This window comes from Bombus huntii, chromosome 8 (genome assembly GCF_024542735.1).
Source record: "Bombus huntii isolate Logan2020A chromosome 8, iyBomHunt1.1, whole genome shotgun sequence".
Lineage (NCBI taxonomy): Eukaryota > Metazoa > Arthropoda > Insecta > Hymenoptera > Apidae > Bombus > Bombus huntii.
Window position 1 is genome coordinate 12,491,727 of NC_066245.1, and position 72,089 is coordinate 12,563,815.

A 72,089-nucleotide genomic window follows, 5' to 3' on the forward strand; every position below is an offset into this window, starting at 1 on the left:
GTTTGAGAGTCTACTTTGTTTTTCTTCAATAGGTTGATTCCTGCTCCTGTCGATGAGGTGTGTTACATGTCCCGTTCTTGTGTTAAACCGTATTGTGAGGAGTTTGCCTGTTGTGGTGTTAACGCTTGGAATTTTTCTTGATCTTCCGTCGTCTTGTTGTGAGTTTCTGTTTCTATGTAGGTTTGATTCACTCGGTCTGGCGGGAGGTTTCGTTGGCTGGCCGATTGAAAATTTTGGCATTGATTGGCAAGGTGTCCCATTTGGTTGCATTTGAGACACCGTGGTCGGGCTCGTTCTGCTAAGGGTGCACGTTCGGTTTGTCGAAATGCAGTATTTGGTTGTTAAGCGAAAGCATGTTGAATCAGCCTGGGTGGTGTGGACTCGGAATTTGTTACTGGTCGTGGTTTGTATGGTAGTCGATTATTGAGGCGAACGGTCTGTTGCTTGCGCGTTCTGTACTCATGAAAATATCTTTCGATTTCGATGGCGCGTTTCTCGCCTTCAATAAAATTGTGCGGCGGAGCGGTAAGTAGAATTTGTCCCATTTCTATTTTTAATCCTCAAATAAAGTCTGTTATTGAATCTTTCAGAATTCTGTCGCTCACGGCGCGTCTGTTTCTTTCGTCTAGGTATTCGTTGGTAATGCTGTACTGTAATTCGTTGCACGATTGTCTAAAGCGAGTAATGTAGCTTTGTACGCTTTCGTTAAACCCTTGTCTAGTGTCTCGTAATTGATCTTGGTTTTCACGAACCGAAGTTCGAGTTGCTACGTTCTATGGTAATGCTTGATATAAATGTGCGTATTCTGAGATATGCACATTATATATTGTCATAGCTGCTTTTCCCGAAATTCTCTCAGTCTTAATCATTTTTAACAGTAAATACTACACATTACCCTCATCTCTTTGACTTCTCTAATGAATTCTTCCACTCCTATATCGTTTTCGCCGTTAAGTTGTGGTATACATCTTATTGCGTCTGTAGCTTTAAGCTCTGGTTGTGTAGAACGATCAGGGAAAATTCTGTACTCGAGCGGTTGAGGTGATGTCTGAGGTATTTCATCTATAGTTATTAAAGAACTGGCTCCTGATACATTCCCCGTGGGTGCTCTTGCTGGCCTACCCTCCATTTCGTCTATACGTTGTGTGAAAATCTTAATTCCTTCCTTTTGTTCCCGTATTTCGTCTAATATAGCCTTTAACATTGGGTCTACCCCACTACTAGTTGAAGCGGTGTCAACAGTTTCGGTTTCATTTTCTCGTGGCGTTGCCATTATTATACTAGTTCTACTGTCTGTGGTATCTGTACTTGAATTTTTAGTTGTCTCTTCCCGTTCTGTATTTGGCGAAAGAATCCAGCGTTTGCTCACCTTGATGGTCTAGCCCGTAGGAAAGGTTCCGTTGCAGTGTTCCTTTGTCGACACGTCAATAGTGTCTGCTCTATTGCAGTGATCCGCTGATCCTCAATCTTCAAAGTTGACCGTAGCCCGAAATGCGTAATTTCGTTTTCTTGAAGTTGATGGACCCTGGCAGGATCGCCAAAATGTCATGTAATCTTGAGGGTTAGTTGATAAAACAGGAAGATTGAGTCGTAACACAACTACTGTCTTTATTTTCTAATCAGTTTTATTTATTGGCACAGCACAGGTTTACAATAATTGAGGAAAGCTCGGTGTGGTTGTGCCCTTTTAATTAACAACGCCGTCTCGCTGTTCGTATCTTTCGTTAGGAAAAGTGAAGGTAACGATCCACGATGCCAATTGGTTATAGGCCACGTTAATAAATGAAGGTAGGAGGAAGCCTCTTACCAAGGTGGCTAGTAGGTGATATTGCTTATGGGAAAAACCAGCTGTTTCGTTAGTCACGTATTGGGTTTTTCTCATTAGGTAACTACGTGCTTTCCCCGTAATTGATAAGGACGTATAATAACCTAAGGACTGTTTCAAGGACCATCCATAAACAGATAACACCTAAAAAAAATAAACTTAAGTAGTTTAAGTTTATGGTGGGTCCCTGGGGTAATTGAGGGTACGCGGTGAAACCTGCACACATCCGGACTCTGATATGAATTGACGTTACAACCATCGGGTCGAGACTGGTAAGCCACTCGTAATCTCGACGGGGCCTGGGGGCTCCGAAACCCTCTGCGCCGTAATTTTATTCCCTTTTTTAACCTTGTCCGTAATAAAAAATAAAAGTCTCGTAGTCTAGAAAACACAGCCGGTCGTCATAAGTTCTAACCAAGAACCATCGAAATAAAAAGAACAATCATAAGCCCAAAGACTCGCCATGTCGTCAACAAAGGTAAATTAAATCGTTCTCAGTCATTAACAATCGCTCGACAGTGATTGACACTCCTCCACATACTTGCGAAGCACCATCACTACATATGTATCAACCATCAATACAGTTAAGTAAATAAATACGCAATAAATAATATACATCCATCAATAAATAACTAATAATTTTGAGTAACTTAATAAATTATAAATAAATTTAAATTAATACTGTAAAATAATAATAACCTAATAATAATATAAATATCTATCTTTATAATAAATAAATAAATATAATACATAATATCAAACCTCAATGCATCCCTCATATCGCATACGCAACTCATATCTTACTCTTCTCCAGTTACGTAGCACAATTTAACTTAAAAGTCCGCGAAAAAGGAGTTCGGCTCGAGTACATGTATGAAAATACAACAATACAAAAATACTAAAATAAGAACTCTGGTCGACCCGACTTTATTTATTCATAATAAGAACTTTCGCCGAGCCGACCATATATTCGTTTATCACACTACCCGTAGATTTTGGCAGAAGCGTCTCGAAACTTCGTCTCACGCAGAGGAGTATGCTGCGAATAGCCAGAACAAGGTCAATTTAAACTATTTTACATAAAACGTAAAATTACCGTTATTTGATGTAGTTGCATATATGAAGAACAATTGAATCAATCTATTTTTTAGTTGAACATTCATGAAGTAGCGTGATTCGTCCAAAGTTAAGAGATTTTCTGATATGCGTTTCTACCTTTCCCATTCTCTCAAACATCAATCACTTATTACCAATTTCTAAATGTTTTTAAGGAATGGTGTAAATTTATGAATTGTGGATGGTTTTCAGTTAGGTATGTAGATATGCATGTAGTAACTTAAATGGGTCTTAGAGTAAGGACAAGTAATGATGTTTTATTTGGAGTTAAGTTTAGTTTAACAAGCGATACTCAATACAAAAAACTGATTACAATATCGTCGTACGTCTCATTATCATACTCGGCTCTCAACTTCCCGATTTATACTCTCCGACTCCTCCACTCACACTCTGCGACTTCTCCACTGACTCTCTCTCTCTCTCTCTGACTTCTCAACTAACACTCTCTGGCTTCTCCACCGACACTGCCTGTTCTAGCATCCCTTTGTCTTTTCTTAGGCCTACCACGCATGTGTTCCGCAGACACTCGTGGCCATGGTCACGTAGGTCTTTTCTACAAAACTATTCAATTAAAGGATCGGCGACACATTGATGGACCCGATGGCGCCTCGGCTCTCGCGACATTGTTTATGGTTAACTTGATATTTCTTAGGCCCTTTTCCACAATACTACATGCATTTGCAAACTGATTTTATTTTTTCATCATATATGTTTGCAAATTAATATTTGAACATAATGAATAATAATTTTCTTTAGGATTATAAAATTTCATTAATGATGTTATTATAGTCCTGAATTTCCTATTTCCTAAAGAAGGGATAGGGCCCATCTGAACCATAAACAAACGGCCACTCAAAATTCCGAACAGTTTATATTCAGTTGAAAGCGCGTCATCAAGGAGCTCTCATCGAAATATTCATAGCATTGTTTAGATTATTATATAATAAATGTAATTATATAACTATATAATATAATTATTTCAGTCTGTTTTTTCATTTCAGTCGGCTTATGTTGAGCGTGTTATGTATAGTTAGCATAGATATAAATTCTATAGAATTTAGAACACCAACTGACGGTTTGACTTTCCTTGTGTTTACTGGGAGTCGGTCGAACGATATAAATAGGGAAGGGCAGGGACTTAGGAGAGAGAATAACACAAGATTTCAAGAAGCGAAGAAGGTTTCTTTCTCCTTCTAACTTTTAACTTGCTTTTCTTCTTCTTTGTTCAAAGTTAGAAGGAGAAAGAGAAAAGAGATCAGAAGCGAAGAGTTTTGAGGAGATACGGAAGAAGACTTAGAAAATCGATTCTTGAGTTTTCACGAATCGATCGCCTAATTTCCAAAATTATTACAACATTACAAATCGATTTTCTCTAAACCATGCCGTTAAAGGTTATTCTCCGTATCACCATTAACGAAGACACGAAAAGAGAAAAAATCGAGTGTATAGAAACCATAAGGAAACCGCAAGATGAAGTGTGTTACGTTTTTCCGTTAGAATATCGAGCGAGAAATTATCATCCTCGGTTATTAAATTCAGCAATTGTCAGGAACGCCATGAAAAGTCTAACCAAGGTAGGCCAATACAGAAATATCATACTCACAATAGAGGATGAGACGGCGGCATGATACATCGATACGGACCTGAATGCGGAAAATAATGACAGAAACCAGGTCCAGTCTAGGTATAGAAAAACTGTTAGAAACTCTCCAAAAACATAATAATTGGGAAAAAGAAGAAACAAACTGTTACGTCGCGTGAAATGGTCTGTGCGACGTCCTTCAGTGCCTGACCGTCAAGACCGAAACCCCTCGACAGACCCTCAATAAACCTAAGGCCCCACCATAAACCGAATCTTATTAGCTTGCAGGAATCCTTAATCCTGCAAGTATTTTCGGTTCATAGCTGGTATTTAAAACAGTCCCTAGGCCTATTGCGCGCTCTTACAAACACAGAGAAAGCGGGTAGTCACCTATTGGGGAAAACCGAATATTTGTCTAACAAAACAGGCTGGTTTTTCCCATGAACAAGGTCACCCACGAACCACATTAGTAGGAGGCTTCCTCCTCATACCTTCAGGCATTAACGTGGGTCATAACCAATCAACATCACGGATCGTTACCATCATTTTCCTAACGAAAAGTGTGAGCAACGAATCCGCTTTCTTCATACAACGAAGACACCCACTCCGAGCTTTCCTCCGTAATCACATAAGAACGAACTTCACTTATTCTTCATCTTCTTATTCTTCATGACTTAGAATAGTCAACACGTCATATATCGTTTCTATCCTTAAATCAATCACTTACTTAACTTATACGTACCCCTCAGTGTTACTCTTAAGTGTTGGAAATATAAACTTTATAACCCTGTTAATCGCAGCGTTATACCACCTCAACCACCCCTATTATCTCAACGGAAATCTGGGGATCGATCTATTCGCGACGACGATTATTATAATCGTAACGGGAATTTACGACTCTCGTTGACGTGTTTCCTCGCGATTGCGTCTCCCGCGATTGGTCGAAAATACACAAACTTCACCTTAAAACAATTTGATGGAACACAAAAAGCCACAGATTGGATATCAGAGTGTGAAACAGAGTGCGAAGAACTAAAAATCCAAAATGAGAAGAAGAAATCAAGTGCTTGGAGATGTATTTGGAAAAAATAGCACTAGAATGCTATCAAACAAAGACGTTAAAGAATAAAGAATACAACTGGGAAGATTGGAAAACTTCATTTCTAAAACTGTGTTTACCAACAAGAGTTCCTTAAGTACGCCATAAAAAAAAGAACGATTAATATTGGAAATAGAGAGAGAGACGGCGGAAAGCACAAGAATAAATTTAATCGTCATTGGGCTACCTATTCAAATTAAAGATAGAATCGACAAAGAAATGATACATTCAACGGATGATTTCATTAGAATGTTGGGACAGTATGAAGAAGCGTATCATAAGAAAAATTTCAGTAATAAGGAGCAGATGAAAGAAAAAGAAATGCAGAGTAGAAGTGTACGTCCTGTCAGAAATTCAAATCCAATATTCAAGAAACAACCGTACCCGGTTTGCGAAGCGCTGAATTTTCTTGGCCAATCCCACCCCGTGGAAGTATGCAGAAACATAAATAAAAGTGCTCAGAAGAATTTCAAACAAGTAAATTCAACTCAAATATTTACATCCGAAAACGAGGAGTCTATAACACAGAGTGGGAGCGAAAAAAAAACTAAATGCCCGGCGAAGTACGAACCACTGATAAAACTCCGAGTTATAATCAATAATCAGAAAGAAGTTTGAAGATGTTTATGACACTGGAGCCAACTCAAGCTATATTAATTAAAAAAAATATAGATGAAATAAAAGCAGATCTAATCGAACATAAGAGTATTTTCAAAACTATCAGTAGCAACGATTTCAAGAGTAGCCGGACGAAACTTAAAATGAAGATAAATAAAATAGAAGAAGAAATAAATGTTTTCGTAGTACGCAACGATAACTTCACATACGACCTTACCCTAGGATTCGATGCCATAAAGAAATTCAAATTAAGACAAGATGAAAACTTAAGTACTACTCAAGAAGTAAATCACAAAGAAGGAGAAATAATATTCAAGAAGAAAGAAGAAAGAAAGAATGATCGGGAGAGAAAAAAGATAAACAACACTGAATACATGTGGACAGACAAATTCGTTGACAACGTTGAAGCAGATTCACTTTCTAGGAACCTTGTTTTAGAAAACTCTGAAAATGAAGGAGATGTTCTGAAAGTGGCAAATCTTATTACAAGGCAAGAAATAATTCAGGATCAGGAAGTAAACAGGAAAAGTATTGGAAATACTAAAAATGTCACACGAAAATCGGAAAACGATTCATGATTTCTTTGGCCACATTGGAATACAATTTGACCCTTTTACTATTTTACAAATATGGATCGGATAATCGGCAAATTTTCTAAACTGTTTTCGCGTCTCAACTGGGACCAGCAAAAAAACCTTTCGAAATAATGTCATTCGATACGGTTGCAGGGGCAAAAAGTACATGCTCGTTCTCATTGATCATTTTTCAAGGGTCGTTTTCATGTCCACGTCAAAAACGCAGCACTCAGAGGATATTATAAAACTCATAAACTCAACGGGAAAGACTGATTCCATAAAAATTATTCTCGCAGACCGATCGCAGTAATTATCATACATCCAAAGAAATCCAAGATTACATGAGAGAGAAAGATATCAGATTAATTTTTACTTCAACAGACTGCCCAACTTCAAATGAACGAGTAAATCAAACCTTGGTAAACCGGATCCGATGTAAAATTAATTCAAATAAAAAGAGAAACTGGACAAAAGTTGCAGATAAATGTGTGGACGAATATAATAACCCCAGACAGTGTCACTGGATTCTCACCGAATCATTTGCTACATGGAAAGGTAATTGAGATCGTCCCTAAAGGAATAATTGAAAATAGAATAAACCTAGAAGATGACAGAAAAGAGGCATTCCAAAATTCAATGAAGAATTTCATAATCAACAAAGAACGATATGATAAGACAAGAAGAGAACACGAATTCAAAATTGAAAATATGGTTTTCGTTCATAATGGTAACAAATTAAACAAAAATAAGTTGGATAAAATTCGGAAAGGCTCTTTCAAAATTCTGGAAAGGATTTGGAACACAATCTATGAAGTGGATGATAATCGTAGATGTGGTGGGAATTGTTTCCATGCGAGCAAATTAGTTCCTTATGGAGATGGTAATCACCAAGAAGGAATTGACACGGGGTGTCAGCACGAGGAGAGCAGGTGTAAATTCCATAGAATTTAGAACACCAACCGACTGTTTGACTTTCCCTGTGTTTACTGGGAGTCGATCGAACGGTATAAATAGAGAAGGACGGGGACTTAGGACAGAGAATAACACAAGGTTTCAAGAAGCGAAGATTGAACAAAGAAGAAGAAAGGCAAGTTAAAAGTTAGAAGGAGAAAGAGAGAAGAAATTAGAAGCGAGGAGTTTTGAGGAGATACGGAAGAAGACTCAGAAAATCGATTGAGTTTTCACAAATCGATCGCCTGATTCCAAAATTATTACAACATTACATACATATAGTTTCGCACGGTTTATGTTTGATGTGAATAATTGTTCTGCGTTTATTAAAATCATATTTAAGCGTTTTCTCCGGTTATATTTATGTTATATTTCAGTGTTCTTATACGTGGTATACACTTAAAGCATTTATCACGTGATTTAGATTTTCCAGTTTTAGTACTCGAGTGTTACCGAAATTTAATGACACGCGTTGAAAAATAAAAGATTTTACTCGTAACGGGTAACTGCACGCCAGTATCGAATTCTCTTCTGGTCTATCACGGAGAAGTGATTCTTATAGTCTAGTGATGAGGATGAGTAATATGGGCAATATTAATATGCTCAGGGAGGAATGACGAGAAAAAAAGGGTCGAAGTTCGGAATGATTCAGGAAGGAGAAACAGAGATTAGGGTGTTTGTTACAGGATGAGACTATGATGTTTGTTGCAGTATGAATAAGGAATTGATCGTCCAACAGTTAATTATTCAACGAGAATATGTATATATGTGTATGTAAGTACAAAACTGCCAGCAAATTTTTCGATACATACAAACTGCGGGCCCATCGGGAATTAAACCGCTGACGCGGAAACAATTATTTGATATATTGCTGCAACGCACAAATGAAAACATTCATGAAAGAATTTAAGTATCTCGAGAACATTTTGCTCAACCAGGAGAATTCGAAATTCTTCGAAAGAAGTACGCCGAGCGTTTCAGCATAAAATATCTTACATAAAATATGAATTTGAACGTAGATGGTTGTTTATAAGTTATAAGGAACAGGTTTTCAAAATAAGATAAGAAAGTTGGCTCTAAGGAAGGTAAAAGTACCCGTTGGCAAATCTTGACCTGAATAGACAACGAAATCTTTCACTAATTTATAGGAACGTGGTAAACGACAAAAGACAGGCCTCCGTGAAAATACAAATATTGGCGAATTAATATTTGTTACCCAAGAAAAGCAAAGATCTCCTGACTAGATGGATGCTTCAATAATATTGAAAGAGATTACAGAATGTCCTGAGCGAGTGACAAGATATAGAAAAAGTTATTGGAGTATCCACCAAGAAAGAAAACAGTTGTCAAGTCTGAAATTTCTCTCGATATTTGTTGATGCTCAACTATCATGAGAATTTTAGCAATGACGGATTTTAGCAATTCCAATTTAAATAGAAATTTAGAAATAACTATGATTTAGATTTATATATATTCCAAAGTTCCTTTGTGGCATTGCGATTTAATCTGCTTGTCGCGTTGCTAGTACTTGGAGATTCACGACTTTTAAAGTGGACTGTATATTAGTCTGTGAGTACAACTCAGAGATTGAATTGAAATCGGTTAGATTTAACCTTCAAACAACTGAACAATAAAAAATTATCGAGTTTGGTAGCATAGATTTAAAAGAACCTACCATCTTTACACATCTTTCACACATCTACTCATGCAGCATAATATATAACAATTGCCTAAACGCCAACCATTTCTCCATTCTGGAAAACAAGAAAGGCAGTAGCATTAAAAAAAGAAGGAAAAGCAACTGAGGTCCTGCCAGCTATACCGATCAATTAGACTCTTACCCAATATTAATAAAGTATCCGAATCTATGATAAATAACACTATATACATTGAAAATAACCTAATGCCGGACACCCAATTTGGCTTCAAATTTAAACATTCAACCATACATGCAATTACAAAATTCATCATATATCTCTTGGGCAACAGACGAGAGTGATTGCGTCGAAGCGGTGTTCATAGATTTAGAGAGGGCATTCAACACATTCTGGCTGGATTTCTTTCTTCAAGCTCGAAAAAAGAGCTTTCCACACAACGTAATAAAAATAATTTGGAAATCACAAATTAATATATGCAAATTCAAAACAATTCTATTCGGGCCGTACATTTCCAAAATATCAGATGCAAAAAAAACAAATTCCGCCTACACGACATCTACGATACAATAGCAACATATCCATTCCTCACAAAAAAGTCGTTCGCTATTTAGATATACATTTGGATTTCAAATCGAAGAAACACGCGAATCTACTACAAACAACCAAATAATAAAGTAAAAATATTCAGCGGCAAACTTCTAATACGGCTGATCCTGACGTACGGTTGTCCGATTTGATTTAAACAGAAAAGCCAAATTGGTTCGAATGTAAGTGTCTGAGATCGTACTCAATATATATTTAGACGTTATATACCATTTACAGGTTCTAGATATTTTTTGTACAGTAATATCGAATAATAAAACCAGTTATTTCAGCCAACGCTCATATCGCATTCAGTACACTCATTCTCGCACTCATCTCCTGAAGAAAGGAAAAACAATATTGTAGCAAAGTACCACTTTTGTAGCGACTGAAATTCAATCATTAACTGTAATGTTAAAGATGTAAATCCGACACAAAATATTGTATGGCTACGTCATACCGTCGCGTAACGGTACTTTTGCCAAAACCACATTCCAACTGCAATTCTTTCTTTATTGAGAATATACACGTGTAATATATAATTTCTCAGACAATAAATGTTACATATATGTCGGAGATGAAAGGAAAACCGGAGCCTTCCCTTTGCAATTTTGAGGAAGCCTTCGAATGCTTTAGCCTAGATTTTATCATAACTGTAATTAAGCAATTGTCATTTGTAATTGTTTGATATTTGTGAAAGCGAACGTGGGTTCGAGGTGACAACTGGTCGCCAAACGTAGCCACGGTCACGGGATAAACGTTTTGCCTGACGAAGGTGTGGATCGGTTGTATTGTTCTCCATAGAAATCACATAGAATTGTACTTTGGAGATGTCGATATAATGGGACACACGTTGTATTAGGAATCAAACTCCAGACAGAAACTGCCTAGCAACGGCGTTTGGATCTTTCTCGATGCTTCCAAAGAGTATACAACAAACTTTTGGCAGAAACTGCCTAGCAACGGCGATTGGAACCTTCTCGATGCCTCTAGCGAGCATATAACAAACAAATGCAGTCGTACAGCGAAAAAGATTTTCATCAGATATTCATTCGTGTGATCGTCTTGGAAAGTGATACATCGAGCAATTTACCGAATGTCTCAGCAATCGTATTTTTGTGTTTAAAATTATTCTACGCATGGTAAAGAGTTATCCCGTTGACCGTGGATTCGTTTGAACCCCGGAACATTGTTAATAGCGTTAATTAAATTCATTATTCGTAAAACCTATCAATCGTTAATCTCATTATTCATTAAATTTATTATTCGTAAGACATATTATTCGTTCCTCTTATTGTTCGTTAAACTTATTATTCTTTAATCTAATTATTAGTTAAACTTATCGTTTGTTAATCTTATCATTTATTAAACTCATTATTCATAATATTTTGTAAAATCTTGTTTATTCGCGTAAATATATTCTCTGTTTCGTAAAACAATGGCTAATTCAAACGAAGAATCATTACGCGCCTTAAATCCTAATGTTAACCCGACATATATGTCGGGTTCACATTATGATTAGGGTTAGGGTCTTCATTTGGACTAGACATTATTGTTATGCAATAGAGGAGATATTTACTATTGCAAATATGATTATTACAGAATTTGACAAGTAACCATGGTAATTAGATACTAATGAATGATACTAGAAGCTAATGACAATGATCCTAGGTTCAATAACGAATCCGCGGTCAACTGGATAACAAAACGTTAAAACGTAGAATATTCACCCAGCGTAAAAACACTATGTAACTCGTTAATACGACCTCACGAGAGAATGAATTTCTGTCACGGTGATGTTGCAGAGGAAAACTATGATGGGGTGTGACTAAGGACCCGAGATCATTGGATTCATAAAGAAAAGCCTTCGTTTGGAAAGTGAGGGAAATTGGCGTTGCTATTAATTGGCCAGTTTCTATGTTGATGGTTATAGAAGAATGGTTATAGAAGGCCCTTGAGGGAAAGTTGCTAGCGTGAAGTATCGTTTGTGAGAAAAATAGATTTCCCCTATCTTCTTGTAGTTGGTACAAAGACTGTTTGTCTGTTTGAAGGACTTTAGTTAACTAAATCTTAAGATTTATAGCGGGTCCATAGGCTAGCTGAAAATTGGAACGTTTATTGTCGAGTGTCGCTATAGAATTATAAATTATGGACTATTAATTATTAAATTATGAATTATGTTAAACTATAAATTATAAATTATGTGTGTGCAGCATCAACATTATACCTGGATAACGAAAATGTGCAAGAATAGTAGTCGCAAAATTTACCTTGGCCACGAGATTCAAAGTCAAATTTTTTTACTGTATTGTATTTTACTCATCATGAGGATCAGAAATCCTAACACTAGATTTACGGGACTCGTTAATTTGACGGATTTCAAACTTCGAAATGAAATATCCCAAAAACCATTAACTTTCACCATTTTGCGTCGTAAACGAATCATTTCATCCAAAGAATTTATACACGCAATCACTTTTTCCTAGGCTTCCTAATTTTTTAAATCTGTATGTAGTATACCTATCTCTACGAAACCCGTTAAATTGACGGACTAGCTGATTTCATAAACAATCCGTTTTTCAAAGACAGTGTGTAACAGTTTCAGTTACTGTAGATATTTCCCATTATTGTCTCCGTTTACTGTAAGTATTTACAATAGGATAATCGAATTTGGGCACAGTATTTTCTTATTTTGACCAATCCCGTTTTTCTAGCAATCATGTGTAAATACAGGAAATATAATAGGATTCCATTTTCGACCAGTCGCGGAGAAACGCGTTCGCGAGGAAACGCGTTAAGGGGAGTCGTAAATTCCCGTTACGATTGTAATAATCGATGTCGCGAACAGATCGATCCCCTGATTTCCGTTGGGACAATAGGGGTGGTTGAGGCGGTATAACGCTGCGATTAACAGGATTATAAAATATGTATTTTCAACAACTTTACACAAGATAGTAACGCCGATGCGTAAGAGGTAAGTGAAGAATAAATGGATGGCTCTTAGATGAGAGAATCAGTGTAGAGATGATGACTGATCTGAAGACAGAGCTCGAGTCCTGGTAGATATATTGTCCTTGAAGGAGTCTTGAGGTGTTGAGTCTGTTCGAATTGAGTGATAACTGAACTTCCGCTCTCGTGTAATTACGGAGGAAAGCTCGGTTTGTAGGTTGTTGGTCCTTAGGTTTATTGAGGGTCTGAAAAACGGTCAGCGGATCCTTAACGAGGGACGTCGCACGGTGTATATCACGCAATGTAACAAACATATTGAACAAAATTGTCAACATCAGTGAAGATTGTTCTGAGGATACCTCGGAAGAAGATCAGTATGAATTAGGCCAAAGAAAAGGTGATAGTAAATGTTCTGAATACATTGGAAGTGGAGAGACAGAAGGATCTTCTAGATCAAGACGCGTCGAATATAAGTGAAATAAATTCCATTGTAGACGCAGCAAAGGAAATTGGAACGATGAGCGAGAATGCTGTCAGCAATCTGGAATTCACAAAATGATTGGTTGAAAAAAGTGATGGTTCCAGAACTAAGCACTAATCTTCCATCAGTTGCAGAAATCGATGACAGTGGAAAAATGGTGATTTCTGGAAACGGGCAAGTGATAATACAATGTGATGAAAAAGGAATTTTTGCAAGAGAAAGAACCGAGGAAGAACTGGACACACTGAAATTAGGAACTGAACATGGACATGATATCTTTAATCTATAGAACGATACAATAGAAAGCTGAGGCATTTGAATAAGAGAGCATACTAAAACTTACATAGCTGTCTACTGAAATGAATATTGACAAAAATGAATTAAACTTGTGAGACATATATGAAGGTGAAATAAAGAAGCATGAGTTTTTCAGAGATAAGAACAAAAGCCGATACAAGTAATCCACCCAAATATATGTGATCTATCCGTGTGTGTGTGATCTGTATTTTGCCACGTTTCTTTATGATTATACTTATTATGATGAAACGCGTCTGCTAAGAAATCAGAAGTACAAGAATCACTAGTAGGATACATAAACAAAGCAGAGGTTCGCGGGCGTAGCAAATTATCAAAAATAACGTATCACAATGGACGCGAATGTATAAATGGAAGAATAATATATTGGGCAAAAGTTAAGGGGACAAAGTTTGATCGTATTGCGCTGTATACTCCGCGCGGCTGAACAGGGGGTGAACGAAAAAGACAGAAGCATTATTATCTGATTCAAAATTGAACAAAGAAATATGGAGATAGGCATTATATACAGCAACGTACTTACAGAATAGGTTCTGTTGCAGTACGGTAACTCGTTCGCGCGATCTATCACTCGACTACGACATATGGATGGATTATCTAATTAATCTGAAAATTGCAAGAGTAGTGGTGTGGTCTACGTAATGGGATATTCCCTTTCCGGAAAATGTAAGAGACAATAAGCTAACACCCAAGCTAACGGCACTCTCAAGTACGGTGTGTATTGAGAACTCGCAAATGATGGCCACTGGAATCTGCGTGTAACTAGCAATAAACCCTCGTGAAGCACTGAATGAGACAAAGAAACCGATAATTCTAAAACCATGGCTAGTGCCGCCGAATGTTAGTGAGTACTATAGGATTGTGTTTAGGCAAAATTTCTCCATCGTCAACATTATACTTTTCCCTCAGGTGACTTAGACATGGGAAGTATTTGTAGACTTTCTTTTTCTCCGCTTTGAGGAGGTAATCTCTGTTCTCGTAGCGGACAGTGACGTCGACCACGAGAATCCGTTCCTCGTTTTTAACTACGAGGCCCGGCTTGTATAGATTACCTCCTACCTTTTCTGTGGGTTCGACAAATACTTCGTTATTTTTACTTAACTTGTCGGCGAGGAGAGTCTTCACCTCATCGTGTCTTTTTATTCTTAGACCTTTGGTGTATTGGCATAACCCTAAGATATGTCCGAGGGTTTCTAGTTGGGCACGACATCTTCTACAGGTAACGTCTATTCTCTTGTCGGCCCGTGCCAATACGGTCTTTGTACCAAAGGTATTCGTTCTTAGTCTTAAGGTGTCGATGAATCTCGATGGCTTGAGCAGATTCTACTCTTTCAAGCACACGTTGCCAAGCTTTTCTCTTGAGAAGTCCTTTACTCCAGAGGCCTGATTTCTAAATTCCGACCACTGTTTAAGGGGGTATTCTGGTCTAGAGGCATGAATTTCGGGCGATTTTTGAAGTTCCGTACAAGCGAAACAAAAAATATTTTTGCTATCCTCCTTTTTAGCGTTTGTTTATTGATATTTCGAGATTACGTAAAAAATTCACTGAAAAAAACTCAACATTTAAAAAGTTATGAGCTGGCAAAGTGGGTACTGCCAAAAAAATGGGGTGTCGTGGCGTGCATGATATCAAGCCTTCTGGTCATCTGAAACAAAAAATGCGAACGGATTCTTAATTAGTATGAATGCCGCTATCGTTTGAACCTTGGAAAAGTCAATACAACATTTTTTCACAAAATGACGGCCGTTTGAAAAAAATTCTTATTTCGCACGTTTTTTTTGACAATTCCGAACGTTTAAAAAATAGTAATATTAAAGATTTTGAGCTGAGCGTGGCCCGGACGATAGAGGAGTATATGAGGAATATTCAGACCAAATTTAAAATAACTCGGTTCATTAGAACTTGAGGTATCGTGCACGCCAACTCGAAAAAAGTAGTTTCGAGAAAAACGCGTTTAAAGTTTTGAGACAAGTTTCCGGCAATTTTCCTCACACCCGCATTGTATAACAATTTTAAACCCCAACCCACGAGTAGCTTTACGAAAAAATTTAATATCTTTCTTACATGCAGAACACAGAATTAACGATGAAAGTGTGGTAAAAACAGAGAAAAATTCTAAAATACAATAGCCGTAATTTTATTAATTAAAACTTTTTCATCTTGCGAACTTCTCAGTTTTGCTGCAGATGCACTAGTGAAACTGGTATCTTCTTGATTAAATTGATTACCCGAAAATCTTCTCTTCTTTACTCTGCATGCTCGTTTTGAGCAAAATTTTGAATATTTTCTATCCATTTTACTTTAAAATCTCAATATATAAAACAATTTTTACTTTAAATATTTATAAAACGTTGTCAGAGTTAGCACGTACACGTTGCTTGAAGGCTGGCAAAAAACTAACTCTAAATAAGTGCTAAGACGAAAAAATTCCGAAAAAATACGTTTTTTTGGCCTTGAATTAAAAATACCTTTAAAAGGGTATAAAATACAGTAATGATTTTATAAGGGGTTTCATGCGTAGGTACTCGGGCAGCGTCTACCGTTTATTGCACATTGGTCCCGGTCGGACTGAAGCAGATGCCGCGTCACAAAAATGGCTGTAACTCATAAAATAATTGAAATTTTGAAAAATCCTTTTAAGGGCATATTCTTGAATGTCTAAACTTTGGAAATATGAAGAATTTTTCGATTTTTTCAAATTTCTAGACCAGAATATCCCCTTAATGTGTTCTCTTTTGGGCCTTCTCTGGCCTTCTCTATGCCCTCAGAAATGGCCGGCTAATTGATCATTAGGGAGTTAGCGATTTTCTTTAACTGCAATTCACTGAGTTTTTAAGGTTAATTGCACTTTTTAGGGTACCGAATTTGATAATATGTTCAAACCTTGGTAACACTAATCCTCCGTTAGCTTTTGGAGTGTAGAAGAAACCAGTGACTTTCGGAGGCACTAGATGAAATATGGCCTTAATTTCTATCTGACTTCGTTGTTCAACAATTTCAAGACACCGTCACTTGGTGGACTTATTAACAGATGGTAGATGTAACGAAGGAAGATGTAATTCGTCATTAATTCGATTTTCTGGCATGGTTTCAGAGAGAGCTTTCTGACTCTTCTCACCACGCTCAGAATTTCCGGCATCCATTTCGCTATCCTGTCCAGCTACCTCTCTCCTTACCGGACCTTTCTCTCCTTGCTTTTGGTACCCGGTTCTTTTTTACCGCGCCAGAGGTGGCCCTGGGACCGGCAATCCTCTCGTCGTTCCTCGCCCAGTTGTGTGATGACCGTCGGGGCGAGCTTGGGGAGGCAGCACGCGCAACACCGACGGGGTCTGGGGGCTCCGAAACCTCGTAAGCCGTAATTCTTTTCTTTCTAGTTAGCCTGTCCATATTAATTAACAAAATATAGTAGTCCGGGGATATAGCCAAGTTCGATACAAATTCATTCCTCTTTTCCCGTTTCCATTTCCGTTGCCAAGGTCGTCATCAATTCGTTTTTCCATTCTCGTGTCCATTTTCGTTGCCAAGGTCATAATCGTATACCAAATTTATCTAATGAAAGGACTATTTTCCAATTGCGGGGCAGGCGGTTCCATCACGCCAAGTTCATCGCGTGATTTTACCATATTTCTTTGTCACTTTGATCTTCATCTTTTACAAAGTAATATAACAAAAACAGCTATTATACCAAATGGGAATGTTGCAATTGCTGAGTAGATAATCGTATTGTTCAGTTTTACTACTTCGGATAGATCTTGTCGAGCGTCAGTTGTTCTACAAAATGATGTCATTTCTCCTGTACCAAGATATTTGGCAATGTAGCCAGTCAGGCAGGGGCCGCATTGAGAGGGAACTCGTGATTTTTTTTTAATAAGAGTCGGTAGGGGAGCGAATAGCAAAATGACAGATAGTGAGAGCGCACAAGAGACAAGAGTCACTATATCGTCCGCGTACGCGACCGGTTTACACTCTGTCGCGCTTGTCGTAAGTTCGGCCAGCAGGTCATCGAATACAAGGTTCCAGAAACTTGGATCCAGTACCGATCCCTGCGGGCATCTTTTCGTGGCTGGCTTGCTGACTATCTCATTTTTTTCCGGTGACTTGCAAGTATCTAAATGCGCCACCCTCCACCCGCTTAATATTATCCTTGAACCTATGTTCAATTTAAAAATGGTCAGTGGCTGAGTACCAACCTAGGACCCTACTCCCCCCCCCCCCCCCCCAACTCAGCCTCATTCGTCTATTAACGCTAATTATATCCGGGAAGCTAGTCCCTCCATTTCTCATGAAGGAGTAGCTTCCCGTCGTCCTAATAGGTATAAGCTCATTCTTCGTTATAACATCGAGTAGGCATGTTCCCCTACGTTCCGACTTAGAGCCCCCCCCCCCCCCCCACACCGAGGATTTCGCATTAAAGTCACCGGCAACCATAATCGCCGGCGCTCTTTTCCTCCCCTCCTTTATGACCGCTTCCAGTTCCTTTAAATAATCGTTGAACTGGTCCCTGCCCTTATTGGGGGAACAATACCCACTGACGCAAAACACATCACCAATCCTGACCCCTACAATCCCTACATTTCTTATCAAGGTCTCGCTCGCCGCATGTTTTCCATTAAACAGGGTGATCCATATCGTCCAATGAACTCCTTACCGCCATTATCCTCTTATACACCTGAAGCCACTCACAACCTACCTCCATTTTAATTATTATGGCTTCCTTCTTCCTCCTGTTTCTTGGTACGCCCCTCTCTTCAGTGCCAACTCGCCGGTTGCTTCCCGGGCGCACCATTGGGGTAGCTTGCTCTACGGGAGCTCTCCTCTCCCTCCTCCTTTTCTCTACCCTCGCGCAACCTTCGGAGTCCTCGCTGTAGTCACCCGTTACCACTCCCACACGTCTCAGCGTATGTGCCCTCTCCTCTTCGGGGTCTCTTATACTCCTCAGCTCTCATACCATCAGCCGGAGATACTACCTTTCTTTTTGAATATCCGCCCTTGACTATCGTCACTTCCCTCTTCATCTCTGCCCTGTCTGCCCTTTTTTTAACCTCGACAGGCTCTCTCCTTCTCCTTCTTCTTCTTTCCTTGTAATCCCCACACTGCTCCATGGTAGACAAGATACCTTTCATCATGTTGCCTATCTCCCTTATCCCTTCATCCTTCTCTTTGTCCAACTTTAGAGTCTTCAACACCATGTTGAACATTTTAACCATCCCTGCCATGGCTTGTGTGAGCTCCTTGAACTCAGCCCTGGAGATCAGAAGATCCTCATCGTCAGTATCGCTAATCTGCGTATCGTCTCTCGCACTATCCTCGGCTTCGCTAGACATAGCCGATCTCGCGGATTTCGCGCTGGCGTTCCTCTCGACCACCCTCCTGGCCAGCATTCTAGCATAGGCCAGCCCTTTCCCTGCTACCGGCGTGCTGTGCTCGCTCCCAAAGGAACCCTCCGATTCCTCAACCACTCCAACCTCCGTCCTTTCGCTAATCATAGGGCTCCTCTGAAGCCTCTTATTCGGTTTAAAGGAGCAGAAATCCTCACTTGCCCCCGCCCATCCTTCCTCGGAATAACCGAGATTATCACATTCTCATTCAGCTTCGCGTCAGACGTCATCCTCGGCTTCTTTCCTCCCACTGTCGTCTTCTTCAGCTTGCCCTTCTCCTTTTCCTTTTCCTTTTCCCCAGTAGCTATTACCGCACAAGGGGGTGCCTAGGGTTCCACCTCCCCCCGCCGTTCTTCCAGTAAGTTGATAACCGTCGGGTCGAGCCTGGTAAACCACTCGTGTTCCCGACGGGGCCTGGGGGCTCCGAAACTCCCCGCGGCGTATGTTTGTTAACCTTAGACCGTCTGTCCATATTGTATGTATAAAGCAAGTCCATAAACATCGCCAAGTCGTCAACATCCTGCCCATATACCGTTCAAAAGTATCCAATCATTGTCCATAAACTCGCCAGGTCGTCACCAAATAAGCCAAACAATGATAATATTTACAGTAATTGCTATATCTAAGTTTCCCCTGTCAAACACCTACATACTGTTAAAGACCCGATGATGCGCGCTCAGAACGCCACAATATAGAACCATGGTACCGACCTGTAGTGCCATTTATTCTTAGGAATGGCTGCGTCGCAGGCTCTTATGAGGACAGCCTGCATTTGTTCGGCCATTCGGTCCACGTCTTCAGTTTGCTGGAGGGTGGCCCCTCGGAGTGTCTCTCTCTCCTCTATGACAACTCTTTGGAACACCTCCCAGTCAGTTTTTCTTGTATTATATCGTTTCTCCTGAAGCTGCGGCTCGGTACTTCTTATCCCGAGAACCAGGCGCGTCTCCAGGACTCTGTGGTCACTGGAGGTTCCGTCCTCGTGAACTCTCCATTCTCGCTAGGGTTATATCTATATTTGATTGTTGTCTGAAAAGTATAGGCCTCCACTGGTTGGTTAAGGACGTGGAGGCCGTATTGTGCTATGACGGCCTCTAAGGTTCCTCTTCTGTCGTCTATGCTTCTGCTGTTCCACAACGGTGACTTTGCGTTAGAGTCTAGGCCGTCTCCGGTCGGCGGAAAGTACTGGCTTACCACATATAGTTCCGTTTCTCCATCGCTTATCTGCACATATACGCAGTGTGTTGTGTAGAGCCCGGCGACTTCAAGTGGCGTTAGGTGTTCCGATTTCACATCCACAGCTGCGGGTCGTTTTTCGATCTTCGACAGGCGATCGCAACTCCTGTACCGAGTCCAGGTATCTTGCCGTTGATACTGTATGGCTCTTGCATCAGCAAGATTTCATCGCCATCAGCTTTCATCTGCGTTCTGATCTCATAGGGGACAGTTGTGGATCGCTGCATGTTATGTTGCAGGATCCGTATTTCCCTTTTCCTCCCATGTCCTAGTCTATTCGCGTTTGTGCTTCTACTCATAGTCGGTTCTTGCTAACATCGCTTCCAGAGCCCTTTTATGCATAGGGCAGTTCCCGTCGGAGGCAGCGTGGTCGCCTTTCTTGCCGGCTTTTCTGCAGTTTACGCAGCTGGCATTTTTGTCCTTACTAGTGTACTCTTTCGTGCTGTGACCACTTTCCGCGCAGTGCGCGCAAATATCGTAGCCGACGCGGCAGTATTTTGCTACGTGCCCATAGCCTTGGCATTTATAGCAGCGGCTGACGGCAATAAAATCGCGGACCTTACATGCATTCCACGATATATAAACCTTCCCTTTTAATAACTTTTCCCTTACCTGGCCGCAACATCCTCCTCCTTGAGTCTGTCCTCATTCTGTTTCCTGATACAGGCTCTTATCTCCTTTTTAGAGATTTCTCTTGGGACGTCGAATAAAATCATCCGGGGCTACCTACTCTCCGGTGTGCAGGTATTTGGGCCTGCTTCCTTCAGTTCGCATTCTCGGTGAATGCTTTTAAGCCTTCCGGCTTCGTCGTTTCGACTGCGAGTCCATTTCTTGTATTCCCTTCTTTCGGGGGTTCACGAGTGTAAACACCGCTTTGATCGTTGTTTTTTTGAATACAGTGAATGTAAGAATAAGGAACAAGGGAAGCAATTAAGATACAACGAGGTACCTTACAGATTTTATATCTAGACTAATAAAGCTAAAAAAATAGAATTTAACCAGTATCAGGATCCATTAGGACTAGTCAGCAAATAACGGAAGTTGTTTAGCTTAGTGTCATAAGAAGCCGAAGGTATCTCTAAACGACGGATTTAGTATCAACATTCATTGTAACTTCAAAGAACTGTGTTGGACTTAGGCATTGTCATCTGTGCAGTTGACCGAACCTTGCGCATTTCAAGAGTTTAGCTATCGTCCAATATCATTTTTATCGTAAGATTCTCAAAACTGCAATTAAATCGTTTCATAACAATGAAATAAAAAAATATGAAACCTTCGTTTTTCTTATTTTGGAAATTTATGAATAATTGCGTTATCGCTGGAACAGACCAAAGAAAACACCGGAAACTGCTTCCAGTGATCAGTTCTGCGAAGTAGTGGGGGTAACTCGTATCCGCTTAAAATTTGAAGGGACAAATTCTCGACTGTCTGAGCGACGTTTACTTCGATGGGACTATCAATTGACGTTTGCACGTTGCATTAATTTCTCTAATGTAATTACGCGTACCTTTAACTGTAACTCAGTTCTTTCGGCACTTAACGAGGGAGCCGAAAATTTCGTCGTTTTGAAGTTTGGCGATCTCGATAATGGTTGATTGCGTAATTTCGTGGTCTTGATAAGGATGGATTACCTACAATTAATATGCCTAAAAATAATTACAGACATTGTGAAATATGCCCACCTTGATATTCAATATATTTATTATTTCTTCTTAACATGTTTCTAAAGACGCTTAATAATACCTCTTCACTTATTTGTAACACACGCCTTTTGATATTCTCTTCAGTGCTTTCGATTTGTACACATCGATCTCTAACACCCCACACAGAAAGAAATTCGGAGATGTTAAATCGGCATATCAATCATATAGGCCATAATACATTATTGGATGCCTATTAGACGTGGTCATCCTGTTATTATCTTATTATTGCTTCGATGGCTGCGGTATGCAGAATGTTTGTCAGACATGGTTATCCTATTACTACTTTCCGAGTCTGTAACATCAGCAACATCTTTCGTGCTCCATCAATTGCTCATTTCCGCAATATAGCGCACCATACACCAATCTTAGTCGTATGCATTGGTACCTCCCAAATTACTCCAAGATTGGTAGTGGTACATGTTCGGCTATTCTACCAGTTGATATGTCTATCTAGATGGAACCATATCTTGTCGCAGAAAAAAATGACATATCTAAAACATGGCGATTTTTTCCTATAGAAATACTGGGACTCACCGATAACAGCGAATATGTTGCTTTTTAGTTATTTCGCACTATTGGCGTTTAGTTTCATAACCGATATGTAAGTAGTTGCATAACAGATATGTAAGTAGTCTAGAATATATATTATTGTAAATTTTCATATCCGGAAGATCCTTAATGAAAAACAAACGAATATTATATGATAGTTTCAGTGATGAGAGCAGGAAATATGATTGAGGCAATACAGATTCATTTGAAATTACTATTGAGTTGCCCGGAGAATTCATTCCGATTTTCATTTCGATTCTATATACATTTCTTGAATTATACAAGTGCCATTTTCTTCCACAACCTTTCTTCATCTTTCACGAAACTTAAATATTCTATTCTTCCAGAACTTCTAGGATTTAAGGCGATAAACTTTTCAATATGAAATAAAAAAAGTGATGGTTCTCTTGATGAAGATTGTGATAATTCTCATAATAGATATTTGGAGAGAAGCAAACATTGATCTGTTTTACGTAATTTTGCCGGAAAGGAAGGACTGATATAATATGAATAGTATAAATAATATAAATATTAAAAAGGAAAAGTAAACAATTTTTAACGTCCGATAATTTAATAAGAGGTGTATCCAACGCTCCTTTTCTCTCGATCTGTTTGGCAATTATTTTATTCACTAATTTTTCGAGAGCTTCAAATATGATCTCACTGCGCTCAAGACTGTCAATAGACAACGTGCATAGAAAACGCTGATGCCACATAGTCAAAAAGACTTTAAGTGAAAACATACATACATGCCTGTATGAAAACCGCAATTGCTCACGAATACAGTTTCGACTTGGATTTGATAATCCTATAAGATATCATTTTAAACTATACTAAATATATAGAGCACGCTGTCCCGCGTATCTAACAGATATCTGTAAAATGTCGGTCCTAGTAAATTAAACTCAGCATTGGTTTATAGTAGTAAATCTAGGTATCAGAAATTTGCACCATATGAAGAAAGTTCATCGAACTCGGTGTCTTTATTACCGTTACTAAACATATATACTCTATTAGGAACATTCCTAAGATGATAATGCTTGAAGGCAAACACGTCAGAATCGCTGTCTTTCAAACCCACTCAATGAGTAAGTGACGAATGAAGATGCGAATTAAAGTTATGTGCAAGTATCCGTAAAGTGGTCAGACGTTCGGACAAGTTTGTTTGATGAAGATCAGTTACATACCCTGTTCGCGGGTGAAGAAATGAGCGCCCAAGTGGGTGAAAAAGGAAGGGGAAATAAGGAGAATACAAAGAATTGATGAATGTAAGGAAGAGAAGCTAAATCTTAAAATAAGGAACTAGAAAAAACAAGCTACTTACGATGACATCGTTGCTAGTCATCTGTTCTCGATGACAATTGCCTATGCCACCGCCCCTGTTGAATATTTTAGCAGTTCTAGTATATTTGAGCATATTATATTATATTTCGATGCACACTACCACTTCCACCAGTTATTTCTGTGATTATGACTGAAGAGCAAACAGAAGATACTTATCGTAAATTAAATTTAAGCAAAAAGAAACTTTTTGCGATGTTAACTCCAAACAGGAAAATATGGATGTCAGGTTGTCATTACGATTAGAAATAGGCGCGTGTAATGAATCTTCATTTGGATTAGACATTGTTGTTATGGAACAGAGAAAATATTCACTAGTACAAATATGACTAATACAGAACCGTGATAATTAGATACTCGGGATGCTAATGGCAATGATCTTAGGTTTAATAACGAATCCGCGATCAACGGGATAGCAAATCTACTTTCCTCCAAAGTCTGCATCTGACTCTTTGTTAAAAACGTGACATATTTACTGATAGTAAAGACGTTGTTTTACTCACTGATACGAGAGTGTGTCTTTCCGTCACGATGATGCTGCAGAGGAAAACTATGATGGGGTGTGCCTAAGGACACAAGATCATCGGGTTCGTCGAGAAAAGCCTTCGTTCGGAAAGTGAGGGAAATGGACGTTATGATTCAATCCGATTATGTTTACCCGGGATTTGTGACAGTGGGCTTGGGCTCGAGGTGACACAACTGGTCGCTGGACGTAACCACGGTCACGGGATGGACGTTTTTACCTAACAGAGGGGAAGTGTCAATATTATGGGACACACGTTGTATTAATAATCAAACTCCGGGCAAAAACAATGTCTCCGGAATTGCCTAGTAACAGCTGTTGGAATTTTCTTGGTATCCCCGACCAATATACAACAAACGTACGCGATCGTATGGACAGGAAAGTTTTCATCTGTCTTTTATTCTTGCCTTGGAGAGTTTCACGTCGTCTTTACGTGCACCAAAGTATATACCAAGCGTCCCAGCGAACGTTACTTTGTGCTTCAAAATATATTCTACGTTTAACAAAGAGTTATCCCGTTGACCGTGGATTCGTTATTGAATCTAAGATCATTGTCATTTAACATCTCGTCGTCTAAACATCACAGTTATTTGTCAAACTCTGTAAAAATCGTATTTATATCAGTAAATATAATCTCTATTGTACAACAACGATGGCTAGTCCAAATGAGGATTCGTTACACGCCCCTAAACCTAACGATAACTCGACATATAAATATAAGTTGGTAAAAGTTTCATTGATCACAAATTGAAAATATGAAAGTTTGAGTTTTGAGTTAAAGATCCCAGCTTATTGTTGCCTTTAATATTTGTCGATCGTTAAGATTCTTAGACTCTCCTTCTCTTTCACTCGCATTGTCCTTTTCTATGTTCGACACGTCTGAGATCTCAGCTTCGAGAAACAGAATTGTTTCTACATCTCTGCTATTGCAACTTTTGGGCCCCGAGTTTTGTGCAGATTTCAAATGTTTCCTGTATTATCAAAAACGCAATAATAATTCAGGAAGAATTGTGCCTGGAGACGAAGTTAGCTGTTTTTTTAATTAAAATGTTCTCACAGTAGAGGCATTTCAGCGCTTTGATGATATCTTAGGATTTACAATAAAGCAATTACGTAGCTTTTCTTTATTGAACATCTACTACTCACTACAGGGATAGTGACAAGTAGTGTCACTCGATCCGAGAACGAATATCGACGGGGCAACAATAAAACTTTTATGTTATTGACCCATTCTTTAGGAAACTTGCATCAACAGATCCGTGATAGTTTTGTAGTTAAAATAACATGAAACACGATATAATGTGTTAAAATCGGCAATTCTTTGTAATCAGAAAGGACGATGAGAAAGCAAGCCTCGCAAGTTTTTTTTTCGACGATATTATGTCCCTGCGTGTCCCGAAGTTCCGAAGAAAACAAGCGAACGCAGTTCTGTTCCTACAATTCTTTGGTTTAATAACTGATATCTTGCATTACGCTTATCTTTTTTTGGTAGATTATTTACAATCAATTCTGGTTGAGAATTATAAGTAAATTATTTTGGCGTGGTATTGTTTGATTCTAGTTGAATCTAATGCTTCAATCTAAAGGGTATTGTCTCTTTAGTCTGCGGATCTGATTCGTCGTGTCAAGTACTAATGGGTAACTAATGGGTTTACGCTTAACTGAAATGTAATTACAATGTAATTTGCTTTTATTTCAAATTGCGTTCAAATGCCGCATTTATTGTAAATTGCGATGAAATTGTTAGCATCCTTACAAACATCGCGGCCCTTTTTCTATTTTATTGAGTAATTTTCATTTCTATCGTATTAAACATTTTTTACTAGTAATAATAAGGAATAAAGTAAACAGTTGAGATACAACAACACACCTTACAGAATTCATATATAAACAGATCAGTTTAAAAAGAGGAATTAATTTAACTCTCGTATTACAGTGCCTGAGTCCGTTCGAACAAGTCGACTAACGACGGATGTCGTTTATGTTACAAAGATAAGAAGCATAACGTATCTTTAAATGACAGGTTTAACGCCAGTATTAGACAGTTCATAGATGACTCGCAATATTTGATTGCAATAGTAAGTGTACATGTATATTGTTGCCATTTTCAATGTTTTCGCCATCGCAGGATCCGAATTAAGTGGATAAATCTGTATGTTACGCCGACTTCTAAATTTTTTCCCAGCTTCGAGCCTCGACTGTCGTTCTATCCTTTTCTTTTGTACTCTTGTTATCTTTCTATCTATTTAAATTTCTATTACTATCTATATATACTACTCTTTCGCCTTTTTTCAATGTACTGCGCGTGGTTTGGGAGTGCACATTCTTTTTAGTCTTTATCAAAAGTTCGTCAGTTCGGTGGTGATCGCTCCACCATTGGTCGCATGCGGATGGAATCCCGGGAAACATGGGAGAACCCACGTCTCCCCAATTTTTACCTAATGGAGCAATTACCATAAGGAACCTCTTGATTCGAAGATGTTTTATGCCACTTAACGGCCTTAACGGTAAATAAAAAAGCCTCGTTCTATGACAGTTTCTTAGGATTATTTTGACCCGCTTAATTCTACGTGCGCAGTTGATGGACGCCTCGATCATAAAGAGTCACCGGAAGTAACATCCTCTCCTCCGTTAAGAGGGTACCGATCAAAATTATATGAAGAGAAAATAATTGGATTTCCCATCCAACTCCTTATCGATTTCAAGTTGGCCGCAGTCCGCTGGATCGGGTAGACTAGCTAGTGAAGCTAGTGAGGCTTGAAGCCTCTTTTCCTGGTCTGTTTGTGACCGGACGATGATGTAGTTGACGGAGTGAACTTGATGACGCGGCCAAAGGTCTGTTGCGTAGAGGGCACGTTGTATACCTCGTAGCGCGGGTAGCCGCCGTCCTTGTCGCTACGAAGAAATTTTAAGCTGAAGTTCACGACGCGGGAAGTGTTGTGGAACACATCAATTCTGGAAGTGTCGTTGAACACCTTGTCGATTTCACCAACGCAAATGCGATCCATACGTAGATACATCCTGGAAGCGCGAAGGATGTTTACAGCTAATTGAGAAAGAGGGCTCCCCCTGCTCACCCATCCGATTCACGTTTTCTTGGTGATAATCCTTAATGGTTGTAATGGCTTGGCCTGCGGGCTCTTCTTCGTATATTTAGTGCCGAGTTTCTGAGTCCAATTATCCGCGGAAGATGAAATCAGAAGCCTCTTATCTGTCGTTTGGTCAGATGCATTCAGTTCGATTGGATGCCAAAGATCATAAGTTCCAGCCGCTGGCGTTTGTAGCCATCCTGGTTGCCTATGTCGATAATCATCCGGTGCTAGATTATTCCCAAATTGTTTTATTGATATCATCGCCGACTTGTTTGCGATAGCGTCCCCTGATTCTGCGTAATCCGGACTGTTTTGCCTAGACTCTGGTTTCAGAAGGTAGTTGCGCTCTGAGTTGGCCAGCATTAGACCTTCCTGATTTCCGCGAAGTGTCATCATGCTGGAACTGTGCTATGAATGTGCTGGTTCTTCCTTACTAGCGAGTTCGTCGTTGGGTGGCCAGGTGAAATGGTTTGACTAGTCGGTAATGTTCCAAATCTCTTCGTATTCCGATAGCTTATCCTCCGAAAGGCTTCGACAGTGTGTCTCCGAAATGTCAGATCCTTGATCGTATTGTGAATTTGTTTGAGCTTCTCATTCTCGTCTTTCTTTCGGCTTGTTTGTGCTGAATGTCATAGTTGGTAACGGGACGTTGGGATCATGGCGTCCGTGAGTGGGGCGTGGTTTGGCATTGGAGAATGTCCCGGCATCGTTAGAGCCAAGGATGACTCAAGGGAGAAGGTTGTGTTCGGTGTGGCGTTTTGTGGCCTCAATAGCAAAGTGTTGAAGTCCGATGCGGTGTTCTCTAACTTACCGATACCATTTGGATGATTCATTACGGTGGCAATAACGTGGAGATTATTCCGATTCGGGTTACTCGCGGGTGTGACTCCTGTCGGCAGTTGCGAAAGTGGCATCTTCACCTTATGTCCCGGAAAATGACTCTCCGATACGATATTCCCGATCTCAGGTGATACAGGCGGCGTGGTATAGGAACATTGAATGTCGACACGTTTTGATGGACATTCATTCTGGAATCAGTGCTGATCAAGGAGAAACATAGTTCGAACATCGTGGATTTAAAAGTCTCTGCCGTGGGCTTCGACTCGAGAGTGATCTTGACGTCCGAGGCTTAACCCGTTACTCTTTACGTCGTGAACTACAGTCGTAGGGAGACGAACAGTCTGGAAACTGCTAGACGTATTGCTGCTGCTTCCACGCTCAATCAGAATAATGTTGCACCTTGTGCTGCTGTCGGAGTCTTCCGTTGCAATTGCCTTGGCAGCTTCCAGTGGCAAATAATTGTATTCGATGAGTTCCATTAATCGTGAGTCAATGGCAAGATATGCGTCTAAGATAGCTTCTAGACGCACACGACTCGATGTCCCGAAATGTTATACTCGACGTTCAAATTATTCAACTGTTTCAGAATTTCCATTTTCTCGGGGCATACGGCTTTGCCTGTCTCGACGTGATTTTTTACCAGGGCTAACTGACTGAGATGTTTCAAGCAAATTTATGTCATTCTCTGACTCACCATTCTTCGTGTTTTTTCCTACGAAAGCTCGATTGGCTACTTTCATTTCAATTAAAACGGTCCACTCTCAGCTGTTCCCTTCAGAAATGGAAACCTAACCTATACCATTCATCATACATCTTATAATACTGTGCTTATAATCAAAGAGAGGGCAAGCAGTATGTCCCGGAATAGCCCCGCGTGCGGCGATATTCGCGACAGCAATCTGAAACTTCGTCTTGTCGTTCTTAATCCGGATAATTCCGAACTTCACTTCCAGGATCGCGAATCACAGCATAACATCGTATGGCCAGAACGGTGGTACCCGGAGCGTTGTGTTTACCATGTCTATGCTATCGAATGCGGCACCTCTTTCGCTATATATCAAGTCGGGGTCACTACTATAGAGGATGGTTGGCGGAGTGTTTATTTAAATGACGAGATAACTCTATCCCGTAAGGATCTGCATCACGTGATGGTTGGTCTTCCTCTTTTTGTTGTTGAAGATTAGCGGATCTTCTATCAGTCTCCTAGTCCAGTTGCAGGGATTGTGGAACGCCCACTCCAACCTCCACTTGTCCTCTGCCTCCAGTTCCTTCATCTCTTCATGCCAAACATGTGCCCTTTCTTCACTATCACGGCAATATTATAATTATAATTATAATTAGCAATACTAAATATAAAACATATATCATATCTACCCTTTAAATGGAAACCTAACCTATACCATTCATCATACATCTTATAATACTGTGCTTATAATCAAATTACAAATTCTATCCATTACCTTAACATTAAGACTTACATACTAATTAATAACTCAACACTGTTAACACCCATATTTATCAAATAATTACTTCCATGTTTATAATTTAACACTTCGTATCCTACAAGTTTCAGACAAGTATTAAAATAATTATAACTTAATGCACTTATCTATCGACTTAAATCATAAATCGAGTCCATACTACTTCCAGCTCCGCCATGCCGTAACGTGAATCGACATGTTTCCCGTGACCACGCACCAAGCTCCGTGCGACACCGTGCGGTAGACAGTGGACGTGCGGATCAACGCAACTCTTTGTGCCCCTTTCACTATTCTCCTGTTCTTTTCTCTTCCTAGGCAGGAGGCCCATATCGGCGCGCAATACAGGACCTCCGATTCCCAGATGCCGTAGTATAATTTTCTCACGGCATCCGTCGGTCCATTCACATTAGGCAGTAGACTTCGTATGGCGCCTAGGAACCTCTCCGCTGTTCAAGCTGGGAGGAGTACCCCCTAGCGTTGTACGACAGTACACCTAAGTACTTTACCGTACGGCTAGTGGAGATCCCCCCCCCCCCCCCCCACGTCAAATGTAAAACTAGTCGGAAACCTCCTCTTCGTCAGCAAGGTAACCTTCGTCTTCTCGCGCGCCAAGTGTGGAGCCCAGCGTCTCCACACCATCTGGTGGCCATGCCGATGACCGCCCGGATCCTTTCTTCAATATCCCGGGACCCCCTGACCTGGAGCAAAACCGCCAAATCGTTGGCGAACGCCACTGCTTCCATATCCTTAACTTGGTCCAGCGTCTTCAGGAGCCCGTCATACGCAATGTTCCACAGCAGCGGTCCTAAAACCAACCGCTGCGGAATCCCCGCGTACACGCTTCTCCTTACAACGACGTCCCGACAGTTTACGACAATCTTCCTCTCGGCCAGGTAATCCCAAATCAGCTCCTGCAGTCTTCCTGGTAGCTGCCTTCTTCTAATTTCTTCTCTTATACCGTCCTATCAAGGGTTTCCAGAGATCCTCCCTTTCTCCTGTAGCCGTATTGATCCTTGTGAAAGGGATCCCTACCGATGTTCCTCTCAATAAGCATCTTAAGTATGTGCTCCCAAACATTGCTCAACGCCGGCTGTATGCTGATCGGTCTATACGATGATGAAATCAGCGGGTCTCTAGCTGGCTTGGGTATAAGGACAACCCTAACCACCTTCCATACCGCCGGTATTCTTCCTGTATTACTTTTTCGTTGAGCACATCCAGGAGCACTTTCGTCCGTTGTTCCGCGACTATTCTTATAATTCCTCCTGGAATCCCCTCCACGCCAACAGCTTTCCTGGGATCATACTTCCCGATCATGCTTACCTCGAATAAGTGACAGAGAAGAAGATCATGATATTTGGAGACGTAAATGACCCTACACCAAGTTTTGCAACAAAACTTATAGCTAAAACATTAAATCTAAATGATCATGGAAACGAGGTTATGTACAATGAGCTAAGTAGAAATAAATAATGTTGTCTCTAATCCTTTGCCTACGTAATTCATAAATAAAAGTAAATCACATAACCGTGAGTGTCCTGTTATATCGTTCATGTTCTTCAAGTTTTATCGATCATGTTCTTCGAATTTTATCGATTCGGTAGAAGTTTGGAAACTGAAAGAATTCATTCCGTCGGGTTCCAATAATATAGAGGATGCACTGGGAGAGAGAGGAGCCTAGGGTTTCATCGTGTCGTGTACACTTTCTTGAGCTGGCTGAATTAATATCTTTTTGTCTGGTAATTGCAAACTTCAAAATTTATGCAATTCCACCTTGGGCATATCGAAATTGCTTTGAGTTCTTGTCAGCATCACATTATCTTTTAAGAAGGAGGACACGCCGAAAAGTGTTTAGTTTCGCTTGTATTCGTTCGCAAACGGACTGTCCGTCTCTCCAGAACGAGCTTTTCGTACCTTCTTCATTTCCTTTCCATCTGGTCTCCCAAATTGTGGCACTTCACCTTGACTTCGTACTTCAAAAATCACAGCCTCCACAAAACTACTCATGTTCTTACACTGTTTCTCTCGAACTACTCACACTGTATGCTGCTACATTGTATTTAAAGACGAGCAAAGTGTTTGATTGCTCGCTTCATACTTCCTGCTTGATCGACCAATAACGGGGAGACGCGATCGCGAGGAAGTGCGAATTCCCGTTACGATTAGAATAATCGACGCCACGAACAGATCGATCCTCTTATTTCTGTTAGGATATTAGGGGTGGTTGAGTTAGTCTGGTTTTTTGACGCGGTTGAGAGCGGATATATTGGCGGGTCGCACTCGCTAGCTAAGTGTTTGACAATATACGATGATATATGCGTGTGAAAATGCAAGCAGGTGAAAGCAAGGATTGTGGTGAATTACGAGGGGGTGTGAGTGGAATAGTATTGAGATGATATCAGAGTATATGCATATGGAGGCGACGAGGATTATAATATATGATCGTTTGAGTGCAATTAAAGTGGGAGAAACATGAAGTGTGACGGTCAATATTGGCATGATAAGTCGCAGAGGAATAGCCGTTAAATTAACTTGAGTACAGCAGCAGCAGCTTAGGATAAAAAGGTGTGTGAAGCATTCACGGCTCATTGATAATGATGTTTATGATGGATAGCGGTGAATAAGTAAGAGGAGGAGTAATATAATATGTGAGTGAGTGTTAGCATACGCTGGTGATCTTCAAACCAAACAAGGGAAAAAGAACGAGTAGCATATATTATATGAATAAATGGATAGCATGAAATTCTCATACCTATTGAAGAATCATATAGGTATAATTCATAAATTAAAGGTTTGGGCAAGGATTCACATCCAGTTTAAATTTAACTTAATGTTTAAATTTGTTTACTTAAGCTAGGTTATAGAGGACGAAATACAGACTGTCAATCATACCAAGACTGTTTGTTTATTATGTTTCGTTTTTATGTTAGTCGTTGTTTATTTTTCCTTTATCGGAATGACGATAAACGTTTGTATTATTTGACAACACATTAGAATTTAATATAACTGATTTGATGAGTGGGATTTATAAAGGAAAATAGAAAATAGAAAATGCAATTGTACACGATGGTTCACGATAGTACACCTACGTTAGCCCTGGATAGATCCGACACGGTTAATAACTGTTAGGTTGGCACTGAATACTTATCTATAAGGTATTATAGGTCGTCCTATATAAAGTATATATGTGGAAGAACATGAAGGTTATGTGGTCTGTATATGGTATGACTTGAAGTATATTAGGATGATTTTATATGACATGGCATGAGGCAGTGTATGATTTATATTGGATGAATAACAGGATGAGTGATATGGCTGGATTGTCGGCATTATATAATAATAAAATGATTTTGATACTCAGTAAGTGGTTACAACTAGAAGTGGACAATCCGTGTAGCAACGATGTGAATACAGTGCAACAAGGAGCTGACGTGGATAACGCAATCCAAATAGAAGAGTGGACATACTCAGCGTGTGTCACAGGTATTGTCTGTCTTTGTTTACGAGTGCTTTCCTCGGCGTCAACTTATCGCCACAGAGTACCCGGGCACCCCTAGGGCCATAGGGATTGAGATACATCCAACCAGCGCGCAAGGCATCTTGTGCCTTGCTACCTTGATTAGCTAAGTCTGCACGGGCCCTACCGTCTCACCAGAACGGTTCCGGAGCAGGTGGGATGCTGCTCACCCGCCGAAGGCCATTCGGGGCGAACCATTACCCCTTAAATTGGCCCTCTTGCCAGCATCATGGCCATCAACCACTACCACCACGAGTCCAAACCCATAATTGGCTGAGCAGAGGGGTCGCTACTTCCTCCAGGCTTACACTCAACCGCCCGTGGTACCATCCTAAGTCATTGGTGGGACTATCGTGTGGATGTACCGCCACGTCACTGCCGGCCGGCGACCTGCTAACCGTACTCGACAGATCCAAATAGGACTCACGTAAGCGGGGGCCTCAAGGTATAAAGAACCCAGGAACTTATACCGACGGTCCTATCCTTGGCATCAGGATCGTGGGTGTGCTACTACCCAAGGCCACGCAGAGAGAGCATAAACGAGCCTCTCGCTTACACTCACGGCGACCCTCCTTGCGGTGTACATCAAGGACTCACGTAAGAAGGACGCTTGTCCCGACGGTCCTACCTGGCTGCGGGAACGTGGGTTTGCCAGCCCCCATAGACTTACATAAGCAAGTCCTCCCTGCGGGAGGGGGGAATGTTACAGATGAAATTCGAGAATTCATATGATAAACCAAAATTCCAAGCGCCTTATCACGTGTGACCGTCCGGTCAGCATCCGTTCTCAGCCGTCTGGGTGGCATTCGGTCACTCTAACCGTTCTTCGAAATATACGATAAGTACGAGCAAAGCCTTCTCCCACTCCAACGAATAAAAGAATATAAATGCTCCTTTCAAAATCATCCAGTCAGTCTGAAAAAATTCTAAACTAGTCCAAGTATCAAAAGTGTATCATCGCGAACCGAAAACAATACTGTACAAATTGAGTAAAAATAAAAGAACTCGATCTCCTGTTCGGAGATTGACAAGTTTCTTGTTTTTATTTTAATTTTACGCTACACGTGCTTGGTTCCTGGTTGCCGCCATCTTGTCGGTGGCGTACTGGTAGAACCATTAACTAGTGACATATGAGAGTGACAGCCCGTAGTGGAGAACTAAACTGCTAGTGAATGTATAGAACATAGAGTCGAACACAGTTGTAAATCTGGCAAATTTTAGAAAATGCGCATTTTAGAAAATTGATGCACTATGATGTAGCAAATCAACTTTATGTATAGCTGCATATTAGGGTTTTGATGTATTATGGCGACGTTGGCTTGTATTGGGACTATGATTGTCTTGCGTTTTGGGTGGCGTTATGGTTAGATATACGACAACTGGCTATGACTTCGGACTATTCCTTATCTTTAATAAATATGGGTAAGTATATTATAGAAAAAAAAGTTACGCCGCAGGGGGTTTCGGAGCCCCTAGACCTTGTCAATGATTCGAGTGGAGTTCCGGGCTCGACCCGACGGTCATCTAGCGACTGGGCAAACGACGAGAGGACGATGGGTCCCGGGGCCCCCTCTCGATCGGGAAATACGACCGGGGACCATAGCAATGATGAAGGGGAGCTCGGAATTGGAGGAGGAAACCAGGGGCGTTTCCCTGGCTCACGCAAGCCCTCACTGGCGTTGTCCAAATGCTGAGCGTCCTTGTGTAGAAGTTCAGGGTAAACAAGGACAAAGGCGAGGATATCAGGGAGGTAGGGAACCTGGTGAAAGGTATTCTATCGTCCCTGGAGCAGTGCGGAGAGCACAAGGATAGGAGGAGGAAGCGGAGGAGGGATCCTGTTGGTGGAGCGGTCAGTAAGGTGACGGCGGCCAGTGAAGGTGGATATCCCAAGAGGAAAGGGATATCGCCAGCTGAGTTGATGAGGACGGAGGAGCGTAAGAGGCCTAGAAAAGGCGAGGTCTCTTATGCGGAGGCCCGTGGGAGTACATTCAGTAAGGCCAGGATGGAGGAGGAGTACAGCGACGTCTCCGAAGTTTGGACGAAGGCCGAAAGGAGGAAGAGGGAGAGGAGAGCTCCCTTGATAAAGGAGGCTTCGAAAGTGCGCCCGACGAATAGTCGAGAGGTGGCTCTGGAGAATAGGGGTGCACTGAAGGATAGAAGGAGGGAAGCGCTCCTGATAAAGGTAGAGGAAGATTTGGGGTGGATCCCAGCGTATAAGAAGATAATGGCTGCCAGGAGCACCCTGGAGAGAGCCACGGGGGTCCGAAGAACGAGGGCAGGACACATCCTGATAGAGTTTGACAGGACGGTGTCGGTGCATGAGGCGGCGATGAATTTGAGGGCCACGTTAAGCGACAGCACGGAGCTGGCCGCGCTCGTTAATAGGGCGACGTTGCAGATAAAAAATGTCGACCCCCTCACGAGCAAGGAGGAGCTGGTGGAAGGGATAAGAGCGCAATGGGGGATCAAGGACAGTGTGAGCGTGGAGATGAAATCTCTGAAGATGGCACCATGGAGCACGCAGGTGGCGGTGGTGGTCTTCCCTGCTAATGGGGTGCCGAGTGAAGATAGGGATAGGAGGTTGAGAACGGGGCTAACTATAACCTCGGTTAGGTTGCTTACCGGCGCACAGCGCTGCTATAAGTGCCACATGCCGGGGAACATGACAGCGAAATGGTGTACCCGGGTACGGAACTTTGTAGGAGGTGTGGGAGTACGGAACACACCATGAAAGATTGCGATAGGGAACCTAGGTGCGCGATGTGTTCAGGGCAGGAGGGGATTCCGCAGGGGTCGGTCTTAGGACCGCTACTGTGGAACCTCGTGTACGACGGAATACTGAAGACGCTCGACCGGGAGAAGGACATCGAAGCTGTGGCGTTTGCCGACGACCTGGCGATATTCCTTAAAGCTAGGGAGTTCCTCTGCATCGAGGACAGGATACGGACGGTCATCAGCACGGCCACCAGATGGTGCAGCGTCGTGGGACTACATTTGGCAAGAGAGAAGACGGAGGTTATCCTCTTAACCAGGAAGAGGATACCGACGAGTTTTAACTTTGACGTGGGGGACGGGGGGGGGGGGGGAGATCTCCACTAGTAGGACAGTGAAGTATTTGGGAGTTTGGTTGGATAATGCTAGGGGGTTCTCCCCCCACCTCGAATCGTGACAAGGCGGAACGGATCTTGGGTGCCATACGGGGCCTGCTCTCCAACGTGAATGGGCCTAGGGACGCGGTTCGAAGACTCTATTATGGGGTGTGGGAGTCTCTGGTCCTGTATGGTGCACCTATATGGGCCTCATCCCTAGTCAAGTTGATGAACAAGAAGATCATCAAGAGGGCAGAGAGGGCGGCGATGATCCATAAGTCTACTGCCTACCGTACAGTGTCGCATGGAGCTTTGTGCGTGGTGACGGGTAACATGCCCACATACATAAAGGCGTGGTTGCGGTGGAAGTAGTACGGCGTGAGGAGGCGGTTTGTCGAGAATGCAGAGGGAATGGAGCTGGCATTGTACGAGGCAATGGAGAGGCTGAAGATCGAAGTCGAGGACAGATGATGGGTGGAATGGACGTTCCACAATCCCTACAACTGGACGAAGAGGTTGATCGAGGATCCGTTGATCTTCTACAGAACGAAGAGGGGCGTCAACTACCATGTCATGCAGATTCTCACTGGGCACGGTATCTTCAATTGGTAGCGTCACAGGATTGGGAAAGAGACGCACACCAGTTGTTGGGATTGTGGAGCCGCTGTGGACGATGCTGAGCATGTGCTTTTCTGGTGCCCTATATTGACAGGGGAGCGCGTGGAGTTGGAGGCCGAGATAGGAGAAGAATGCAGGATAGAGAACCGGATCGTAGAGAATCTGGCTGCCGAGGAGCGGCTATGGCTTAAATTTAGTAATCTATGTACAAAGGTCATGACAAACCGGCTTAATAAGGAGAGGGAGGTGGAGGCTCTGCGAAGAAGAGAAAGTAGGAGGAGAAGAGAGCGAACGTAGAAAGATTGCTGATGAAGATGGGTACGCGTAAGTAGAGGCCAACCCGAAGTAATGTCGAATGATTGTGCCGGATTGGTACCTCGAGTACCTCAATACAGTGAGTAGGAGGAGGGTTTTTTAGTGGGTATGGCGACGTCAGCTGCCGAGTCCCACATAACCTGGCGTCACGGGTCACCGGATATGTGTAAAGGCATTTTCCCCTCCTCGCGCAAAAAAAGGCTCCATCGGGACAGCTGCGAGGAGGTGCAATGAAGTGATCGTGGCTGATGATTTCAATGCGAAATCCAAGGCATGGGGTGGCGCTAAGACGGACAGAAGGGAACCACCTTGCTCCTATTTGGATCCAGTATGGCTTCACATTTCAGAGAGTCTCGAAAAGGAGTTTCCTGGATATAATGAGTGTGAGCAAGTAAGCTCCTCGAGAAGCATAAGCGTCCTGGGGTCCTTGGAGAATACAGTGCTTCGGACTACAGGTACGTTGTGCACGAGTTCAGAGGAGGTGCTCGTTATAGTAGGAAGAGATGTTTTAAATACTCGACGAATACCCGACGTTATACCCGAGAAGTTCTTAAGCAGTTTCGACGACAAGAAAAATAAATTATTGAAACATCAGCCGAAGGAGACGATAAAGCAAGAGAATTACATATAGTGGATCATTGAAGAATCCTGTGAAGCTTCACTCAATAAAGTATTTCCTCCTAAGGGGAGTAGAAACCCAAATTATTATTGGAACGAGGAGATGGCGCGGCTTCGGGGGAGACCCTTAGGAAGAGGAGATTAGCACAGAGATCGAGGCAACAAAATAAGGAGGACGCCGTCGAGCTTAACTTAAGTTAAGTAGGTAACTAACCGCTTCCTCCGTAATATCTAAGAGCGCACAATAAACATAAGGATTGCTCTAAGGACCATCCATAAACGGAAAACACTTACAGGATTAGAGTACGCGATAGATAGTAGATTAGAGTAGGATGGAGAATGCAACTGTAACGTGCATTCTATTAGTTGTATTTATTTATTAATTTATTATTATTTTGTTTTCACTAGTATTTATTTATTTATTTATTTATTTATTTATTTATTTATTCAGATCACATTATTTATTATTTAATACGGTTTGTTTTATTTACTTATTTATTATTATCGATTGCATGGTATTTATTATTTATTTATTTATTATTATTATTATTTATTTATTTATTTTTGCCGGTATTATTATATATGCACGATCGTTATTAACCACAACGTCGGCTAACTTCCTGGGACATTCCTTTAACAGCTCCCTGGCAACGTGTGTATGAATAACGCTTTCTTCGACTTCTGTTGCTCTATTTCCTTTTATCCTTACTGGATGGTTCCCTTTTTGTTTTATCTTTTTCTTTATTAGTGCTTATCACTCCAGGTAGAAATGTGCAAATAAATTCATTAATTTTTTCGATAAGGGCTTCCTTATTCCCTTTGTAATCGAACCAAAGTTGCATTAACCGAGCGTTTACCTCCTTTAACGACGGTGGTACCTCGGTGAGTCTTTCTATCTCTCGTGTTAACTCGAGTCTCCACTGATGGGTAGACTCTTCATTGTTTATATCAACAGAAACTTCAAGTTCAACGCCTAAATGCGCATTGCCTGAATCAAGGAGATCGCACCCTCCCTCTGTCACCTGAGTACCCTCCTGAGCGCTCGCATCCTCACTACTTACTCTTAAACATTTCCTTTTATATTTAATTTGGTCGATCGTTTTGGTAGTGAGGATTTCACTGATCTCTTTATTTGGGTACTTATAATTTTTAAATGTTTCTTCCAGCTCTCTTAAGAGGGTCACTTCTTCTACCATCCAATTTGTATTTGGGGGTTATGCTCCCCATCTTTTCTGGTTTTTCACGGCAGGGCGCGCATGCCGTTCATGGGTGGATAGCCCTCTTTGAGTCCCGAAGCTCATGGAGCAAACCTCACACTTATAAGCTCACTCTTTGCCTCTGGTGTTACTACACTTAGGTAAGTGGAACTTTGCCCCATGGAGCTTCGGGAAATTCTTGTTACATCGCAAAGATCCTCATTGTATACGGGCATCCACGTGATGGAAACCAAGGTGCTTGTTCGGATCTGCTAAATTCATAAAGAAGATGTAGCCGCATGCGAGCAGGATAAATTCAAATCTTATTGTTGTTTTGTTTTGAAGTATCATGACCGTTAGGTCACAGGTATTGTAAGGAGGGAGTTCGAGGGTGACTGTGTAGTGGAGCAGACACAGAGAGGACGGAGCCGTGAGCTTACCCGAAATCTCCGGAAAACTGGAGAATTCAGGCAAGGAAAGTAACCAGAGTGTAGGACTAGCGCCCGTGAATGCAAAGCAGGTGTAGGAACCCACGAAATCTGGTGTAGAAAGGCGTTAAAGGCGGAGGTAAACCGAGTGTGAGGTTATGACGGAGGTGTAGCCATATTGGGACGCGTGACAACAGCGCCGCCACACGGGCTACCCGAGGAACCACACAGACTCAGCCATATTGACACGTGCGTCAAAGCGCGCCGCGCGGGCTATTTGAAAGCGGCAGCGACTAGCGGAGCAGTAAGCGCGAAGGAAGCGGCCACATTTGCGCCCAATGGCGAAAAAGGACGCAGCGGTGGCGAAAGATAAGGAGGTAGGGGAAATCGTCGGAGGAGGGGGCGAAGCGGAGCTGGTTGCTGAGCCGTCACACGTCAGCACCAGGAGCATGACGAGAGCAGCCCTGACAAAAGAGGGGCCCTCCCACCCCACACTGGGCGTGGAGAACTCGCGGACCGAAGGAACGACGGAGGAAGAGGACCTAGCCCAAGAGATGAGAACGGCTACTACAGCAGACATAGGAGCGGATCCATCGGGCCACAGAGATGACCAAAGTTGTCGAGACATCTCGCAACCTCAAGAGTACGCAGGAGGAAACGTTAAAGGAAGTGGCGAGGACTATCACCGCGGGCACAACAGAGCTGGTGAGGAGAATAGATCCCGCCATCGTCGCCCTCGCTATAGCGCAAGAACGCATAACGACACTAGAGGCGGAGAACGAGGCGCTCAAAAAAGAGCTGGCCACGCGTCCCCCCGCAGAGAAGAGCAGCGACACGGCGCGCCTCGCCGCAATCGAACAGGAGATAGGGGAGATGAGACCCTCGCTGCACCGGCTGGAGGAACGCCTCCAGAACATGGAAAGGAGGGAAGAAAAGGAGGTCGCCCCGAACGAAAACGCAAGAAGGGTTGAGACCGGAGCGCCAAACGCTCCTTCGATCAAGGGAGGACAAGCGGCTGTCACGGAATGGCAGACCGTCGAGCAGAAACGGAAGAAGAGGAATAACAGAAAGAAGAATGGGGCAGAGAAGAAACAATCGGCCAAACCTACCCCCGGGACAGAGGCGAAGAGCCCGAGGAAATCCCCAGAGAGCGGAGCGGAGAACGCGCGGAGAGGGGGAGGCAAGTTGCCCTTCCCACATACACCACGATGGTCAGCGGTAACGATCACGCTGAGAGACAAATCGGGACAATCCTACGCGGAGGTTCTGGTTGCAGCCAGGAACAGCGTCTTCCTGGCTGAGATCGGCATCAGCACGATGAGGATGCGAATGACCATCACTGGAGGCGTCATCCTGAAGGTCCCTGAGGACCAGGAGAGGAAGAAGGCCGCAGCACTCGCAGCATGCCTAATGCGGGCTCTGGTTCCGAAAAAGGTCCGCGTGGCGACACCCTTCCGAGCCGCGGAAGCAAGGGTATCTATGATAGACATATTGGCCACCAAGGAGGAAATCCAGAACACCCTGGCGAAGGAGAGCGGCTGCAAGCCGGAGGACGTCCGGCTGGGAGAAATCCGCCCCGCCCGAAACGGTCTTGGATCTGTGTGGATACGAGGCCCGGCCGGTGCAGTGAGGAAACTGGCCCAGGCTGGCAAGGTCGCCATAGGGTGGTCGGCGGCTAGGGTCGAAGCCATCGCGCGAAGACCCCTACAGTGCTACAGGTGCCTGGAGATCGGGCACGTAAGGAAGTTCTGCACCGCCAAGGAAGACAAGGGGCACATATGCTTCAGATGCGGCAAACCAGGACACCAAGCGAAAGCTCGCACTGCCGCGAGCCTGAAATGCCTACCCTGCGAGGCGCTTGGAGCACCATCCGGGCACAGGATGGGTGGACCGGCCTGCGCCCCCCCCCCCCCCCCCCCCGAAGAAAGGAACAAAAGGAGACACCCGCGGATCCCCACCGCAAGGCGACCCTAAGCCTGCGAACAAAGAAGCTGGCACGGAGGAAGCCAGAGATACGACGACGCTAGGGGGCCGGAAATGCGCATCCTCCAGACGAACCTAGGAAGATCAAGGCGAGCGCAAGACCTGCTCTACCAAACCATTCGGGAGAACACGGTCGCCCTAGCGGTGGTGTCAGAACCATACACAGTCCCGGATGCTCCGAAATGGGCCGGGGATACAGACGGAATGGTTGCCGTCACCTGCACATCAATGCCCGGGGCGCCCGCCCACGGAACCCTGCTGGAACGCCGCAACGGATACGTCGTGATCTAGTTGGCAGGGATGGTGGTGGTGGGTGTGTACGTGTCACCCAACAGCGGACGGGCAACATTCGAGGAATTCCTGGACGGAGTCGGCGAGTGCATCAGGCCACGACTCCACCGGCAAGTGCTCGTTCTGGAGGACTTCAACGCGCACTCCGCGGAATGGGGGACGCCAGAACCAACACGCACGCTGTCAAACTGGACTGCGGGACTTGGACTTCTGTTGGTGAACAGGGGCTCGACCAGTACCTGCGTGGCGTGGAGAGGGAGCTCCATCGTCGACAATACATGGGCCTCCCCCGATGCATTGAGGCGGATCTCAGGCTGGAGAATAGCCGAAGGGGTCGAGACACTTTCGGACCACCTCTACATATTCATGGAGGCAGATACACCTGGACCCCGAACGTGAACTGCAGGCGAGGGTCGCGGCCCGCCGAGGAGGGGACACGCGCGCCCACCGCCAAGATGGAAGGTTAAGGAGATGAACGAGGATCTACTCCGGGCGGCTGCCATACCAACAGCTTGGAGCTGGGAGGCCCCGACGACGACGACCGAGACAGACGTGGAAGAGGAGGCCGAGAACCTACGCCGAGCCATCACAGCAATCTGCGACGCATCCATGCCACGTGCCACACCAGGCACGGTGCGAAGCAGGGCAGTCTACTGGTGGAACCCTGACATCGCGGAGCTGAGGACGAGATGCGTCCGGGCCCGAAGACAGTACCTAAGGGCCCGCCGCTGGCGACGACGCGACAAAGAAGAAGTCTCCTTGCGCTACCGGGCGTACCGCGCGCTACGGCGCTCGCTGCAGAAGGAGATCAAAAACGCGAAGGACCGCCTCTGGTCCGAACTGATCGGAACAGTCGAGGCCGACTCATGGGGAAGGCCCATATAGGACGGTGACGCGGAAACTGTGCGAGAAGGGCCCCCTGGCAACGACGGCAATGGAATCTGCGCTGTTGCGGCGGATCATCGCGACACTGTTCCCCTCGCAAGAAGACAAGGCGACAGAACGGCCGCGGGAACCGACACGGACGTTGGAGTGGAGGGATGACTGGGACGTCACGGAGGAAGAGATATGGGAGGCGACCAGAAGAATGGCCTCCCGCAACGCGGCGCCGGGCCCAGACGGAATCTCGGGTCGGACCTGGGGGGAAGTGATGGGAGTTATGGCCCCCAGACTTCGGCGCCTCTACACAAGATGCCTGAAAGTGGGAGCCTACCCCCGGGCATGGCGAACGGCGAGGCTGGTACTGCTCCGTAAGGAGGGCCGACCGACAACCTCGCCGTTAGCGTACCGGCCGATATGCCTGCTAGACGAGGTCGGCAAACTGCTGGAGAGGGTAGTCGCCACCTGCTTGGAGCGGCACATAGCGGGCCAGGTGCCAGGTTGGCACGAAAGCCAGTACGGCTTCTGGAAGGGACGCTCGGCGATCGACGCGGTCAGACGCGTGCGGACACTGGCAAAGGACGGAGTTTCCCGGAACGACGTGGCGCTTGCGGTTTTCCTGGACATCGTCAACGCCTTTAATTCCATGCCATGGGACAGGTTACTGACGGCTCTGGAGCACTTCGAGGTTCCCAGCTACCTCGTCCGGCTGAACCGAGCCTACCTCGACGACAGGTGGATATACTACACCAGCAAGGAAGGGAGGAAAATGCGACCTGTCGAGCGCGGAGTACCGCAGTGCTCTTTGCTGAGGCCGATCCTATGGAACATTGCGTATGACGAGGTACTGTGATGCCCGCTGCCCCCAGGCGCGGCCATGGTGTGCTATGCGGACAACACCCTGATCCTGGTCGGGGGTCGTGGCTGACACGAAACACTGCGCATCGGCGAAATCGCAACGGCCTGCGCCATCCGTGCCGTGCGCGGACTGGGCCTGAGGGTCTCCCCTGCGAAGTCAGAGGCCATCTGGTTCTTCGACAACAAGCGGCGAGGGAAGTTAATTCATTGAGGTTCCTGGAGCACCCCCGTCGCACACGTAGGATGGTCATCGTGGAGTTTTAGTCGGTAGGAGTCCAACACTACTCTGCTGCTACGCGTCCTGCAGCAGCGGAGTGTCCATGAGGATTTCTCCACGTACAAAAAAAAGAAAAAAAAAGGTATTGCAAGGAGTAATGAACTCCGAGCAAAACAATGTCGCCGCTACTTTCAACCGTTAAAGGCAGTCGAGTTCAAACTTTCCGACTGTCCCCCGACCAGTGTAAATAAACACGCGAATTGGCGAGCGAGAGAGTTCAGCGATCGCAGCGTAAGCATATCGACGCATCATAGAGTACACGGAGTTTCTTTATACGCGCTTATTTATTTCGATAGATTATTATACCAGGACTTGCGCTTTGTATCAAAGCATATCTTTAATAAAGTGCTCACGACTTATAGACTGCTAATAGTGATATTTGAATAGATCCATCCTCTACAAAGAGGTTAGCTTCCCCCCTCTCGTAGACCGGAAAAGCGACCTTGTTTCCCATCAACGGCACCATAATTTTTAAAATCGTGTCCGGGGACATAGCCAAGTCGTTCGCGTTGGTCCCCTCCCGAGCGCATGAGTCCGCTACAGTGCTTCCGGGATCGAGACGCGCTGCGTCCGAGGCTTCTACTTGTTTTTCTTTTATTGATAGCGATAGTCGTGAATCAAGACAAATTTGTTATTCCGAACAATTCCAACTCTTAGTCCATTTTAAAGCCAGGTCGTCAACAAGAAAACAATTTCCTGATTGCTTAATTAATTTTGATGGTGATAATCCTTCATTCACGGTTAGAAAAAGAAAAAAGATAAACCCGTGTCTGCGAGCCGATAGCAATAAGTGTCTTTCGCTCCTTCGTCGCTGCACTCCATTCAGCCATGGACGCCACGTCCGGGGGACTATTCCCCACGCCGACCCGGCTCCCACGTTACCGGTGGAACCACAGGGAAGTAGGAGTGCGACTTGAGCAGACAAGGCCGAAGTCTCCCGTGCCCCTGAGCACTTGTGACTCTCCGAGGCCCCACAACACACCGTTTAAAGGCGGCACGTTGCTTATCCGCTTAAGAGAGTCATCTCGTTACTCCCGCCCTTATTAATTGTTTTATGATAAACATTAATGATCCCATGCCCTGTCAAGATCTGCATGATGAAGTGATCAATTTTCCTCCTATATATTCTAAGTAAACATACATACGCTATCAGTCGCTTCATCCAATTGTCTTCTCTGTAAAATCACCTCTCCTCCCATTTCTCCACAATGCGCTCCTCCACTGCCATGATCCTATCTTGATAGACGGCAACAAGGCGGCAACAGCTCGTGAACGGATGTTATACTGCTCCTGATGATCTTCCTTCTCAATGTGGTATTTTTCGGTTAGAAGCTCAGCTGTGAAATAAATGGGCATAATGCCCATAGTCACGCAAGGTGCTGCATGGGACACTGTACGGTAGGCCCTCTCACCGCTAACCCCTGGGCCGTCGCACAAGTCCGAGGAGATCCCAGTTCCTCCTCGGCATGTCAGCCCCTATGATCACTTAGGGCGGCACAAGGCCGCCCTTCGGCGCGCAATCCTAAACGGTGGGATGTTCTCACTCCCTCCCGCTCTGTTCGCTCCTTTACGAGAATTATTTCGCAGAATACGATGGGCGACTTTCCACGCCGGACAAAATTCCAGCGTGTGCTGGGGCGTGTTCTCGGAGTGGTGATAGGTTTTCGTCATCTCTATCCTGATCTTCTGCAAGTATTCCCCGAATACTGTCTTGCGATCACCTGCGTCATCCGGGAGAACAGTGGAAGCCTTCCGCGGTGTGTCCAAACCATCCGATTTGGGAAGACCGATCTAACGGCCCGGTAGTCACACACCTGACCTTCGCCGGTAGATCGTAGAGCCACCCCCTCCAACAGCTCTCGTCCAGTTTCCCACCGGACGTCTCAGTCCACCAGCCCGGCGGGGGGAGGGAATCCTCGCCTGAGCCCACGCCACTCCGGATTTCGTCCGACAAAATGGAAGGAGACGAGGGTGGTGCTCATTCCCAAATCGGGTAGGGACCCAGCAATGACATCATCATTGAGGCCGATTGCGGAGTGCTTCCAGCACTGAGTAAAGTCTGGAGGAGTTTCGAAGATGGCGGCATGCAGAGACGGCGCGTTCACGTCGCTCCATACTCTGCAACCGAAATTATACAGGAAACAAGGAAAGGCGACAAAAGAAGTGAACCAGAGTGTTATGTTAGGGCGCGTGTGCAAACGTGCGCAAGAAAACTGGTAAACAACGGACTGGATGGGACAGGAAAGCATGGAAGATGTAGCCCTGTCGACGAAGCAGTAGGAGGACATATTGGGACGCGCGCCGGCAACCCCATCACAGGGATACGTCTCGGGGTACGAGTGGGCAGGCGCAGATATCTTACGACGCGCGACGGCAGAGCCGCCGCATAGGCTACCTCGGAAACTACCCTAGAACACGTGCGCGCTAGGCCCCTCTGTGTTGAAGGCCACCAGACGGACTCCTGCGTCTGACGAGGATAATACTAGCAAATGGAAGGATATGGAAGAATGAATGGAGCCTGCCTCAAAGGTGACCAGGAAATCCGAGAGGACTGCAAACAGGATGGACAGTCCAGAGGTTTCCAGGATGAATCCGGTCATGCCGCTAAGCTCCGAATCGGATACCGGAACCACAACGGCAGGAATCTCGCAGGGAAGTGCGAGTTCGGACGTCGAAGAGCCGATGGCCTATGTGTCCTCGTCCTCATCAGCGCCGTCCAGGGGAAGAAAAAGGAAGCTGACACCCACAGCTTCAGACGTACCTATGGAACTGGCTTTGGAGATGGCTTGTCCTCCACGGCGGAGGTAAAGGAGATAATGAAGGTGTTGATAATATCGTCGAACCCGAAAAGCACCTACATTTTATTTTACTTGAGCCGAACTCCCTTTGTGAATAAATAAGTGATGGTGCGCTACGTAACTTGTAGGTTTTATATGAGTTGCGTGGCGACAAGTAAGATGGACAATGTAACTGTAATGTGCATTCATTTACATATTTATTTATTTATTATTTATTATTTTGTTATTTGTTATTAGTTATTTATTATTATTATTTATTTATTTATATAGTTATTTATTTATTTATTTACTCACTTATTTATTTGATTATTTATTATTTAGTATTTGCTTATTTATTGATTTATTATTATTTGTTGTTTATTATCTATTATTTATTTATTATTTTGTTATCATTATTATTTATTATTTATTATTTATATGTCGGGTTAACATTAGAATTTAAGGCGCGTAACGATTCTTCGTTTGAGTTGGCCATCGATTTACGAGACAGAGATTATATTTACGCGAATATACAAGATTTTACAAAATATCATGAATAATGAGTTTAATAAATGATAAGATTAACAAACGATAAGTTTAACTAATAATTAGATTAAAGAATAATAAGTTTAACGAACAATAAGAGGAACGAATAATATGTCTTACGAATAATAAATTTAACGAATAATGAGATTAACGATTAATAGGTTTTACGAATAATGAATTTAATTAACACTATTAACAATGTTCCTAGGTTCAAACGAATCCACCGTCAACGGGATAACTCTTTACTATGCGTAGAATAATTTTAAACACAAAAAAATATGATTGCTGAGACACTCGGTAAATTGCTCGATGTATCACTTTCCAAGGCGATCACACGAATGAATATCTGATGAAAATCTTTTTCGCTGTACGACTGCATTTGTTTGTTATATGCTCGCTGGAGGCATCGAGAAGGTTCCAATCGCCGTTGCTAGGCAGTTTCTGCCAAAAGTTTGTTGTATACTCTTTGGAAGCATCGAGAAAGATCCAAACGCCGTTGCTAGGCAGTTTCTGTATGGAGTTTGATTCCTAATACAACGTGTGTCCCATTATATCGACATCAACAAAGTACAATTCTATGTGATTTCTAGGGAGAACAATACAACCGATCCACACCTTCGTCAGGCAAAACGTTTATCCCGTGACCGTGGCTACGTTCGGCGACCAGTTGTCACCTCGAACCCACTTTCGCTTTCACAAATATCAAACAATTACAAATGACAATTGCTTAATTACAGCTATGATAAAATCTAGGGTAAAGCATTAGAAGACATCCTCAAAATTACAATGGGAAGGCTCCGGTTTTCCTTTATATATATGTCGGAGATGAAAGAACATCGGAGCCTTTGGAATTTTGGATAATGCCGTAACATTGTAACCTAGAGTCTACTATAGCTGTAATTGAACAATTGTAGTTATTCAATCCGATTGTAATTGTTCGAGAGTTGTGATAATGAGCTTGGGCTCGAGGCGACAGTCAGCCGCCGAACGTAGCCGCGGTCACGGAATGAATGCTTTGTCTAACAAAGGTATGGAGTAATTCTTTAGCTCTCCTTAAAAGAAATATTCGTGGCGACACGCGACAGTAAACATTCCAACGGTTTCTGTCCCGTGGCTCGCCACATGCAGACCCTATTCTTCGAGTAAGATGATTGCCAGATGTCGATGCGTTTCCGCAGTACATGTTCAGCTAGCTCGAGGGCCCGTTATAAATCTTAAGATTTAGTCAACTAAAGTCCTTCAAACAGACAAACAGTCTCTGTCCCAACTACGGGAAAATAGGGGAGACCTATTTTTCAACGAGCGGCGTCTCCCACTAGCAACTTTCCCTCGAGGGCGGCTAGCATCTTTTTCTAACCACCGATATGGAGATTGACCAATTAGCAGCAACGCCAATTTCCCTTACTTTCTGAGCGAAGGCTTTTCTCGACGAATCCGATGATCTCGTGTCCTTAGACACACCCCAATATAGTTTTCCGCTGTAGCATCATCGGGACGGGAAAGGCATTCTCGTAGGACGTAGAAGAATTCAGCCCCTTTAAACCTAGCAGAAAACTACAGAGAAGCCCCGTGATTGGTGGTAGGGCTGAAATGGAAGTGACCGAAAAATCTGAGGGCTCCTTCGGAGTTAGGGATAATGACCATATCACGCCTGTGGCAGGTAGAGGAGCGGTCAATCTAACAAATTGGCCAGGAAAGTGGTGGAAGGAAATGCCAGGACTAAACAGGGGTACGCAGTGATGGTTAATGAAGCGGAGGATAGCGCCAGAGACGATACCCAGACGAGTGATGTCGATGACGATGATGCATGATTTTAAGGGCGAAACTGAGAGGGTTCACGCAAGCCCTTGCAGGAGCGGTACAAATGTTGAATGAGTCCGAAAATTTTAATTGGACAAGGACAAGGACGAGAGGATAAGAGAGATAGGAAATCTAATCATTGGAATTCTATCGTCCTTGGGGCAATGCGGCGAGCAGAAGACAAGAAGGAGAAAGAGGTGGATGGAGCCTGTTCATGAGGAAAGAATGGACATTAGGATGGAAGTTACGAAGGAGGTGCCGATGGCCAGGGGGTATACCCGAAGAGGAAAGTGGTATTGCCGGCCGAAATGACGAGAGCGGAGGAGCTAAAGAGACCTAGGAAAGGAGAGACTACCTACGCAGAGACGTGCGGTAAGGAGAGCAGGAAGAAGGCGATAGAGAAGGAGTGCAGTGAAGACTCGGAAGGTTGGACGACGGTGGAGAGAAGGAAAAAGGAGAGGAGAGCTCCCCTGAAACAGGCTATTGCTGGGGTGTGTCCGGGTATTAACCGGGAGGCGAGGAGGGTGCGCCGATGGGCAGGGGAAGAAAGGAGGCCATCCTAGTTAAAGTGGAGGAAGACTGTGAGTGGCTAGAGGTATATTGAAGAATAATGGCAGCAAGAAGTACCTTAGAAGGAGCCACTGGGGTGAGAAGAACGAGGGCGGGCCACATCCTAATCGAATTTGATAAGATGGTTGCTGTAAACGATATGGCGGTAAAGTTGAGCCGCCTTGAGCGACAAAACAGAAATGGCCGCACTTGTGAAAATTCCACACTACAGGTGAGGAATATTGACCCCCTCGCCAGCAAGCGCTGCTGGAAGACATCCAAAGGCAGTGGGGGATAAATTTGCATGATGTCATTGAGGTGAAGCTATTGAGGATGGCACCGTGGGGCACCCAGGTGGCGGTGGTTGTGTGTACTTGCTTCGGCAGTACGTATACTAAAATTGTAACGATACAGAGAATGTTAGCATGGCCCCTGCGCAAGGATGACACGCAAAATCGTTAAGTGTTCCACATTTCGCAGTGTAGTATGAAAGGAGAGACGTTTAGCTCTCAACTAGACAAGGATGGAACACATATAAATGGTAAGGCACTGTCGCCTTTCGGCGGCTCTCACCAAATTTTTCGTCAACGCCTGTTAGCCGCGCTGCTAACATCCCAGTTGACCGCAAACCTCCGAACAGGACGGACCTCTCAGCCCCCTCCCCCAAAAGGGACATCAGGCTTAGGTCCTGACAGTGTGTGCGTCAAAGTAAACAATCATTCACTAAAGGAAAAAGAAAAAGTGACAAAAACTGACAAAAAGTGAAAAATATTGCAGTGACATCATCGTTATAAATAAAAATAAAAATAAAATTATAAAATAAGACAAAATAAAAGTATATAAAAAATAGGAGACATCGATAATGAAGCAAAAAACAAGGAAGCGGAACCCACCTTAGAATCAATAAAAAACTCCACCAAAAGGAAAACAAACTCGCAAAAAACGGCCAAGGAAATCAACAATAGCTTAAGACTTTCCGTGAAAAAGACGCGGAAACTCAACCCCCAACCAAACCTAGTTGCCAGGACCAAAGGAGTAGAAGATATCCCAAAAAACACAGAAGAGGAGTATCTCTCCGCCCAGGACGAAAGGACTGAGGAAGTCAGAAACATGAGGCCCATAAAAGCTGCCTCGCACCCAGCGATCACAACAAAAAACAGATTTGGCTTACTAGAATCAGAACCACATCCACAATCACAGCCGGGAGCAGCAAACTACTCAACATCGAGCTCAACGCTAGAACAAATAAAAAAGAAAAACCAAATATTACGTGGCAAAATGAGAAAATACAGTCCCACCATACTGGCAAAGCAATCAACACCGCAGGGGCGACAGGCCTCATCGTACAACCCAGGAGACCCAGCGCCACCAGCATCACCACGGGGAGGGGGGGGGGGGGGGGGGGGCACCCGACGGACAACCCGCCAGATACACCGCAGAGAAGCGTACGAACGCCCCATCCACTACAAGGGAAAACAAACCGCTGCCTATCGACATAACGCTACAAGACCCAAAGGACACGGTAACGCTTAGAGAAAGTAGTGTTACGCCGCCTAAAACATCTGCACGCCAGCCCGCGCCACCGGACAACAACCGGCCTGCGTAACGTCATTTCGACCCTCAATAAACCTAAGGACCCACCATAACTTTCACTTCCCTGTATTGTTTCGCCATGTGTCTTCAATCCGTTTGTCTTGAAGAATTTCTAAAGTTTAAAAATATTCTCGAAACACAGTCGGTTTTTAGAGAGGTCCTTGGGTTTATTAGGCGCACTTAAAACACGGAGAAAGCGGGTATGCGCCCATTAGGAAAAACCGAATAGCCCTCTAATAAAACAAGCTAGGTTTTCCTCACGAACACGGTCATATATCCACCACGATAGGAGACTTCCTATTCATCCCTTCGAGCAGTAGTGCAGGTCATGACCAATCGACACCGCGGTTCGTTACCCTCACTCTTCCTAATGAAAGTGGGAACAACGAATCCGCGTTCTTTAGGCACGGAGGCACACCCACACCGAACTTTTCTTCCGTATTAGAAAAAGAACGACAGTCAGTCTAAAACTAACGCCTAACGCGACAGTCTACACATAACGCGAGAGTCGCATACTTCCCCAGTTACAGGAGGATTTTAAGACAAGGAAGACAAGGGAGAAGATGAAAATCCTGCAGATAAATTTGAATAGATGTAGGATGGCGCAGGAATTAATGTGCCAAAGCACAATTGAGTTAAGACCGGATGTGGTGATAATATCCGAACCTAACAGGCAGCTACCTTACTGATACAATGATACTAAGGGTGATGCATCAATCTGGGTGACGCAATTCAACGGTAGAGCACCGGATGAAACTCTACAATATAGGAAGGATGGATTAGTGGGTATAGGTGTAGGTGATATCCTCTGTTTTAGCGGTTATTGCTCTCCTAACATTAACAAGCAAGAGTACATGATGTTTATTAATATGCTTGCATCGGAAATTAAGGACGGTGTAAGTAGAGATAAGAACGTGTTAGTGGCTGGCGACTTCAACGCTAAGTCTACTTCCTGGGTAGGAGTAATTACCGTTGGGCGAGGAAGAATATTGATGGAAACCCTATGCGACTACGGAGTACTCCCACTACGATTATATAATAAATATACTTTTATAGAAATGGAAGGACGAGTTGCCCTGATATAGTCAGCGTAACTAACAAAGTGAACGAACTCCACGTTAGGAGTAAGGTTTTAAATGCATTCTCAGCATCGAACCACTTGTATATATTATATTGCACTCTTTTAAAACAAGGACCGTAACGAAATTTGTTGAATACGTCACGAAGGGTTTAACACCTGATATATTTTTATCGAAATTTGACGAGATCACTAATGCAGAAAATTTTAGTACGATTGACGATGCAGACAAGTCGAAGCTTTTACAGAAGTGTATGGTGGGAACATACGAAAAGACGCTAAAGAAGGTGAGCTATACGGCAAATAGGAGGTACAGCAATTAATGGTGGAACGAGACGATCGCAGAATTGAGAGCACAGGCTCATAAAGTTTTAAGAAGAGTAACCAGAGCGAGGAAGAAGGATGCCAGCGGGATTGACGTTCTTATCAGCGCCTATAAGGAGATAAGGAGTCAGTTGAAGAAGCTGGTAGCAAAAAGAGAGCTTGGGCCGGATTCTGCGAGATCTTAAATAGGGACTCATGGAGAAAACCGTATCGCACAATCATGAGTAGATGCAACAAGAAAGGGCTTCCCAATGACATGCCGATTAACAAGGTCAAAGAGATCCTAAATTGTTTATTTATTATTGGACACAGACCGGTGCAAAGGAAGGCCGAAGAATGTGACAGGGAGGATATCACCTATAATACGACACTCGACAAGGAAGATGTGGGGTATATCACCGGAAAAATCAATGGAAAGAAGGCTGTGGGAATAGATGGGATCCCAGGAGAAATAGTTAAGTTGCTGGTAAACAACAGAAGAAAACTATTCACTAAGGTGATTAACAATATTACGGACTCTGGAAGGATCCCTAGATGCTGGAAAACAGCAAGAGTAATATTGCTCAGGAAATCGGGTAAGAACCCTAAGTTCCCCAACGCAAACCGACCAATAAGCATATTCCCAGCCTTGAGTGAGTTATGGGAGCAGTGCTTAAAGGAGATTGTGGAAAGACGTATGGGAGCGGAACCGTTCCATAGGAGACAATACGGGTTCAGGAAAAGAAGGAGCACGGTGGATGCGATTACTCGGATGATCAAATTCGCAGACACCTGTAAGAAAAAAAGGGTGATCTGTTTGATGATTACGATGGACATTAAGAATGCATTTAACACCCTTAGATGGGATAGTATTATTGGAGAATTGACCAGGAGGAAGCTGCCTTCAGTTCGGTACAGTGGAGTACGAGGTTGCGGCAGGTGTACCACAAGGATCTCTTCTAGGGCCATTCCTGTGGAATATCGTCTATGACCAACTATTGGAAAGGCTGGACAATAGAGTACTTTTTAAGACAATCGCGTTTGCAGATGACCTGGCAATCACATGTGCCGCGAAGAAAAACGAAGGTGTCAGTGGGAAAGTAGGTGAGATTATGAAAACCGTGTGTGACTGGTGTGCGAGTGTGGGCTTGACGCTGGCCAAGGACAAGACTGAAGTAATTCTAATTATTGGTATGCGGGTGCTCAGAGTTATTGGCCTTAATGTAGGCGGCTTGCCTACTAATACGGTGGAGGCGGTTAAGTATCTTGGTGTCACGATTGACTCGCACAGGAAATTTGACAAACACATTGTCACTGTGTACAATAAAGCAGACATCAGGATAGGAGCACTCAGAGGAATTCTGCCGAATATCAATGGTCCGCCTGGCTTGGCACGCAGGCTCTATTACAATGTTTGGGAATCCATCGTGACATAAGGTGCGCTTGTGTGGGCTGATGCAATGAACTATGAGAAGAACAGGAAGATTATAAAAAGGGCCCAACGTACTGCCCTGTGCATCTACAGCCTACCGCACTGTATCTCATGCGGCGCTTTGTGTATTCGCCGGCAACTTACCGATCTACATTAAAACCAGGATGTTGAAAGAATCATACGAGAGAATGAAGATTTATAAGAGCTTAGCTGTTGAAGGTGAAGTGATCGATAGGTACATCATGTTAAAAGAAGAACTGGATGACATAAGGAAGAAAGCCCTAATGGAGTGGCAAGCGGAATGGAGCAATTATAACAAGGACAACTTTACTAGGAAGTTGATAGGTAAAGCGCCCATATTCGCCAAGAAAAGGAGAGGCACTTCACGATGCAAATGTTAATGGGGCATGGTATCTTCAACAGGTACAGAAAGAGGATCGGTAAGGAGGTCGACACTAGGTGCTGGGATTGTAGTGACCCGAACGACGACGCAAAACACGCCCTGATCGTGTGTTCTAAATGGATGAACATAAGGATCGAACTTGAGCATTTTCTGGGTCTCAGGATAAGTGTGGACAACTTGGTGGACACCGTGGTTACCAAGGACGAATACTGGACAAATCTCAAAGCGTTCTGCAAATCGATAACAAATTACAGAAGAGAAATGGAAATAGTTATGGGTTCAGCGAACAGGAGAAGCGGTACCAGCACGCAATGTTACTTATATTCGGAGACGCGGTTAATGACAACCCTGATGAATGCTGATCGGCTATGCCGGAATTGTCCGTGTCTAATCAAATAGAGGATCGAGGGGTTTTTAGTGGGTATGGCGATGTCACCTGCCGAGTCCTATATAACCCAGAGACGCGGATCTCTCTGGGTATGCGTAATAGCATTTTCCCCTCCTCACGCAAAAAACCCCGGTTCATCTAACAAATTTTTGTTCATGACGACGGTGTCTTCGAGACAAGGACTCATGGTAACTACAACTGCCGTACATTCTCTACTATTCTCCTCGATAGGAACATGAAGAGATCCGTTCCTTTTTTCAACTACGATCGGATTTGCAAAGTCGGATTGAGACTGATCAATTACTTTGTCTTGCTGCATTTCTATATCTACTTTAAACACCTCCGGGTGTCTATTACAATCTTTTTTCTCTACTTTACGATTAGAAGCATTTCTGTACTTTATGTTTAACTCGACAGTATTCAGGAAGTATGGGCCAATTATTAACGAGTGTTGCATCAAGGTATCTGAAACTACTGTATCGTTACAACGTACGACTCATCATCTATCAGAATATTCGTCGAAAATTCTTCGAGTGTACAATTTCTTCCGGACCCGATACCGCGAAATTCAACAATTTTCTAACTGAATCTGGGCGCCCCAATTTTCACATGCTGATCCGCTCTCATTAAAGTTAGTTCGCTGTCGGTATCTATTAGCGCGCTCAATTCGAAATTTCCAATCTTAACGTCTTTACCACGCTTCGTCTGCAACGATTGCCACGTACTAGAAACAACTTTATGGGACTCGCTCAGGTTGTCGCACTTCGATACGATGTGTCCGTACTCTCTACACTTAAAGCAGGTCCTCTCGACCTATTAGGGCATTCTGCACACATATATTCTTCGTCGCCGCAATTGTAACATCTCGTCTTCTTCATATCTCCAGATTGACTGGGCTTCCTGCTCCTTTCAGTTTTGGCTAGTTTCACAATCGATTTTGCTCTGCGATAATACTGTTCCTCGTACATGATTAATCTCTCCCTCAATTCTTTAATGGATGTAGTACCGTATAGTGTAGACTTATTGTTTTCTTCATCTACTATTCCTTCTACAATATACTCCACTTTCGCCTCCTCTACCATATCAACATGGATGGCTATTTCAAGCATGCGGTACATATAAGCCAAACATGCTTCGTCGCTTCTCTTTTTCGTTTCTCTAAGTCTCTGGTGTACTTGCCGACTATTAATCTTTTTAGAGAATTCTTTGATCAGCCCTCTCTTCAGCTCATATCAAGTCCTAGCATGGCACTCGAAACTCGCGAATATTCTCCCTGATCCTTTCAGCAATCTCTTCGGATAAATCGCTTTCTGTCCTTCTGACCACATGCACATGTCTGCGATTTACGAAACCCCTCGGGCCCCTCATTCACGATACCATAATAACGTACAAATTACACTAATTCTTTTTAACCTGTTACATTACAATCTATTACAAGTTCTACAAAGCTATAGAAACATTAACTTAATAGGCTTTTATAGTGGCTTGTAGTCTTATATTATAAATAACAATAATGTAAATTATACAAATATTAATTCATAATAACAATAAATTTTTAAATTTTACATATTAAAGAAATTGCTATTTTTTCTAAAAGTTTACTTTTAGGAATATCAGCATAATTAAGAGAAATGTACGCGTTTCTATAAGAAAGTTTTAGTGAAGCTTTTACTCATATATGGAAACATTATTATAATATGATCTACAAAAACACATGCTTTGATGTGATGACGAATAATAAAATTGACAAAATGATTTAAATATAGAATTTAGTCAGCTTCGTTAATAATAAATAAAACTTTCTACAAAAGATTCACTAAACATATATTTATACAACTTTATTACCGATTTTAAAACATATTATGTAGTTTCTAATAATCAAATTGTAAATATAGTAAACAAATAATTGTTTTAAGTTATGGTAAAGATCCATAATCTATATAATATGACATATTACATACATACATACTGTATTTTCGACCAATCGCGGGAAGACGTAATCGCGAGGAGAGACGTCAACGGGAGTCGTAAATTCCCGTTACGATTATGATAATCGACACCACGAGTTGATCGATCCCCTGATTTTCGTTAAGAGAATAGGGGTGATTCAGTTAGTATAACACTGTAATTCACAGAATTATAAGGTTTTATTTCCAACACTTAAGTTACACTGTTGAGTAGATATAATTCCTAGATGACAACTTGTCGCCCAAAGGTAAGATAGATATGCACGCTAGAGCAAGACTCTTATAATTGAACTTAGCATGTTAGTGGACGTAGCACTAGAGGATACTTAATAGAGGAAGTGAGTGTTCGTGCTTAGACTTAGACGTTAGGCGTTCGATTTGGACTTAGTAGTTGACTTTTCTAGTGGTGTAGAAGAAGTAATGTTGAGTGACGATGCTGTGTCGGAGGAAAGCTAGCGATGGGTGTGTCTAGCGCACGGGACCATCGGATTTGTTCATGACATTTTTGGTCAGGTAATTATTGGTGTAATTTTTTTCATGGTAAGTTTGCTAGTCTTCTTAATAGAAGACACGGGTTTTCACCATTTGGCTATAGACGTAGCCGTTTTTAACTTTCTCTTCCCCACTTGCCGCACTTTTCTGAAGCACTACTTTGCACGTCCAGTTAGCTCGGCTGCTCGGGCAGTACTAGAGGACTTGTGTGTAGAGGATGGTTGATCGTGAGATTTATTAGACGAGATTGCCCGTTGAAGAAACCGTCAAGTATATTTTTAAATGATTAAATAAATAAGAACAGATAATGTTCGCAAAGACGCTCGTACTAACGGTTTCGCTAAGACAGTGTATAGTCGCTCGCTGATAATTCGTTAGTAACAATACTCGGTAGATAGTCGGTAAAGTCATAGGACGAGGCGGATTGAGAGCGACTCATGCTGTTGTTGTGCCTCGCAACACGGACACCGCCTTGATGCACGAAAAATATCGATAAGTAAACTCCGGACAAAACAAAGTCACAACAATAACCGATCCACCGGCGCAAAATTGTTGGAATACAACGATATCAGTCGCATGCGGATAGAGTGTTTGATCGTACAGATTCTTCCATTCGTTGCCCAGCGCCATCCCCACCAGCGTGCGTTCGTGAGATGCACCACGGCAGATAGCACGTGCATACTTTTTCAAAAGGACGCCGGAAGAAGCGTGAGGATATGGATGGAACATTCTAGACGAGCACGTCGAGAAGCTACTAGAAGGTTCTGTGGCACATGTGACGCCACACAGACACCCACACAGGTCACACTCATTACTGCATAGAGAGTGGGGATCTAAACCTTTTCAAGGGCCATGGGTCACTAAGCCAGTCTGTGAATAACTAGCCAACTGTCTACATTCCAGAACGCACATTTATAGCTCTCGAAATAATTGTTTAATAAATATCACATTGTATTATTTCAACATAAACATTGTGTCTTCCACAGAATATTAATCCTAATTCCAAGATTAAATTCTAACAAAAATGAAGCATCGAAACAAGCATGGCTCGTCGTTTTCAACGGTTAAGCGATCAGATGAACCAACTGATGGCTCAGATGTGTGCGATGAGTATCAACCATCATCCGCGTCGGCGATCGAGATCGAAGAGTCGGAGTAGATCGAGGTCGCGAGAAAGAACCTACGATTCCGGCCTGTGCTATTATCACCAGACATTTCGAGAACGCACGCGAAAATGTCGGTCCCCGTGCAATTGGAAATAGGGAAATGCGACCAGCCGTCCGTAAACGCGGCATACGACGACGGTTTGGGAATCCGCCGCATCTGCGTCAAGGACAAGCTGACGAACATTTCGTTTTTAGTGGACACTGGTGCCGACATATGTGTTTATCCGCCCAACAAGATACGTGCGAAATCCTGCGACCATACGTACCGGAACCGTTACGACGCACTGTATTTCAGTCGCTGCATGGACTTTCCCATCCGGGGATACGAGCTACGAAAAAATTAGTGACGACGCGTTTCGTCTGGCCGTCCATTAATAATGATTGTCGAACGTGGACGCGACAATGTATACCGTGTCAACGCTGCAATGTCACCAGGCATGTATTCTCACATGTCGGAACGTTAGAAACGTTAGCAGGCCGGTTCGAACACATACACTTAGACATTATCGTCATGCAATATTCGCGAGGTTATCGATATTGTCTAACGTGTATCGATCGTTTTTCGCGTTGGCCCGGAGCCGTCCCCATTGCTGATATGGAAGCGCCAACCGTTGCCTCGGCCCCCCTTTCTACTTGCATAGCTAGTTTCGGCGTCCCCTTAAAAATAACGATCGACCAAGGACGACAATTTGAATCGCGACTGTTTGAGGAGTTATGCCGGTTGTTCGGCGTCAAGCACTAACGCACGACGGCCTATCATCCCACGCCTACACAGACAACTGAAAGCGGCAATCGAGTGTCACGATACGAGCAACTGGGTCGAAATTCTGCCGATAGTACTATTAGGCATTCAAACCGCGATAAAGGAGGACCTAAATGCAACGACAGTCGAAATGATTTACGGCACCGTCATACGATTGTCGGCGGAATGTTTCTTAGCAACCAAGCAGCGGGCCAACTCGGAATACGCGAAGTGACTAAAAGAACGGATGGAGAAGGTCAGGCCATACCCAGTGACGCGTCATGGCGAAAAGAAAATTTTCATTTTTAAAGAACTAGAATCTTCGCTGTATGTTTTCTTGAGCCATGACGCGATAGAAGGCCCTTTACAGCCGCGGTACGACGGGCCGTTTAAAGTTGTAAAAAGATGAAAAAAATTATATTATTAAAATAAGTAATCGCGACGTGTCCATAGACCGATTAGAACCCGCGTTTATAGTACCGGACGACTTAGAGGAAAAAACCGCCGAATCTCGTAACGTACTGATTCCGGTAGGACAAGCTAACGCCCGCGACGAAAGCGATGCAAACAAGAACAATCGAATCGCGGAAGAAAACATCAGGAATACGTACGTTACGCGGTCTGGGCGAAGAGTCCGTTTTCCCGATTGGTTTCAGGGAGGTTTCGGGTAAGAACCGTAAATTGTCGGACACAGAATATATTGTATATGTTCAACTTTTAAAATTGCGACGACTTGCCAGAGTAGAGTAAATAATTTTTTTTATGAATACGACCTAATAATAACGTTATCACCTAATAATAACGTTATATCACATATAGGGGGGTGATGTAGCGGCACATGAGTCATAGGACGTGGCGGATCGAGAGCGACTCATGTTGTTGTTGTGCCTCGAAACACGGACATCGCCTTGATGCACGAAACATATCGATAGGTAAACTCCGGACAAAACAAAGTCACCGTTATGGGCAATCGTTGATCTAAGATGAATTCAAATTTTCCGACTCCCCCCCCCCCCCCCCCCCCCCCTGCCCCAGTATAAATAAACGGACGCGATCGCGAGCGAGTTAGTATATACCGAGTATCTACGAATTATCGATCAATATCTACGAGTTATTATCCGAGTCATTATCCGAGTTATACTTATCGAGTTTTTTGCGAGCGATCATACCCTAGCTTCGCGAATACATTTCTACGAGCGTCTCTCGACGGTATTTATATTTATTGTTATTTACTTTATTTATTCTAAATATATTTGAGGGGTTGCAGCAGCAATTTCTCGTATTCTCTAAGTTATTGATCCTCACACGATCCACTACATGATCGATAACTGAACTTTTTACGATTGCGTCCGTTTAAACTGGTACAGTATAAACTGGTCGGAGGAGAATCGGAAAATTCAAATTCGTCTTCGTTAGACAGTTGCACGTAGCGGCGACATTGTTTTGTCCAGAATTTATTTATTACTACATTATGTATGTCCTAACGATATTGATACTCGGAGGCAAAAAGCAACAACATAATTTGAATTGTCCTCTAGCTCATGTACCGCTACATGTACTTTCAAGGAGCAAAACTGGCACAGTTTCGCTTGTGACGCGAAACGGAGATTATCGTTTCCCTTCCTTTAACGCATTTTGCCATTGAAAGACGCTAATTTCTGTGACTTGTTTTATCTCTGTTATAAAAGTTTATATTCACAACTTTGTAGTTTTTATGCAAACGTAAAAGGTAAGTAAATATTAATAAATATTATAATAATATCATATAGTACTATATAATAATATTAATAAATGCTTCGCTATTTACTTGTTTTATTTTCATTTCTTTAGTACTTTCATTTTTATTTGGTGTAATAATAAACATATACGTTAATATTCATTGACATTAGTGTAATTGTAAGATTCACTGTAAATTTAATAAAATTGATAAGAACGGAATTGTTAAAAGGGTATATATATATATATGTCGGGGTGGCGTTGAGGATCAGGTTGGGGGCGTCCGGCGAATTGCCCTGAGGGACAGCCATCGTTGCGATATCACAAGAACACCGTTTATTAACACAAGTATGGAGAGTACAGAACCGGCGATCAACCCGACGATTAGATGCTCGCGGCACTGGTGACGATGGTCTCGGGTTCGGTAACGAATACGTGGCCGACGGGGTGCTAGATGTGCTTAGTAGCACCCAAACGTGCACTGCTCGCTGAACGTAAGGCGCTCCGTCCTTCGTCTCTCAGATCTCCAGAAAGAATGAATGCTCGTCCCGAGGATGCCGTCCGGCCAAGCACGCGCGGGGGGGGGGGGGGATCTGAGGATGCCCGACCCTCGTGTCCTTCGACACCGCTCCCGATCCGTCGCTTTTGGGACCAAGCTGCCTGTCCGTTAGGAAACTCTTAATTGCCGGAAGTGACCCAGGTTTTATGGCGGGTCCTCGGGCTAGCGGTATTCGTGTCGTGCAAGTGCCTCAACCTTGGGTATTCATTGTCTGAGGGACCCGTTGGAATGTTTTACTGCCCGGTACTTCCTGTAATGGGGGTCATACTATCGCTCTATACCTTTGCTAGACAAAGCGCCCGTCCCGTCGACCGCGGCTACGTTGGGCGACGGGCCGTCGCCCCGAGCCAAAGCTCACCATCACCAGTCTCGAACGAATACAATCGGATTAGCTAACTGCCATCGTTAGATTACGGCTATAGTAGACCCTGGAGTACACTGTTGCTGGACTATCCCAAGTTCTAGGTGTTCCGGTGTTCTTCCCTTTCCGACAAATATAATTAAACTAGATTTTATTCTCAACGTTACTTCATTATTTTATTATTGTTTCATATAAATATTTTTTTTGAAAGATAATTTACATATGCTTCTAAGTTAAGTGTTTGTATTAATTGTTATATATGTCATAATTTCAATCACAATATTTGTTACGTCGGGCGACCCTCTACCTGGACCAGGCCATACACCGCGGGCCAGACGGACACCAGATGTCCGCTCATTCTTACGGCGTACCCTCAATAAGCTTAAGGACCCGTCATAAATCCCAGTAATTTGCTTGCTAAGGTCCTTCAGACCGAACAAATATCTTTTTCTAAATCTTTCTAAAGACTATTGTCTACCACGGCTTGACAAGGGAAAGTTAGTTTTTCCCACGTACGATGCTTTCTAATAGCAACTTTCTATCGAGGGCAGCTAAGACACTTCCTAGCCCACCAACCTCCGTTTATCCAATCACAAGCAATGCATACTGCCCTCACTTTCCTGACCAAAAACGTCATGAACAAATCCGATGGTCCCATGCGCTAGACACACCCATCGCTAGCTTCCCTCCAACATATCATGTACCTTACTTCTCCTACGGCATCAGGAGAGTCAAGTCAGTCTCGATAAAACATCAGCTCAAGTCAGTCGAATACAGTCAGTGGACACAACACATCATCATACGCGACAACATGAACAGAGTCTCAGTTCGTACTCATTCATAGTCAGTTTATATCAACCATGCACTAGTATTACACCGAAGTTGTTGGATTGTGCAAATATATAATACCTGTTAACAGCAGCGTTCTCTTCAACTTAACTACCCTTATTATCCCACAAGAAATAAGGGATCGAACGATTCGTGGCGTCGATTAGTCAATCGTAACGGGAATTTACGACTCCCGTTGGCGCGCTTCTTCGAGATCGCGTCTCCCCACGAACGTGCGAATTTACAATATTAAATTATGGTATGTATTATTAAAAAGTATAGTTTAATGTACATATTAAATACTTATAAAGAATTTATTTGTAGATTTTAAATATCGGTACTACATCAAAGAATCGGATTAAGGCACTAATTACCAAAGATATATTGAATATACGTTGCTTGGGTATTAAAAAATCTGTTAACGACCATTTTGGAGATACTTTGGATTCTTTACATAGTTCAACTGCACAAACACCACAACCTGGCCCTTCAACTTCAATCGCCGAAAGTTTTGAAGAGCGGAGCAAAAAGAGAGGGTTAAAGGAAAGCTGCAATTAATATTAAAAAACCAACAGTCAATGTCACTTGTTGCAAAATTACGAAGGCCATTAATTCTTGACGATGACAGTAATATAAATGTTTGTATCATATTATGATGAAATTTAATACCTTTAATTTTACCCCAAATCTCATGTTACTGATCAATACTAACCTTTATATACAGTACCTAATAATGCTTGATATCGGTTAATTAATATGTTGAAATCTAATCGCTTAATGTATGTACATTTTGTATATAAATTCTATTATGACGTAGTTAAATATATCCTACATTTTTAGAGGAAACGTGAAAACCGATCTGAAAAAAAGGAAAAGTGCTAGAAGTAGTTCAGAAGAAGAAATAACACAAAACCCTACAAAACATAGTAAATAAGAAAAGTGTTTTAAGCGAAACAATTTCAAGCAAGATCGCGGGTACTTCACAGACACATTCACAGGATCATCTTTCTATAAGAGAAGATGCAATATAGCCACAAAAGTGTTCAATGACAACAAGAAATAGTAATAGAAAGAGAACTTTTTCACAGAGTGAAAACACGAAGATTCATCAGCTAAAAGAAGAAGATGAGTCATTCCCTAAAGTGAAAAAGTTTCAAGCAAATATTCAGAAACAAGAAATTAAAAAGCGGCAGAACAGATCTATGACATTGGGTGAAGATGAAATACAGCCATTTTCGAAGGAAGAGGATACAGTTACAGAATTTCAGATTAAAAAACACGTATAAATCGAATGCTCTATTCGAACCATTTGAACAGCCAGGCACGAACACTTCAAAACTTATTGTGGCGGATCGGTATCAACAGGACGCCGACAGGTCGAGGCATCAACGCCGCGCAACACCTCCCGGGCGATCCGCTGGTACCAACCGCCAACACTAGAGGGCTACGACGACAACGAGTCTGTCTAACTCGCTAGCGGTCGAATATACGAGCGATTGATACAAATACCGCACCTAGCGAGACTCCCTCTACGTCTAAGGCAGGGACTACCGGGCATAGCCTTACTGACGAGTCCACCGGTAGTCCCGGGACGAAACGCACAACCCTCTTTTCATCCGCCACATTATAAAACCTGTGGAACCTCCAAAGAGGCTCCATACTTCCAAGGTACCGCCCTCGTAGGGATTTGTTATTTAAAAATTGACAAAAGTCAATAATTCTCAATATATACAAATTGCTCATTCATTAAAATGAATAATAATAAATAAATAAATAAATATAAAATAATAAATTAAATAAATAAATATAAGTTAAAAGCATCAGCCGTCTAGAAATATATGTTTCCCATTTCAAGGGAGCTACGGTGCACGTTCATTATTATTGTTTTCATTTCGTTTTGGTTTAGCCCCAGCTCCAGTAGACTCTCTTTTGTTTTGGTGGTGATAATACCTCTGCTACCAAGTACTATCGGCACGATCGAACCTTCTTTTAGGCCATGCACTGTCTTTAAATGCTCAAGACATGGGAGGTACTTGTCAACCTTTTCTTGTCTTGCCTTGAGGAGGTAATCTCTATTCTCGTAGCGGACAGCGGACTACGAGAAGCCGTTCCTCGTTTTTGACTACGAGGTCCGGTTTGTGCCGATTGCCCCTCACTATAATAGTAGGTTCAACAAACACCTCATTGCTTTCTCTCATCTTATTAGCCAGAAAGTCTTTCACCTCATCATGCCTCTTTATACGCAAACCTTTTGTATATTGGCACAGACCTAGCACAGGTCCCAGGGTTTCCGGCTGGGCATGGCACCTTCGGCAAGCTACTTCTATATTTTTATTTGCTCTCGCCAAGGTGGTCCTGGTGCTGAAGGTATTTGTTCTCATGCGCAAGGTATCAATGAAGCGGGATGGCTTCAACTGATTGTACTCCTTGAGCCACACGTTGCTCAGTTTCTCTCTAGCGAAGTCAGCGACACCTTGGCCCTGACTTGTAAGATTCGCCCATTCTCTGATATGTTCTCCTCTTAGTCTCCTTTTGGCTTTATCTATATCCTCCAAGCTGGCTGGCCAATTAATTCTTAAGGAGTTAGCCATCTTTTTCAGTTTCAAATCAACATCGTCGCCTATTAGACTGGCCGCTGCTGGCTCACGAGAGGTCTTAATTTTCAGAGCGCTCCTGAGGGTACCGAGTTTCACTATATGCTCAAACCTCGGTAGCCCCAATGCACCACAGTTCTTAGGAACGTAGAAGAAGCCGGTGGCTGTTGACGGCACTAAGTGCAGGATAGCTTTTACCTCCTGCCTGACCTTGCTGTCCATCATCTTTAATACGTCATCACCCGGGGGATTGATTAATAGATGATATATGTATCGAGGGAATATGTATTTGGCGAGTAATTTCATCTTCTGGCACGGCTTTAAGGAAAGTTTCCTTACTCTCCTTACCATGCTCAGAATCTCTGGCACTATGATGCCACAATGGACGCCTTTCCATGGCCCTATTTTAGCGCCCAAGTACCTGAAGGCCTGGTCTGGGTCTACGCCCGGTATTCTCTCTTCACCAACTTTTATAACTGGGTCCTTGACAAACCAGGTATCCTTCTTGGTCACCACCCGGAATGCCTGACTCTTCTGCGCCGATACAGTCATGCCAAGCCTAGTCAAGTACTTGTGGAGCTCGTCCACTTGGCTTTGTGCCTCCCTCTCATCTTCCCCGAGCAGGACGATATCGTCTGCGAAGGCCAGAACAGAAGCTTTGTTTCCACTGTTTATATTTATGCCACCGGATCTTTCTTCAATTATCTCAAGCAGCGGCTCAATACACACATTGAAAAGTAGTGGCGACAGAGGATCTCCCTGCTTAACTCCTCTGAGTATCTTTATTCCGACCCCTTTGTTACCTTTATTGTTACTTTTATACATTTCACAAATTAAGTCGATAATAGGGGCCGGTACTCCTTTCTTTGCCAGACACGGCCTTATACCAGCATGGGGTATAGTATCAAAAGCCTTGGAGATGTCCATGATTGTGAACACTCCTCCTCGGTTCCTTTTACAAAAGTTTAAGGCTGCATTGAACATATCAACATTTATTTTACATCCATTCTTGGATGTAAAGCCCTTTTGTCTAAGGCTTTGTTCTATACCCCTTCTCAGCCGCCCATCGAGGATCGAAGAGAAAACTTTACCCAGAGTTGGGTTAATCGTGATCGGTCGCCAGTTCTCAACCTTATTCAAATCCTTCTTGGCTTTTGGTATAAGGGTAGTCCTGTTCTTCTTCCATGCGGTCGGAAAACAGGAGCTATACCACAATATATTAAAGAGTTTCGCTAATATCATAGACAGACCAGGTATTAACAAATTTTCTTTTAGCAGGCCGTCTGGGCCCGCCGCTGTCTTATTCCTTAAACTCTTTATCTTTCTCTCAACCTCCTCGACGGTAACGGGAATGAAAAAGCTATTTAGAGGCAACTCCGAAGCTCCTGCCGACTCAAACGGCATTTCTAAGTTCGTGGGTCCAGTTCTACCCCACAGAGCTTCATATAAACGCTTAATACCGTCCGCATCTGGTGGCTTTCTGGATGGTTTCAGAAAAGCCGAATCGTTATTTACTATGGCATCAGCCAACTTCCTTGAGCATTCAAGAAAGATCTCCTGGCAACGTGCGTAGGAGTATCTCTTTCTGTTTCTGTTATTCTTAGACTTATTCCTCTTATGATCATCCTGTCTTTGGTTCTTACGATTTATGGGCTTATTACTCTTATTACTCTTATTTCTAAGAGCTCCATATAAAAATATGGAAACATATTCATCGCCTAGCTTTCGTAATAGAGTCATATCATCCCTACTCAAGTCCCAGATTTCTATTAACCGAGCATATGCGTCCCTTAAAACAGGGGGCACCTCAGCTTGTCTCTCTATCTCACCGACAAGGCATTGCTTCCACTCGCGAACCACTTCTTCGCTATTGACACTACTTTCATGGCGTAAAGACGCCATGAATGGTTCAACGAGATCGCACCCGCCCTCTGTCGTAGAGGCTTCCTCCTGAAGGTCCTCTTCTACATTAGCCGTTCATAATGTCTTTCGCTTACTCCTAATTTGTTCAACGGTTTTGGTAGTTAAGATAAAACTTATAAGTATAATGAGTATTGAGTTTAATGAATAATAAGATTAACAAATAATAAGTTTAACGAATGATAAGATTAACGAATAATAAGTTTAACGAATAATAAGTTTAACGAATAATAAGATTAACGAATAATATGTTTTACGAATAATAAGTTTATAAAATAATGAGATTAACGAATAATATGTTTTACAAATAATAAGATTAACGAATGAGTTTAATGAACGCTATTAACAATGTTCTTGGCTTCAAACAAATCCACGGTCAACGGGATAACTCTGTACTATGCGTAGAATAATTTTAGGCACAAAAATACGATTGCTGAGACGCTCGGTAAACTGCTCGATGTATCACTTTCCAAGGCGATCACACGAACAATAATCTGATGGAAATCTTTCTCGCTGTACGATTGCATTTGTTTGTTATATGCTCGTTGGAAGCATCGAGAAGGTTCGAATCGCCGTTGCTAGGCAGTTTCTGTCTGGAGTTTGATTATTAATACAACGTGTGCCTCATTACGTGACACTAGACTTGAAAAGTTAATAGAAAAACAATCTGAACAAATAAATAATTTGCTATCACTATTAACACTCGCCATGGTTAAATTAATACGCCCCGGCGCAAAATAAAACCAAGACGCATAGCTTTCTGGAATGCCAACGGTCTAGCTCAACACAAATTCGAACTAGAACTGAAGCAACAGCAAATCGACATAATGCTCGTATCTGGAACCCACTTCACCGACAAAAACTATCTGAAAATAAATGGTTATAATTTCTACCATACCCAACATCCCAGCGGAAAGGCCCTCAGTGGCACCGGAATCATTATCAAATCCAGCATTAAGCACTACGAACTTCCATCATTCCAGAAAGACTACCTCCAAGCAACAAACGTAGCAATAGAAGACTGCCATGGTACAATCACCACTTCAGCAGTATACTGCCCTTCCAGACACTCCATCGCCAAAGAAGACTTTGATAACTTCCTTGACACTCTGGGCAATAGATTCATAGCTGCAGGAGACTATAACGCCAAACACACCCAATGGGGCAGCAGACTGGTTACAGTAAGAGGCAAAAACCTCTTAAACAGCATAATAACCAACAACCTCAACTATCTCACCACATACGAACCCACATACTGGCCCACCGACACTAACAAAATACCGACCTCCTGGACTTCTTCGTAACTAAAAATATCTCATCAAGACACGTCCAAATCAACTCCTCGGCTGACCTCTCTTCTGATCATTCCCCCGTGATAGCACCAGTCAGTTCAACAATCATCGAGAATACACCAAATGGCTCCATTCACAACCAACACACCAACTGGCAGCTCTTTAGAGAAGTCTTTACTCACACAACTTCAGTCCTAACCTCACTAAGAACTAAGGAAGAAATTGAAGCAGCCACGGAATACTTAAACACGAGCATAATAAACGCCATCCGCCTCTCCACACCGACAAAGACGTCCATCAGCAAACAAGAAAATCCCCAATACATATTAAAAAAAATAGCAGAAAAACGTAGACTAAGAAGAGTATGGCAGACCCATAGAACACCAGATGACAAACGCAAACTAAACAACGCAACTAGAAAGCTATCCAAAACCATAAAAAATTACAAAAATGACTGTTTTCATAAATATCTCGTCTATTTGTCCCCCACAGCTGACTCCAACTACTCACTATGGAAGGCCTCCAGGAAACTCACGCGCCCCCCACAAATAATCCCTTCAATCCGCCGTCCGCAAGGTGGATGGGCGCGTAGCCCTATAGAAAAAGCCGCCCTGTTTGTTAAATACTTGTCTAAAGTATTCAAACCCCATTCCTCCAAAACTGTCGCGGACGTTACTGAATACCTGCACACCCCCTTCCAAATGTCTCCTCCTATTGAACCCTTCACTTCTGCAGAGACTATAGAATCTATCAGTCGCCTAAATCCCAGGAAAGCAGCAGGGCACGACCTAATAGGCAATAAAGGAACTTCCCATAAAAGGGATTGCACTCATCACATCGATTTTTAACGCTATCCTTCGCCTTGAACACTATCCTAAGGCCTAGAAAATCTCACTGATTACCCTCATCCCTAAACCTGGTAAACCGATATAGGAAACTAGCTCCTATCGCCCAATCAGTCTTTTATCTACCCTGTCTAAACTATTCGAGAAGATGCTGACTAATCGACTCCTTCCACTCCTAGAGGACTTGAAAACACTCCCAGATCACCAATTCGGCTTTCTAAAACAACATTCAACACTAGAGCAAATCCATCGCATTACGATCAGCCAAACCCTTGAAAAGAAAAAATATTGCTCGGCGGTTTCCCTAGCATCCAACAGGCATTCGACAAAGTATGGCATGAAGGGCTACTATACAAGCTTAAGAAGATCCTACCTCACCCCTACTACTCCATCCTAAAATCCTACCTAACCAACAGACAATTCATGGTTAAATGCCTAGACGCCACTTCCGCAACATTCCCAATAGAATGCGGCATACCCCAAGGTAGTGTCCTCGGACCCCTACTGTACTCCATCTACACTGCCGACTTACCTATATTAAACGGGATAACAATAGCGACATTTGCTGACGACACAGCGCTATTAGCTACCCACGTAGACGCGGTAATTGCCTCATCCACTCTCCAGCGATGTCTCGACTCCATGGAAAAGTGGTTTCATAAATGGGGCTTTAAAATCAACGAAAAAAAATCCACACATGTAACCTTCACGCTCCGAAAACAAACCTGTCCCCAGGTCACCACTAACAACACAATAATTCCTAGCAAGGACTCAGACAAATATCTGGGCATGACCCTGGACAGGAGGCTAACTTGGAAAAATCACATCACAGACAAAACAAAGCAACTCAAGGACAAACTCAAGAAATTCTATTGGCTCACTGGCCGATGCTCCAACCTAAGCACACGGATCAAAATTAGCCTCTACAAGACCGTAATAAAACCTGTCTGGACCTACGGAGTCCAAATATGAGGAACAGCAAGTAACTCCGACATTGAAATACTTCAACGCTTCCGAACCAGATTCGCAGGCTGAAGAGGCACTACCCGTTAGACCTAAACGCTAGATTCAATTAGTTATCTAAATTAAGTAATATTTACTTATTTATAATACTTATAAATTGTACTTATCTATAATAAGTATTAACTTATTATAAATAATCAGCCATGTCACTGCGCCACGCCAGAAAATTACTGAAAATTCTCAACGCGAGAATTGATTGTAATTTTAATAAATAAAATAACAAAAAATTTATCGTTTACTATGGGTTAACACGGAAAGTTAGTTTTTCCCCACGTCTGGTATGTTCCGTTAGCAACTTTCTCACGAGGGCGGTTAAAACTCTTCCTGGTCCACCAACCGACTTATTATCCAATCGGATGCAGTGTCTGCTGCCCTCACTTCCTTAACCAAAATTGTCATCAACAAATCCGATAGTCCCGTGTTCTTAGACACACCCACCCCTAGCTTTCCTCAGACACAGCATCGTCAGTAAAACTCACTTATTCTGTATCCTTAGAATAGTCAACATATCTTTACCGGTCTCTACCCTTATAACAGTCGCGTACTTAACGTATCATTGTAACTAAGTTTTACATAACGTGGTTGGAGTGAATTGTGATTGATGTTAATTCAGTGTGTATTCCAGTTTGATTGCTGAATTTGTAATAACGTTCAATTAAAACAAAATTAATAGTTGTGTTACGACTCAGCTATAGTTATTTTATCACCCAACCCTCAAGTTTACGTGACAAGATCACCGGCGATCTATCGGATTCGTGATTTCTTGTGTCTTTGACGTGACACCTACAATGCTTGTTACGTTGTTACGCGTGCCAGAGTTCACTGACCTCTCTTCCAGAGATTCAATATAATTTCGCGGAAGAACTTTCTAACTTCCTTCCTCGTTTTATTGCGCTACTATCTCCTAGCCACGAATGATCTTTTTGGCGACGGGTTTATTGCACGAAATTCTTCCTTCCTCGTTGACACGTCTAATCTTCGTCCAATTTTCTCATTGTATCCCGTTATTACTGAACTCTACGAAACTTCACGTTATTTAGTTTTTTCTTTTCAAATATAATAATCGTGTTGTATCTTTTGTCGGAAGGATGTTTCTCTTTTTAGTTAATTTTTCGTATTAGAAAATGTTTACGTCACGTTCTATTTAGTTAGACGGATATAAAATTCTTCGGTTGACAAAATGATAACTAACTCTTCGGTAGATGAATGGTAATTATTCGGTTGACGAACGGTAATTATTATTACTCGATAAACGAATTTTAATTAATTAATATTGACTTCTATGAGTAGCTACGTTTATTTATATCTGTCGGAGATGAAAAAACGTCGGGGTCTTTCTTTTGCAAATGTTTGGGAAGGTCCCCAACGTTTGTTCAAACTGCCTACTTTCTTTACAGGTTTAAACTGTCTTAATATCGTTATAAAAACATAGTTAGGTAATTATAAAAACATAGATAAATTTATCGCAAGATGTAGCTTTTAGCGGCTTTACCTGCCTTTCACTTCAAATACTGTAAACACGGTTTCAAATAAACGTTTTAAATTACCCTGATTTGAAAGAAATGACCAATTTTACGTTCGCGCTACGGATCGTGCGGGGCGCGGGACGTGACGTGGAAATCTGTTTGAAACATGTAAATTTGACTAGTTATCGGCTAAGCAGACGGAAGTTATTCTACGTGAAAAAATAAGAGAAAAATGTGGAACAAAATCTTTTCGTCTAAAGCTTCATTTTCAAGAAAATCGAGTTTCTT

The 72,089-nt window shown here is 43.0% G+C and overlaps 1 protein-coding gene, 1 long non-coding RNA gene and 2 other non-coding genes across 4 annotated transcripts; 3 read left to right on the plus strand and 1 right to left on the minus strand.

Annotated features, from left to right (window-relative positions):
* Positions 1-47,237: 47,237 nt before the first annotated feature.
* LOC126869012 (uncharacterized) lies at positions 47,238-48,047 on the minus strand. The gene is made up of 2 exons (XR_007690807.1): positions 47,930-48,047; positions 47,238-47,488 (listed from the first exon to the last, which is right to left on the minus strand). It is a non-coding gene; the product is annotated as an uncharacterized LOC126869012 (long non-coding RNA).
* A 1,956-nt stretch (positions 48,048-50,003) lies between these two features.
* LOC126869086 (U6 spliceosomal RNA) lies at positions 50,004-50,110 on the plus strand. Its single transcript, XR_007690824.1, has one exon. It is a non-coding gene; the product is annotated as a U6 spliceosomal RNA (small nuclear RNA).
* Positions 50,111-50,112: 2 nt separating this feature from the next.
* LOC126869088 (U6atac minor spliceosomal RNA) lies at positions 50,113-50,218 on the plus strand. The gene has a single exon (XR_007690826.1). It is a non-coding gene; the product is annotated as a U6atac minor spliceosomal RNA (small nuclear RNA).
* A 2,630-nt stretch (positions 50,219-52,848) lies between these two features.
* On the plus strand, positions 52,849-54,043 carry LOC126868404 (uncharacterized). Its single transcript, XM_050623764.1, has 2 exons — positions 52,849-53,536; positions 53,655-54,043. The coding sequence occupies exons 1-2, from the start codon at positions 52,849-52,851 to the stop codon at positions 54,041-54,043; spliced, it is 1,077 nt and encodes a 358-aa protein (XP_050479721.1).
* The last annotated feature ends 18,046 nt before the right edge of the window (positions 54,044-72,089 follow it).

Bases quoted from the DNA above. Each gene is read 5' to 3' on its own strand.
- LOC126868404 (XM_050623764.1), top strand. From the start codon at position 52,849: ATGAGTAGATGCAACAAGAAAGGGCTTCCCAATGACATGCCGATTAAC. The intron at 53,537-53,654 runs GTTGCGGCAGGT...TCGCGTTTGCAG, and splicing joins TCGGTACAGTGGAGTACGAG to ATGACCTGGCAATCACATGT.